This window comes from Phyllostomus discolor, chromosome X (assembly GCF_004126475.2).
Source record: "Phyllostomus discolor isolate MPI-MPIP mPhyDis1 chromosome X, mPhyDis1.pri.v3, whole genome shotgun sequence".
Taxonomy (NCBI): domain Eukaryota; kingdom Metazoa; phylum Chordata; class Mammalia; order Chiroptera; family Phyllostomidae; genus Phyllostomus; species Phyllostomus discolor.
The window spans coordinates 13,580,334-13,652,422 of record NC_050198.1 but is presented as its reverse complement, the minus strand read 5'-3'; the positions used below and the strand labels follow the sequence as shown (position 1 = coordinate 13,652,422).

The following is a 72,089-nucleotide window of genomic DNA, read 5'->3' as shown; positions in this document are numbered from 1 at the left end:
GTCCCAGAAGGGGGGGCGTGTCAAAACCTACTCCACTGACGAAGAATCCTAGGCTCATAGAGTTGGGTAGGGTGCCAAGTTCACAAAGCTAGTGAGTGCCAGAAGCCCAGTCTGTAATCATTTAGAGCCCACACTCCTCCATTCCTTCAAGCCTTGTGTCTATTGATTCATTTCTCTTCTTACGTATTCCATGTCTCTCAGGCAGTGAGAAGAAAAAGCCCCTGGCCAAAGTGCACAGAGCAGGCCTAAAGAAGTAAGGTGAAAATGAGAATCAAACACAATGTGGGGATCATCTGGGGCTTCATTTACCTGGAGTCCTCCTGCCCCCCCACCCCAGGGCTCCTTGAGAGCTGACTCTTCCCTGGGTCCAGCCCTTTCCCTTTGTCTTCCCCAGTGTGCCTCCCATGCAAACTGGAACCTGTCCTGCCAGCCGGCTCTTCTCTTCATCCTCCTCTGCAGGCTGTACCTGTTTGTGGTGAAACACACATCCCATAACCCCTGCCCTCCTGACCTAAAGCATCCCAGCTCCCTGCAGATCCTCTCTGATAGCAGCAGCCCCTTCCACGCAGTGACTCACTTCAGACAGTGAAGTTTGAACACCTCCTCATCCCCCCTGCTGCCTCCACCACATCCTCCGAGTATTTTCAAATTTGCTGATGATTAGGGTCTAATTTGGCACAGAATCTACTCATTCTTGGGATATAACTCTGAAGTTAGAGAGGAGGTTTTAGAAACTACGTGATATTTTTGGTAGAATTTTAATGGACCGAATTATTTGAGATCGGCCACTGACTACACACCAATAAATGAGTTTACTTTGTTGTCAAAATCAAAGCTTCCTCCATAAGGAGCAAATGATAAAAGATCATGGAAACCACTACTAACTCAGGATTCCTTGTATGAGGTGGAAAATGGTTCCATGGCAGACATGCTATCCTTGATATCCTCATAAGAAAAGAGAAAATTGATGTTCTCCCACTACCACTGGGCTCTCTGTTTTCCCCAAGAGAAATTTTGGTTTTAGGTCATAGTGCAACTGGTCTTATATCCTGAAACTTCTGCCAACATGGATTAGTCACAATTCTTTTCCCTTACTGTACTCCTCCAAAATTAATCCCTCTCCAGAAGTAACCACAATGAAAAACTGTGTTATTTTATTAATTTTTAAATTTTTAAAATTATAATCAACATTTAATATCTTGTTATATTAATTTCAGGTGTACAGTGGTTAGTGGTTAGGCATTTATATTACTTACAAAGTGATCATCCAATAATTCTAGTACCCACCGGGTACCATACATAGTTATGACAATATTGTTTACTATACTTCCTATGCTGTAGTTTATCGCCCTGTGACTATTTTGTAATTAAAAAATTTGTGTTATTTTAGGTGTATTCTGGACTTTTTCCTACATAGATGTGTTATAAAAATACATTGTGAGTTTTTAATATAGAAAGATAATAGTGTATATATTGTTCATCTCTTGCTCTTATCACCTACTAAAATGAATGCAGGGCCTTTCTGTGAGAACACAAATGGATCCACCTCACTCACTTACTCCCTAGAATTTTAAAGTGTGTATGTGCCATTATCATTAATTTAACCTTCCCTTCCTGACTCATCCTAAGTTGTTTTCCATTTGTTACTGTGTTTAATAGAACTGAAATCAGCATCATTTACATGAATTCTTGGGCAAATATGCATGTTTTCTTATAGAAAAGACAGTAAAAGGCAAATTGGAATGAAGTAGAAAGATGTAATGATCACAAATGTTTATAAATATTGCTTAAATTCTGTTCTAATAAAGCTGTACTGATTCATATTCTCACATGATAATGCATGTAAATAATTTATACTCTCACAGGAGTTTCATTTTATCAGCCTTTTAAATTTTGGTCAACCTTTTGGTGAAAATACGTTGTCTCAGTTATTTTGATTTCCCCGTTTTCTAAGTAGGTTGAGCAGAAAATTAACTTCATCTGTCATCCATGGAAAGCGGGATTTCTTCAATGATGCCTTGAGTACCAAAATTCCTCTGGGGATGCTTTAAAATTCTGAAATGCTGGTAACATTTTTTCTTTTACTTTGAGAAAGAAGGATTTGATCAGAATTACTAGGTATCAGGGAATGAATTCAAACAGAGCACTGTCAGCTAGTGAAGAACATTAGGGGAACCCAGGGAGAGAGCAATGACCAGAGTCTCTGAGAGGGACCATGAAGTCTAGAGAGTACAGGCTTCTGAAGGCCAGGATTCTATGACACAACCTGTATCTAATTGCCATGCCATGCTTCCACATATTTTAGGTGTGGGACCTCTTATTCTAAGTTATGCCTTGCCCCATCCAACCCATGATTTAAAGGCAGATGAGTGGGTAAAGAGAGGACCATAACCCATTGTCCTGCCCACTCAATACCCCTTCATCCTTCTCAGGTCAGTGGGCTCTGAAACCCACAGAACTCTGGTGTTCTCTATACACTATTAGGAAAGCTGGGTTCTCGAAAATCCTTCTATGATCCTTTTTGAGTCTTGCTTTTAAGCTTTGGTTGTTGGGATCAAAACAACACTTAGTGTGCCCTGGCTGGCATAGCTCAGTGGATTGAGTGCGGGCTGGGAACCAAAGTGTCCCAGGTTCGATTCCCAGCCAGGGTACATTCCTGGGTTGCAGGCCATAACCCCCAGCAACCGCACATTGATGTTTCTCTCTCTCTCTCTCTCTCTCTATCTCTACCTCCCTCCCTTCCCTCCCTAAAAATAAATAAATAAAATCTTTTTTTTAAAAAAAAAGCTTCATGGGTAACTTAAAACAAACAAACAAACAAACACAAACAAACAAACAACACTTAGTGTTTGGCTAATCTTCCCTCAGTATTGAGGCAAAACATTTCTGAGTGCTGTATCTGATGGCCCATGAACTCTGTGTTTTTCCACTCTGGTGAGAACAAGTAATATTGCCAGTCTCATGTGAACTCTGGACTTCATGCAGCTCTCATCTCCCTGGTACTTTGTCTTGTGAACTCTAGCCACCTTGGCCTCTCCAAATTCCAAGCTCTATCTCTTCAATTCAGGAAAATAACAATTTTCCTGAGTTCCTCCTGTTTGCCTGAAGGCCTGAAAATTCTCTTTTTTAAAATTTTTTTAGGATTTTATTTATTTATTTTTAGAGAGGGGAAGGGAGGGAGAAAGAGAGGGAGAGACGTATCAATGTGTGGTTGCCTCTCATGTGGCCCCCACTGGGGACTTGGTCTGCAACCCAGGCATGTGCCCTGACTGGGAGTAGAACTGGTAACACTTTGGTTCACAGCCTGCACTCAGTCCATTGAGCTTCGCCAGCCAGGGCTTGGAAATTTTCTAAAGGCAGTAACCTGGGGCAATCACAGGGCTCACTTGTTATGTTTCCCAGACTTCATGGATCATTATTCCTTATCACCTGATATAGTGTCTTTCAAACCATTAGTTCACTTAATTTTCATCTCAATTGGGTTTTTTTGTGGCTGTTATTTTTGGCAGGAAGGTAAATAAAGTCTTTGTTACTAATTTTGACTGGAAGCAGAACTTGATTCTTTTAAAATTTCATATAAGTGGAACTATAGACTCTGTTCTGTTTTGTGTCTCACTTCTTTCATGTAGCATAATGTTTTTGAGTTGCATCCATTGTACCATGTAAAAGAGGTTTCTTCTTTCCTTACCGAGTAATATTTCTTTATTGAGTAGCATTCCATGGTATAATAATTCTGATTTGTTTACACACTCATAAGGAGATGGTCCTTTGTATTGTTTACAGTTTTTAATCTATTACGAATATATGTTCTATAAATATTCATGTTCAAGCTTTTTTATAGATATATGTTTGCATTAGATAAATGTTTAGAAGTGAAATTTTTGGGTCATAGGGTAGGTGTATGTTTAACTTCATGAGAGACTGCTAGAACATTCCAGAGTAGTTGTGATATTTTGCACTCACACAAACAATATATGTGTGTTTTGGTTGCTTCACATTCTCTTTAGCATTTTTAGGGCATCAATTTTTTGATTTGTAGCCACTCTAGTGGGTAAATGGTCTTGTCTTACTGTGGTTTTAATTGGAATGATCCTGATGTTCTTGAATAATTTTTCAAGGGTTTATTGGCCATTCATCTGTCTTCCTTTGTGAAGTGCCCATACAAGCTTTTGCTCATTTTTATTAGATTTTTCTTTTTATTATTGAGCTATTAAAATTGTTTACATATTCCAGATATAAACCCTTTGTCAAATACAGAGGTTGTCCATATATTATGTACATTTCTGTCTTTCTTATTAATTTTCATAATACCTTTTGTTCAGCCAATTTTTAAATTTTTGTTTTATATATTTTTTTATTGTTAGAATTTTGTGGATTTTGTCTAAAAATTCTTTGATTACTTCCAGCTCATGAACATGTTCTTCTATGTTGTCTACTAGAAGCTTTAATTTTAGCTACAGGTTTTAGGTCTATGATTCAACACAAATTAATTTTTTTGTATTAGGTAGTGGCCAAGGTTTGTGTTCATCCAGTTCCACCTCACCTGTTGAAAAAATGCTCATTCACCTATTAAATTTATTTGTTACTTTGGTTGAAAATTAATTGATCATATAAATTGGATTCTATTTCTGGACTATCTATTCTGTTTCACTAATCTATTTGCTTGTCTTTAGGACAATCACTGACTTGACTACTATATTTTAAACATAAATATTGAATCCAAATGGTATAAGTCACTAATTTTGTTTTCCTTTTTCAAGATTCACTGGCTAGCATATTTCCTTTTACTTTCCATATAAATTTTGGAATCAGCTTGATGATTTCTATAGGAAAATCCAACTGTAATATTATTGAGGATTATATAGAATCTATGGAATGATTCTGTTTCTTCATCTTGTGGTTTCAATTTCTATATTGAAATTTGTTGTTGTTCCTTCAATGTTTATGTTTTCCTTTAAATCCTTGGACACAATGCAGACTGGTGCAGTCACTATAAAAAACAGTATGGAGTTTTCTCAGAATATTAAAAATGTAACTGAGATCCCACTTCCATGAATATATCCCAAGAAACTCAAAACACCAATTCAAAAGAACATCTGCTTTCCAATGTTCATTGAAGTATTATTTATAATAAATAAGATCTGGAAATAGCCCAAGTGCCAATCAGTAGATGAGTGGATGAAAAAAAAGCCCCCTGGCTATTGTGGCTCAGTGGATTGATTGCCAGCCTGAAAAGCCAAAAGTTGTTGGTTCGATTCCAAAGTCAGGGCATATACCTGGGTTGCAGGCCAGGTCCCTAGTTGGGGGAATGTGAGAGGCAACCAACCAATGTATCTCTCACACATTGATGTTTCTCTCTCTCTCCCTCCCTTCCCCTCTCTCTAAAAGTAAATAAATAAAACCTTTTAAACTTTTTAAAAAAGGTGTGGTACATTTATAATAGGCATTTTTAAGTCCTTGCCTGTTATTCCCATGATCTCTGATTTTTCTCCTGATTACAAGTTGTATTTTCCAACATATGGGTCATATTTTCCTTCTTCCTCACATACCTAGTGGTTTTTATGGGGTCTTGGGCATTGTAGATGCAAAATTGTGAATGCCTAGATTTTGTTTTTCTTAATAAAATGTTTAGGGAAGCAGTTAATTCATTTACTCATCATATTGTTTCTTTTGAAGTCTATTTTCAAGCTGTGTTAGGAAGGTCTATGGTAGCCATTATTCTTGAACTACATTAGCCCTATTCCTACAACTTAGGCTAGTGTAAGACTCCACTGAATTACTTTGGGTGTCCAAAGAGAACAGTATCCTGATGCTATTCAATACTTAAAAGTCTCCCAGCCATGTTTGTCTTCCAATAGTTGTTCATCTCACTGCTCCCAGTATTTTTTTTAATTCCTTTGGTAGATGCTCTTTTCTCAGACTCATGAAATCCTGCCCTTCACGTGAGTGGCTTAATGTTTAGTGAAAGACCCAAAAGGACCCTTCTACAGATTTCTGGAGCATTAACCCTACTCAGCCCTTTTCTCTCCAACAACTTGCCTTGCAAATTTCAGCAGCCTTATTATTCCCAAACTCTGATCACTGCATCCTCACTTCAGTGAGTCCACTGTGCTCTCTTTTGGCTTACCCTCTCTGCACCACAGTGTAGACATTGCTTCCAAGCAGAAATACATGGTCATTTGGGGAGCCTATCTCAATTTGTTTTCCTAATTCTAGGTGTTATAATCTTTTTCTGACTGTTTTTCAGTCACTTCATATATTCTGCATGTTTTAAAGGTTGTTTTATAGCAACCAGAAGTGGAAGTTCTGAATTTTTTATAATGACAATTTTCAACATTTTGTTTCAAACTACATTTAGAATTATAGAAAAGTTGCAAAAATAATAGAGAGTTTCAATATAGTTCTCATCCAACCTATTCCAATATTAATAACTTAGATAAATATTACCAGAATGCTGAAAGTAGCATTGTCCTAATAGCATTAACCAGATTAACTACCACATTCAAACTTCACCATTTTCCCACTACTATCCTTTTCAAGGACCCTAATGAGTGTACTATATTGCATTTAGTTGCTGTTTCTCCATGGACTCTTACAATCTACAACAGTTTCTTGGTCTTTCCTTGTTTTTCATGACATTGGCATCCCCAGAGAGTACTGATCAGTTGTTTTGCTGAATGTCCATCAATTTGGTCCTACCTAATGTCTTCTCATTATCATACTTCCTTGGAGAAAGAACCATACAAATGGTGCCATGTCTTTCTCAGTACACCATATCACAGTGTCCCTGATTTCAATATGTTTCATGTCTGTAATGACATCACCTTTAACATTACTGGGAGTTTCTTCTGGGAGTTTCCAATGTAAAGTTACTATGCTTTCTCCTATAGTCAACAAATATCTTGAGGGGATATACTTTGAGACTGTGTAAATATGTTCTCTCCTGAAACTCACTGATTCTTACATCCATTTGTAGATCAAATATGCAATAATCAATATAATGGTATTTACCTAATAATGTTTCACATTTCCCCTCTTTATACAGTTACTAATTGCAATTCCACTAAAAGGAAGAAGCTGTAATGTCTTTTTCATCTATATATTTAATTATTTATATCATTATGAACTCATGAATTTTTTTATTCCCCTGGTTATAATCTGTTATTAACACTATTTTGTTGCTCAAAATTTTGGTCATTAGGAGCTCCTCTTCCTAATGCTGTATTCTTTCACCAATGTGTTACTTAAGCATTATCTATTGATTATTCTATCTCTATTCCTAAGCTGTAGTAAACCAGTTTTGATTGGTTTTAACTGCTCGTTTATTAATGGAAGCATTTCTTAATGAAATATTTATTTCTATTTATTCTTTACCCACAGACATCATCATACACACAGTACATGTGTATGTATCACAGGTGCCAGTGATCATAAGATCATAAAGATATACCAAAAATATGTATCCTTATATTTACATTAGAAAAATCTGTCTGTCTCATGCATTCCAGGGGTGTCTTGTTTGTTTATTCAGGGTAATGTCCCATATTTATTCACTTTTTCCACATACTATTTCACATACAACAGCTAAAATGTTTCAGATTGCTGAATATACTGGGATCCAACCTGGTCATATGCACTGGGTTTAATTCTTGAAAGCAAGGAACTGAATGTCTCCATATGGACATTAAAACCAGCTGAGGCACAACGCTTTGTCATGATGTTGATGATGGGTCCTTTAATGCTAGTGTCTTTTTTAAATTATTGTTGCCAAGTAACTGAAAAACTCATACAGCATTGCTAAGGATAAGACCTTTCCCTATTAAAAAGAAAAAGATGACAGCCCGCTGTGTGAACAATAGGGAAACTACCCTTATCATTCCTGGCACAAACACTTCATCACTAGGGGTGCATCTTTGCAAAAAATATCTTTGAATTTTTTTCTGCAAAATATTCTGTTCCTGTTCACTGACATGAAACTTTTAGACTTTTAAAGAAAAAAAATATTAACTGACAAAAAAAATGAGATAAAAATCCAGAAAATGTATTACACATATGTCTTTACCAAATAGTTGGTATCTAAAAGCTCCACATTAGGAGAGGTAGAAGGAATTATTGCTATCAATCATGTGGCTTCTTACCTTAAGTAATTCGAGCAGAATAAGCCTCCTCCCACTGTGTTGTAGAGAAGGATAAAGAGTCTCAAGTCAGATCAAAGCCTAAATTGTGATTACTGTGAAAAGAAAAGGATTGCATACTCTTTTTTAAGCTATCTAGCCTCTCAAGATATAATGTCTCATTTGAAATATTTGCTACATGAATGTCAAAAAGTATCAGATGGTAAAATATTATCAATAGCTCAACTTTGAAAAATAGCTTTTAAAAATGGAAGCCTATGGAAGCACAGATACTAAGCTCTTTCAAAACATATCTTAGCATTCTACACTGAATTCCTCCAAGAATAAAACTAATGACAAAAATCCCTTCTACCATTTAATCCCTTTTTATAGGTAAAAAGTTTTTCATGTAACATGGAAATGTAGAAAATTCATGCTTTTAGATTTCATGGCTGACATTTTGTTAAAAGTTGTAGATGATCTTGCTCTATTGCTGAATGGACTACTTGATGGATGTGTTTCGCTATATTATGAACAAGTAAAGAATACTATAGGAATTTAAAGCTTTTTATTCCCATTTGTTTATTTTTCTTTTGTTTCCCTTATGCGAGGACATATATCAGAAAACAATGTTGCTATGATAAATGTCTGAGATTTTATTGCCCATGTTTTCTTCTAGGATTTTTATGGTTTCAAGTCTAATATTTAGGTCCTCAATCCATTTTGAGTTTATTGTTTCTTGTGTATGGTGTAAGAAGGTAGTATAGTTTCATTTTTCCGCATGTATCTGTCCAATTTCCCCAACACCATTTATTAAATAAACTCTTTCTTCCATTGTATTTTCTTGCCTCCTTTGTACCCTAGTGCACTGTTGGTAGGAATGCAGACTGGTGCAGCAACTGTGAAAAGTAGTATGAAGTTTCCTCAAAATATTAAAAATTGAACTGCCTTATGACCCAGTGATTCCACTTCTGGGAATGTATCTGAGAAACCCATATCACTAATTTGAAAGAATATATGCACCTGTATGTACATTGCAGTGTTATTTACAATAGCCAAGATTTCGAAGCAGCCCAAGTGCCCATCAGTAGATGAGCACATAAAAAAGCTGTGGTTTGTTTACATGATGGAATACTACTTGGCTGTAGAATGAAGGAAATCTTATCCTTTGTGACAACACGGATGGGCCTGGAGAGTATTATGCTAAGTGAAACAAGCATGTCAGAGAAACAACAAGTACCATATGATTTCATTTATGTGTGGAATCTAATGAACAAAATGAACTAGCAAACAAAATAGAAACACACTCATAGAGACAGAGAACAGACTGACAGCTGTCAGAGTGGAGGGGTGTTGCAGAGCTGGTTGAAAAAGGTGAAGGGATTAAGCAACAACAGCAACAATCACTCATAGACATAGACAAGCGTATGGTGATTACCAGAGAGAAAGAGGTGTGTGTGTGTGGAGAGGGGGGGTTGGTTAAAGAGCGTAAAGGAGGAATAAATGGATGGAAGGAGACTTGGCTTGGGATGGTGAACACACAATACAATATAAAGATGATGTATTATAGAATTGTACACCTGGAAGTTATATAATTTTATTAACCAATGTCATTCTGATAAATTCTATTTAAAAATTGTGGTATATCCAGACAGTGGAAATTATTCAGTACCAAACAAGAAATAAGCTATCAAGCTATGAAAAGATATGAAGGAAACTTAAATTAGTGTTATGAAGTGAAAGAAGTCAATATGAAAAACTTGCATATTGTATGCTTTCAACTATGTGAAATTCTGGAAAAAGCAAAACTATGGAGACAGTAAAAAGATTAGTGGTGCCCAGGGTTAGGGGAGAGGGAGGGTTAAATAGACATAGCACAAAGGATTTATAAGGCATTGAATCTTGTCTACGTAATGGTAAAATGGTTGATACATGTCAGTATTCATTTTTCAAAATCCATAAAAAGTACAGTACCAAGAGTAAACCTTATTGTAAACTATGAACTTTAGGTAATAATGATGTGTCAACATAGGTTCAATGATTTTAACAACTGTATTGCTCTCTTATGTGATTTTGATGGTAGGAGAAGTTTTTTATGTGTAGAGACATGGCTTATGTAAAAACTATAATTTCCATTCAAATAATAAAATAGAAAGTGAAAGAGCACAAATATTTTTACTGAGTTAAAATTCTTTGTCTCTAAAAATTAATACTTCAGGTATATTGTTATATAAGGGGATGAATCAATATAGCATGTAGATTATTTTGTGAGAATTTAAAAATACTCATATTTGAAATACTTAAAATTATATATATGAATATATAAAAAGAATATATATAATAACTAATAGATGTGCATATTTATACACACAAACACACACACACTTTGTACATTGATGTAAGCTGTTTTGGTAGCTCATGAAAGAATACAACTTAAACTGACCTGAATAATTAAGAATTTTAGTTGCCCACGTGATTGACAGTAAAATTGTAGGTCAGGTGTTAGACTTGGCATTGCCAATAATTTTTGCTTCATTTTCTTGACATATTCTTGACATTAGTCAACCCCCTTCTCTCTCTTTAGTCTGGTAGCAAGACAGCCACAGTAGTTTTGGGCTTCACAACAGAATATAACAATTTGCAGAAAATATGAAAGAACTCTTGTGTTCCAGCACTCCAAGAGACCTTTTTATCCACCCCTCCACCCGATTGCTTGCCCACTTCTGTCCAGTTTCCAAGAAGTAGTATGTGCTAATTGGCTAACACCACTCAGTCTCTCACACCAGTAAGATTTGTGGGGTCAGATTCCTCTGAGGCACATGGAATAAGTAGTGAATGTTTGCCCTAAATCAAGATTCTGTTAGGATTCAGGGAGAGGGGAATAGATCCTATGAGAACTTCTACAATTCACACTTTAATTATATACTGCTGTATATTTGACTAGGTTGATAATATTTAACATTTTGATGAACAAGTACCTATAATAACTTAAGTGATAAAAATATGTTTTACATGTTACTCTGTCTTATGACTATGGTGAATTTCTGAATAATACATCTTATTTTATTGCTATTTCATATCTTTAAAAATGAAAATTTACCAAATCAAGAGAGGAAATATTTAATTAGAAATAAAATGAATTCTAAATCTTTCATGAATGTATTCTGTGCAGGGAATTCTTGATGACTTCCTGCATTATGAGAGATAATGTCAAGCCCAATTATTTCAAGTCAGGCTAGATCTTTTTACATTAAAAAGTGCTGAGATAAAAGCTCTTCAATTATGGGTATTTTACCTAGAGCATAGGCCTCAGTCTTTGAAATATTTTAAGTGGAGTTCATTTTTTATTATACATTAAAGTTCTACAAAGTTTCTCATGTGGGGTTTCTAATTTGGTTTGTTTTTACAAGGTTGGCAAGTTTTTGAACATTTGTGTCAGTTGTTCCTCTACTTGTCCTCAAATATTTTCCTCTTCTTTTTCCATTTTATATCACATTGAGGCTGACTCCAGGAGAAATATTTCTCCCAGTTTCCTGAGACAGCTGGCTTCAACTGTAGTCTGTCAATGGGAGCTTTTATCAGTAGGAAGGGAAGTAAAGGGTAATTCTCACTTTCTTCATCTGCCAATGGGTAGCAGCCGAAGTGCTTCCCTCTGTGCTTCCAGGTCTTAGGAGAATTGATTCCAACTTCCTTCAAGAGACCCTAGTTTCTGGACTTCAGTAACCCCACCTCTTCTTTTCATCCCTTCAGCCAAAGCAGCTTTTGAGATTGCTAGTCTGAGTCATCTCATTATCTCCTGTTTGCTTTTTCAGCAATTCCATCACCTATGTAAACATTCTCGATATTGCATCACTCTGTCTTAAATATTCTGAAGGGTTTTTGTTTCCAAAATGGAACAGAAGTGGTACATAATTAAATACAGTTTTATTTAGTTTACCTATACTTCATCTTTTGTTATATGCTTTCTGCTTCCATGCTTCTACACTTGAAATTATTCTGGCAACACCATCAGTGGCATAAATGATGTAAAATTCAGGCCCTGGCTGGGTTGCTCAGTTGGATAGAGTGTAGTCCCAATATGCTGAGGTTGTAGGTAAATCACTCTCTCTCCTTCTCTCCCCTCCTCCTCTATCTCTAAAACAACAAACAAACAAACAAACAAATATTGCTAAATCCAATGAGTATATTTCAGTTCAGTTCAGATACTTTTGCTTTTGGCTTTGTTTGACTGATGACTACTCACTTTCCTAAACTATTTACTTTATTTTCACAATGGCAATCTTTAGAACTTCTACCACCCTGATCACCTTAGTATCTGTCATGACCTTCTGCAACTTTGCTCATTCTTAAACAATGTTGTTCCTGTTCATCTCATTTTTACACTCTACTGGGATGAAGTTTTCTAATCTTACAATTTAAAGTACCATTTAAATGCTGGTGGTTCTCAAGTCTGTTTCTTCATCACTAAACATATTATTGCATTTCCAAAGCATATTACCTACCATTTTCTGGATAATTTCCAAAATTGAACTTTATTACCTTCTACTTTCTGAACACACACCATACACATATATCACAAACAAACAACAATAATCCTGCTCCTTGTTATTGTTTATTTTATAGATATCACCAAAATCTAACTAAACATCAAAGACAGTAATGTAGAATCTATTATTTTCTACTGTGTTTGCAATGAGTCTTGCCTCATGCTATTGATGCCCATGTGTAGTCATCTCTCACCTATGTAATCAGTAGAATATTGCATAAAAGACTGTGTTTGACTTCAAAGCTAGGTTTTTGGCTTATATCTCTTCCTTTTTCCTGGGTAACTGGTTATAGGGCAGCTGCCATTTCATGAGGACACTCAGGTACTCCTATGGAGATGCTCATTGGCAAGGAGGTTAGTCTTCCTGCCAGAGCCAACAAGAAACAGGACTCCTGTTTCCCTTTTGTTCATTTTCATAAGGATTTTTCTACATGTGTTTTTGGTACATTTGTAAGAGTTCCTCCAGGAGAAAAATTATTAACCTTCATATTATTGGCAGAACACTACGAGGTATCCCTAAGGTTCTCATCCAGTGGTATACATGTACCTTCTCCTGGACTCAATATAACATTAATCTAGGTAGTGCTGTGAAGATTTTGCCGATGTCAAATAGTCCCCAAATCATTTGACTATATGTTCTCTTAAAAATTAGTCAGTTGAGCATAGTCTAATGAATTGACTGTGGTCCTTGCAAATTGTACCCCAGGAGTAATAATTCTAAATTTCCTGCCTCCTCACCTTTTTTGTATCAGCCATTTCAAATTGGTATATTAGCCTTTAATATCTCTTTAATAGAAAAGGTATTTTGTTTTTCTGATTAATTTTGACTGATAACATTTTTTGCTGTGTGTATCATTGTTTTATAAATTTTCATACAGTATCTCATTCTTGTTCTAGAAATGATGTGGCTTTGTGCATTTCCATTTCTACAGACAATATATTTTTCTATTTCCTTTATCTCTCTCTCTCTTGTACATCAGACACCATCTATTTTAAAATAAACAGCATGCAAACAAAAACAGCGCATCTTGTAGAGCTACAGAAATAAAATGATTTTGAGAAGAATCCACTAGATATCACTCCTATTGTTATTGAAATGACATACTGCCTAATGGCATGGGACATAACAATTTTCTTCACTGTATATGCTTACGTGTAGCTGTAAGAATATTGGAAACTGAGAAAACCTAACCCACCTTGTAGTGATGTATTAGTTTAATGTATATTTGATTCTTTAGTTTTAAAGAAGAAAATCTGTAAAATCCTTCTTTAAATCAATTTTCACCTCAAGTTCTTCCTCCTTCTCTTCTCCTTCTTTATCTCTTTTTTTTTCACCTTCACCTTCCCTTTTATCTTGTATATCCCACCTCAGTTACACAAATGCGAAGACAGGGGCACCTGTAATCTTGAGATATGTATATATCTGTGGTAGAGCCTAGCAAAGAAGGCTCCCCTCAACATCCCTTGGTTACAGGTTCTGTTCTCTGGGCAGAGATGGATAAATGTGTCCAAGAGCCAGTGAGCCACATGGGAAGAAAAGATTGAAACTCTTGCAACATCGCTTTTGGAGGTCAAACATTGTTAGAAACTCAATGATATTTTCTGATGATCTAGTTAAGACAGGCTGGCAGGCAAGGGCCCCAAGGATAAAGTCATATGTGCCACATAAAAAGTGGTAAAGGAGTTGAAGATCTAGACTCTGTATTAGGGGAAGGGCTGTTTGAATAAAGAAACAAAAATTAGGTTCCTGCTCAAATAAATATTTGAGGATTTGGGTATTTTATTTGATTTCAAGTTCAAAAAGCAAGTCATACCTGCTCCATAAACTTCAAATAAAATGGTACATGTAGATTACCCCTATAGTCTCTAACAGAACATGGCTACTTAGTGTTAGTTATTTACCCTGCAATTCCTCCTCCACCCACTGCAGAGGAAAAAAATTACATCTGTGTGATTTGTTTGGTTGGAATTTGCAGATTTCTTTTGGACTTCTATTCACTGCAAAGCACAAACTCCCTGTTGATCCCACTCCACCTCTAAAACGTCCCCTTTTCATTATAATTACAACTGTCCTATAAAACTTCTATTATTCAAGTAACTTAATCTTAGAGCTATTTTATGTCCTCACAACATACAAAATGACTTCCTGAGGCTGATCAACACTTATTCATCCAAATATTTGGTGTCTTCCAATAGCCATGAAATAAAGTTTTAATTATATCAATTGTAAAATTTTGAGCATATATCCCATTATAGATGTACTTTATTGAATTTAAATCATCTATTTATCCAAATATGCTGATTTCTAAATTCTTGTAACAATAATGAATATTAACACTGTGGGAAATACTTCATTTTCTAAGATATTTATTAAAAGAGTCAATCTGTGTTTCTTTCACAATAGTGTACTTAATCAAGCCAAACTATCTTTATCCAAATAAATGGAAAAGATGGTTAGGCTGACTCTTTTGTTCAGTTGTTCTGTACTTATTTAAAAATATATTCATGTTGATCCCCACCTTATGTATGATGCCAGTATTATCAATGAAGAATTAGTGCTACATTTGAAAAGGCAGTTATATAAGCTTAATTTTGCATATTTTCTTAAAAGTAGACTACCATTTAAAGATTCAAGATGTACTTTATTTCAAATAGCATGGTTTACTACTGTGAGTACCATATGATCTATAATGCACAATTCCTTAACTAATCCTCCAAAACTTGAGTTCTTGATTTTATATAAACTCATCAAATTTTTTACAATCCCTGCCCCTCCCCACAAAAGTCACCAATATTTTTTAAATAAAAATCATATATGTTTAAGGTATACAACATGATATTTTGATATACATATATATTGTGAAATGATTATCATGGTCAAATTACTTGCCATATCTAACATTCTTGTTTTCACTTAAAAACATTGCAATTTTCAAAATAGCATTCCTTAACTTGCCATAGAGTCAAAACCTCCTTTTGGTTTAAGTTATGGTATTTTCTTCTTTCACACTTTGTTCTAGAAATAAAGAAACAACTGATTTTAAATCTAAAGCAATTATAAGTATTTTACCAAGAATTAAAAAGTCTTTTGAAGAGCTTTAAAATTTATTGTTCATGTTATTACAGTTGTTCCCAGTTTTTGTCCTTTTTCCCACCTCCACCCATCCCTACCATCTCCCCTCCCTCAATCTATCTGGATATTGTTGTCTGTGTCCATGGGTCATGCATAAATTTCTTTGGTAAAAAGTTTTTTCAAGATAATTGCAGCATGTTTTATTTTAAAAAATCACTTGCAACCAAAAGGCATTTGGTAATTGTTAAAGTGAATCATATTCTCCTTATTAGCATATGTAGCTCTATATCAAGAATGAGCCTCAACAAACCACAGAGGCATCTTGGTACATTCAATGGGAATTAATGCAATGAAATGTCTGCTTACATTAGTAAACACATGATGATTTTTTTTCAAAAAAACCTTCAAATGTTATGTTAAAAACTTAACATAGAGGTACATATATACAATGAAATATTACTCAGCTATAAAATAATATAATAATTATGCTAAGGATCTCAAGATCTAATCATCCTGGATTTAGAGTGGGTCCTCTGTCCAAAGGCAGGTCTCATAAGAGAAAAACAGAGGGAGAATTGTGACACAGACATACAGATAGGAAGGTCATGGGAAGATGGAGGTAGAGGTGGAGACTGGAGGGATACTTTAACAAGCCACAGAACACCATGAATTACTGGATAGCTACCAGAAGGCAGAAGAAAGGCCTGAAATAGATTCTTCCTCAAAGCTTCCCAAAGGAACCAACTCTTCTGACAGCTTGATTTCAGACTTCTAGCCCCCATAACTGTGAGAGAATAAATTTCTCTTGTTGTTAAGTCACCCAGTTTGTGTTACGTTTGCCTTGGGAAAGTACTATGCAACCTTATTTTTAAAGTGGGCAAAAGATCTGAACAAATATCTCATAATACAAGACAGACAGATGGCAAATAGGCATATGAAAGGATGCACAACATAATTTTGCATAAATGAAGTACAAGTTAAAACAGCAATTAATTACCAATACACCTATTAAAAAGGCTAAAATACCCGTTGCTATCAAGGAAGCAACTGGATCTCTCACACATTGATGGTGAAAATACAAAGTGGTGCAGCCATTTGGAAACAATTGGCAGTTTCTCATAAAACTAAACATACTCTTATCATCCAATCCAGAAACAGTGCTTCTAGATATTTATTCAACTGATTTGAAGACTTATGTCAACACAAATAACTGCATATAAATGTTTATAGCAGAATTATTAATCACCTAAAACTAGGATGTCTTTAACAGATGAGGGTGCAGTGAAGGGTAACCCGCACTTAACAGTAGTGCCCCGTGCTCCCGAGGCTGACATCAGGAGCAGAGCTCTGTGTGGGGCAGTCTGTTCTGGGGTGGGCAGTTCCCCCAGACTTTCCTCATGCTCCTCATCTTTATTTCTGTTAGGGCCTGGGATCCTTCTCTCTTCTGGCTTGTGGTTGACACTCTGGTATAATGACATCACATACCATTGAAAGCTAACAACATTTACTGCAGATTATGTGAAAACATTAATAGGAGTTGATGCATAATTTAAAAAATTAATTCAACCAAGTTAGACTTACTACAATAATAAAGAACTTTGAACACCACATATCACTGTCAACTCCAGTCAGTTTAACAAGGAACTGCACCATCTGTATGATCTCTCTGAGCATTGTGTAAAATGCTTCCTCGCCTGGGGCCAGCACTCTAGTTCACACAGTACCTGGTGGCAACATAACCACAAGATATATGCCTTATGGCTGCAAAGAACTCAGGAACTAAAGGCCACAGCTAAGGTGGGGATAGCATCTACATAATTTTTTAATGCTAGTCCCAACTTCAGTGCTGGAATCCATACGCAGGAGAAGAAATCACCTTCTTCATCAGCCATCAAGACAGCTATCAAGTCCTGCTACTTTGGAAGAACACATGAAACTCCCAGATTAGTGAAGAGATGTACCTCTCCCCAATTCCACCAATAACATCACTTGGTGGGTGACACAGGGGAGCCAGCTATCCTCTGCCTTACATTAAGCAGGGGGATTCAAAGGTAGGAAAGGGTATCAGGCATACCACTGGTCCTTTCAAACAATGGATCTGCCGAATCAGATTGCTCTGCAACTTTAGGCTGGTGATAATAGTTCATAGATTCTCCAAGCCTTTTCCTGGATGCTCTAAGATTCCACAGGCTGTCTTCTTCTGTTCCTTTTTCCACTATGTGCTGAGCTTTAAGTTCAGACCCCTGACTGGCAGCCTGCCCAGGGCTATCAGGACTTGGTTCAGTATGCGGTCTCTCTCACAGACTCTGGAAATTTCTTTACTCCCCAGGCTTCTTGATGTTTCTCACTAACTGAGGGTGTCCTATCTAGACAATTCCCTGGGAGCTAGTCATTCTGATCAAATCCTGCCTCTTAATGCAAATGGAAAAATTCATATTGACATTGAATTTTAAAACATCAACCCAGAGTGACCCCAGTATTCAAGATATCTTGCAAAAAAATCCCAGTTTGTATGGATGAAAAATTAATGAGAAATTAATTTTTGAGTAATATCATTTAAAAGCATGTAAATACAAAATTACAAGATATATATTTTCACATGAAATATTGACGAACACTTAAAATTGATAAAATAAAATGCTGGTGTTTCTTTTGGATATTCTCATATACTAAAATGCGAGATGATAACTTGACAGCATTATGAAAACAGAATATCAGCAACATTTTAAAAATTTATGATCATCATGCTATTTCCACTTTAACCCAATGTTCGCTTCTGTGTTGTTACAATAAGGAAACATCCACATTTTCCCAGTAATTTATATTTCATGATGTTGATATAAATCCTATTAGTTGCAGCAAAAAATGGAAGACAACTTATGCATCCATCAAGAGGAGAATTGTTAAATTATTTAGGGCATATAGACTTAGAGTACTTGGTAGTAATTAAAAGGGTGAGATGGATCCACATGTGCTGTCATGGAAAGAGCCTACATTTACCTCATTAAGGATAGGGCAGGAGGCAAAACAATATGTACATCATCATCCAAGGACATTAAAAAAACTCACATTGCATTTTTCTAATATATATATATATATAACTCAGAATATATTTTCACTTAATAGATATAATATTTTAATGCTATGGACACTTCTATTATTTAATATTAAAATATTTCATTACTTCTAATATAAATGTTATGATTATTTCTAAGAAGGGCTGAATTTTAGAGGATAAAAATTAGTTAGTGATTTAAAAGTATTTTAAGAAAGTATCAAAGCTGGCACGTCTGCCAGGGAGACATTTTCTACCTTGGTGGTAGGCTGAATAATAGCTCCACAAAGGTGCCCATGCATTTTCCCTGAAACCTGTGATTATGTTACATTACATGGCCAAAGATACTCTGTAGATACATACGGAAATGAAACCAACTTTACAGTAGTCATTGGATTATCTGTGTTGGCCCAATGTAATCCCATGAACCCTTACAAGCAGAAGACTTTCTCTGACTGGAGACAAAAGACAGATACAGTGGAGGGGAAAGGTAGAGGGATTCTACACGTGAGAAGGCTCCAATATTTCATAGCTGTGTCAAAATATATGGCCCAATGTAGAGGCTGGAGAGAGGCCAGGTAAAGCAATGTCAGTTGCATGTGACAGTTAGGGAATAGGGCCTCAGTCCCACTACCACAAAGAATGGATTCTGCCACCAACCTGAATGATCTGGGAAGGAGATTCTTTCTGGAGCTCATGATTGGAAAGACCCACCACCTAAAAGTTTGACACAGGCCTTGTGAAGCAGAGAACTTAGAAATCCACAGAAGAAACTTGGATTTGTCACCCACAGATATGTGAAATAATACATGTGTGGTGTGATAAACTGCTAAAGTTGTACTAATTTGTTATGGTAACTTAGGAATACTAGTACAACCTCCTAGAAGGACTACAGGGTCTGTGAGAATACACCCTCTGCTGATGGTTGCTACACAGCGGATTCCTCAGAACTTCCCCACCTACCACTTAGGAGGGAGGCTTTTGTTCTTGGCCACTTATTTAAGCTAAGTCATCAGTGTAAAGATTCAGTGGCCAGTCTCAAATAAGTCACCAGATTAAATTTTCTTTCTAACCTCATCTGCTTTCTGAAACTCCTCACTAAGTTCAGGGTTATCTTTCAAGAACCAGTAGATTTTGTGTCAAATCAGACTCTATTCACAAGCCAATTGGGAAAAAAATCTTTGGAAATGTGTTGTAAGCACCCAGAGCAGAAGAGCAGACATCTAAACTTCACTGCCAAAGTAAATAGCCATGTGGACAGGTTTGTTGTTATGAGAGGTGTTCCATGGTCAAGGACAGGATAGGCAGCAGACATCTGCATTGAGCTGCAGGCCTCTAAGTCAGGGAAAAGGCAGGTGATTCTAGGCTTTCTGTTCTACTGGGAGCAGAGTGCAGACTTATGAAAGGAAGCAGGGGAGAGGGGGAGAGCAGGTTAGAATCCATATTTGGACACGAGACCACATCGGGGAAGACCTAGGAGAAGAAAGATGTAATTCAGGAAGTGTTGGGTGGTCCTAGCATTGGGTAGAGTCAGCTCTAAAACAACCTTGTGGACACAGGGGCAGGAGGACCTTAGGCAAATGCATCCCATAGAGAACCCCCATGTAGTATTTCATTCTCTTTTCACCTTATTAATGTACGTGGTTTTAGTGCATTGGCTTCAGGTTCCTTCTTCATATTCCCATGAGACATTGTGGAATAGTGAGAAGAGAGATGAATTAAGAGATATTTGGCTTCAGGCAGGGAAGAGTGGAACAGTGTGTATGGGTCTGAAGAGGAATTCATACCAGGGCTTTGTCCCAACTATGTCACTTACAAGCCAGGTGAAATCACAAAGTTCTAGGAACCTCAGATTTCTGTCTGTGAAATTAACTGGTAAGCAGTCCTCTTGCTCCTGGCTCATATATACCTTGAAAGTATGAATGCTGGAATGGATGGGCTATGTTTCTCCCAGCCCAGGGCAGAGTGCCATCACAGTGGCTCCTGAGCATCCCATCTCAGTGTCATCCTATTTCTCAGACACTCAGATTTACACAAATCACCTAGTTTGTGGACTTTGTTCTCCAGCACTGGGACAAGAGCACAGGGCCTCTTCCATTTTTGTCCCAGATGAAGACTTGTCTCTGCTTTATCTATGATCTTAAAGTCTGTACAAGAAGCAGTTTCCCATTCCAGGCTTCAGTCTCTCCACAGAAGACACATTTTCTGGGCTTTTGGCACCTGCCCACCACTCAAACTCATCTGACCCACCACCCAGTTTAATTAAAACTACCGTACACCAAAGGACTCATAGTTTCCCAAGGCCACAACCCCCGTTTTCCAGGCCTTTACATTTGATAGTTCACACCTAAACCCCCCAAGTCTTCACACCATCTTTTGACTTGTTATTTTGGTCACAGGGAGTGTCTTAAATATTCCTCACATCACAGCTACTCCAAGACTTTACAATTCTATTGGCAGGGACGGTTCCTGTACACCTTCACATTCTCGGTACTAACACAGACTTTACAAAGAGTAGAAGCTCAATTATTATTGGAGAAAGAAGTGGGCCACTGAGAAAGAGGTCTAAATTATTACAATTTAATTTCTCTCACACTCTTGAACAAGTTACATATATTCACACACACACACACACACACACATAAAGAAACAGACTAAAAGTTAGAAATGAAACAAAAAATATTAGCTTTATTTCTCCATTTCTTAACTCCATCTATCACACTGCTGAGTTGTTTCACATTTCCATGGAAATGCCTCATCTACTGCCATATTGTCTTGCTCCATATCACTAAACAAGGTGAATTTTTTCCAATTTGTTTTACAAAATAATAAAACTCTTACTCTTAAATCTCATTCACAGCAATAAATGTTTGAGCATATCCTGCATAAGTTTGGGTTATGAAGCTATTAAAACCTTTAATTAAAAGGAAAATGCTTTAAAAATTATCTAACTTACTATACAGAACAGAAACAAATATGTTATATATCACTCCAACTTTCTACTCCTGAGAAGGTAGACTTCTCTTTTTAACAACAAAGTGAAAAATCTGCCTCAAACTTGATTAGGGGTGGGAGGAGCTGCTTCCTTGGCTCTGGAGCATTCCCTGGCCATGGCAGCACGACAAGCCCTGACTGCAGCTCGGGCTTGGGCTCTCTCTTCCTCATCTTTCAAAGCCTCTTCATAAAGCAATGGGAAGGTAGTGGGGTCAGTACCATGGACCTTGGCCAAAAACTCCAGAACTTTCATCTTGGTAGTTTCAATGTGGGCTCTTGGACCCCACATGAACTCATGGTGTGGAGGATGACTGTGGGGCACTTGGCAATACACCAGGTAATCTTCTTTCACCAAATCTTCTGTGATGAGCTTCTTGGGCTCCCCAAAAAGGAAGTGACTCCTCCCCTGATATAGCCCCATCACATTCAATGTTTCCCAGACTTGCTCCTCAGTGGCACAATTGTGATTCATGTAGATCACACCCAGTATAGTCATCAGCAGACCAGTCTTGGGCACACCTCCATCATCATTCAGCACTGTGTCACAGCATGGTTCCAGTTTGTTGACAAGGATATATACATGCCGGTAGGGATCCAGTTCTTTCATGTTGAGGCCAAAGACCATCTCCATGTGATCAGAGGCTCTCTTGAGGATCTCAAGGAAATGATTTCTGTATATTTGGATTACATTTCTCACCATCTCTCCCTTTGTGATGGGCTCTTTGATTTGATACTTATACAGCAGATAATACACTAAGAGAATCACCTTCTCTTTTAGACGGCTTCTGTGGAGGAACTCCATGGTGGACAAGGCCTGGGAGGATCTTGACCTTTGTTCCACCTGGTAGTTGGCACCCTCATTCGATCTTGTTGTTGTTTGAGCACTTACTAGATTCTGGGGCTCTTGTCGGGCCTGGCGGCGTTTTTCACGGGCACGGGCTTGACACTTCCGACCCCGAGGCATGATGACTTTCAACAAAGGCAGCAGGTTAGTGGCAGATGACTCAGTGATCTGCAGAGAGGATGCGATTTGGGGGTCACTTCAACAGGGAGATAAAACCTTGGTTTTATTGATGGCCACCTATGCAGGATTCCTTGAGGGAACTGCTCTGGAAACCCAGAGGCTACTATTCCCTGATTTGGCACTGCCCTGAGGACCCCATGGAAATAACCAAGGTGTACCTCAGCTCCTACCTACCAGATCTGCTTGGGACTCACTGGTGCTTACAGAAATTGCTCTGTTCTGAGTTAGGGAATATTTAAGTTCACATTAGGGGGTCACCCCTTCACTTTTGGAAGGACCTAAGGTCCCTGTGCTCTACTGTTCTGATGCTGATCCCTCATTTCAAGGCCCTCATGTCTCTGAGACCCCACAGGAGGAATTAAGGAGAACTTCATCTTACCACACCTGCCCAGGGATGCACAGAGAAGAAAGTACGCATAAAGCTCTGTGGGACATTCTCTACGCTGGTATGCACAGGGGGCTCAGTCTTCACTCAGTGCCTTCACTTTTACTTTGGGTAGGGCCCTCTGCTGATTTAAGACCTATATCCTCAGAGCAAGGCCCTCCAATCCCTGAATGTCTAGAGAAGAAAGTGAAGGAGGGCTCAGTATAACATATTTGCCCTGACTGCATTTCTCACCAGCATGGAGGCATCCTCAGGGCTGATGGCTTGGATAAGACTCTCTGTGATCCCCACTGTTCTGAGAGGGGTGATCCCCTCAGTCCTCACTCAGGGTCTTCACATTGAGTGCTAGAAAGGTTTGGGTTCCCTCCTGTTAATGACAATGTGTCTGCCCTCTTAGACCAGACTTCACCTTCCTGAGACTGCCCAAGGGCAATATGAGAGGGTGGCTCAGCCTCACACTCTTAACTGAGGAGTCCCAGAGCTCACAGCAGTGGTGGGGTTTTGTGAGGTCACCTTTGTTGGGAGTGGGTGTTTCCCTGAGACCTCACTCAGTTTCGTGCTTGTGATGTGTGTCAGGGCCTGACACCATCCTCCCCCCATTCAAAGGTATTCACTACCACTGAGACACCAGGAACAGAAGTCGGTGTGGCTTACATCAATCCAACCTAATCTGTGGCCTCTTAGACTGAAAATATGGGCGGGGCTCTGCGGGCTGCGTCTGTTCTATGGTATGCAGTTCCCTCAAACTTCACTGAGGGTTCTTGCCTTACACTCGCTAGGGCCTGGGACCTGTCGCTCTTCTAGTGTGAAGCTGATGTCCTGGTCTGATGTCTTCACCCTTCTCAGTTCCCTCAAGGGAAATTTTTAACATTCTCGGAGGCTGTCCTGTTAGACGATTACTATCTGAGTCCTATCATGGCTGATAGCAGGGGCAGAACCCTCTGGAAGCCACTCTAAACTAAATCAGGGTCTTTACCTTAATTCAAAGCACAGCCTGAAGCTCCTCCATCTCCTAATGTGACGCTCTCCTCCTCATGGAATGGTTGTGGCTTGTCTCAGAAACCAGGAACAAAACTTGCGGTGTGTCACATCCTTAAACCACTGCTTGGTGCTTCCCATTGTGGACAGCAAGGTTCTGGCACTGCAAGGCCCTTGAGAGCAGGTGCGTGATGTTCTGGTGCCTCTCGTGGCTGGGACGGATACTACCTCCATACCTAACTCAGGAAATTCACCTTAACTCCAGGCAGAGACCAGAGTTCCTCCCTCACTGTACATCACACCACTCTTCTCAGACCAATGGTTTTGGGAGTCTAATATCCTAGCGCACCACTTCCAACACGTTTGCCTGGGCTTTGTCAGTACTGACACAGGAGCAGGGTTCTATGGGGTCAACTTTGGTTTTGGGGTGGAGAATTCCTTTGGAACTCACATAGGGGCTTCTGCCCCATCCAGACTGGTCCTGGTTTTCCTCTCTTTGGTTAACTAGCCTTAAACCAAGGCCCTCCACATATTACTCTCCAGCTTCCAGGGGTTAAAATGAAGGGGTATATGAGCCTCACAGCCACACTGGGGCGTCCCAGATTTATAACAGGAGCAGGTCACTGTGCTGTCCATCTGCTCTGGGGTAGGCAGTTCCCTCAGAATTCACACACAGTGCTTTACTCATGTTAATGCTTGGCATCCCATTTTTCATGGTCCTGAGGCTAACATCCAGGTCCAAAACCTTTGATCCTAACTCTCCAGAGGGGAAATTCAGAGGTCATCACTGCCAGCAATACCTACATAGATCCTACCAGGACTGAAAGCAGGGACTACACTCTGTGGGGTTCACAAACTTCTGTGGTGGGGATTCCTTAGACTCAATCAAGGACTTACCTAAGCTCCTGGCTCCCTCTGACATTACCTAGATTCTTCACATTTATTTCTGTTCAGGCCTGGGATTCCACCTTCCATCTGCTGGTGGAGTCTGACAGGCTGCTCATTGTCCTTACTTCAAAGTTTTAGATTTTACTGTATTTAATATAGATACTGTGATGACTTTGTGAATGGCTAGCACAGAATCTATTTTTTAAATTTTAATTCAGTCAAGTTGGAGTTTTACATTAAAAAAATAGAGCTGAACTCCACCTATATCTGTTACCCAACCTCCTTCCAGGCAATTTAACAAGGAACTACACTTACCACCATGGTTCTCCATTCACCCTGCAAGTCTTTGCATTGTAGGCCAGGCCCTTACTCCAGTCAATATCTGGTAGCAACACACACCACCAGATGCAAGGTACATTTGCCCTCTGCTATGCAAAGAAGTCAGGAACCATGGCAGGCAATCTGAGCAGGAATAACACCTGAACTGTTTTTCAAGGCATGTTCACATTCAACCCTTTATTGCCACAGTCACTGAAGTAATTAACCTTAGGGAATTCCCACTCCAATTTTCCCCTCTGTGTAGCTGCACACCCCTTTCCACTACTCATTGGTAATACTCGTCCTATTTTAACACTCCCAAATCACCAAAAAATCCCATCCATTTGCACAGCCTCAACCTTAGCAGCAGGAGTACCACAGAGAAGGGGGGGCGGGGGTTGGGAATAGCCTTTTCTACTTGGCATCAAGATAGCTCTAAGCCCTGCTATACTGGCAAGGATGCACAGAAACCCCAGAGTAATGAAAAGATGTAGCTCTCCTTAATTCCATCAATAACATCACTTGGGGGGTGACACAGGGGAGCCAACTATCCTCTGCCTGACAGTAGGCAGAGAGTGTTCTAAGGTAGGAAGGAGTATCAAGCCTGCCTCTGGTCTTGGCATCGAATAAATCTGCCCATGCAGATCACTTTAGAAATTGATGCTGGTAATGATGATTCAGAGATTCTCTAGCTTATATATGTAAGTTGTCTGGTACACTCTGCCAGATTCTCCATCTTCTCTCCTGGTACCTTTGTTTGCCTTTTGATGAAGTCCGCATACAGATCCCTGACTGACTGCCAGCTGTCCTGGGCCCTGTGGACTTGTTTTAATATATGGTCTATCTAGAAATTGCTCTCCTTCTCCCCACCCCACATAACCCACTCCCATCTTCCTGGTGTTCCTCAGTTATTGATATTTTCCTGCCCAGGCTCATTTCCTGGCACCTGGTCATTCTTACAAAACCTTGCTTCTCAAATTGAAGTGAAAACTTAAATACCTATCAAGAATTCTTAAAGCATGAGCCCAAAGGTATCCTGGTAATCAAGACATCAATGTAGAATCCTATTTCATACGTGTGAGGGAGTATGTTAATTTTCTACTCAACTTGATTACAAAACAGGGAAATACAAATTAAAGTTGAGACAATATAATTGCAGCAAAAATGTTCCTCCAAATTTAAAATTGATAAAATTAAATATCTGCAAGAACTTTGGTTATTCACATAAACTAATTTGTGAGAATATGAATTGGGACAGAATTATAGGAATACAATTTCAGAAATATTAAAAATATTTACAATCACCAAATTATTTCCACTTTAATCCAATTTATACATTTTTATCTCTTTCCTATAAGGAAACTTCCACATTTGTGCAACAACCATGTTCAATGATGTTGTTATCAGTTCTGTTAAATGTAGCAAGAAATGAGGAACAGCTTATGTGTCCATCAGGAAGAGAATGGGTACATTATTTATGGCACATACATCTTAGAATTCTAGGGAGTACTTAAAAGATTGAGGTGGATCTATATGTACTCTCATAGAAAGCTCCTGCATTCATTTTATTCAGTAACAAGGGCAAGGGTCAGAACATGATATACACCATTATACATGTATCTTAAAAACTCACAGCGTCTTTTTCTCTTTTTTCCCCTTTTTAAAATTCTTCCCTACCAGTTTGGACAAGTTCTCTGTGTCTCAATTTTCTCATCTGACAAAAGGACTATTCTTACTTAGTAGGACATCAGAAAAGGATTAGAAAAGATAGGCCAAAGAAAAGGTTGTGGCATTCAGTAAGCACTCACTACAAGGGTGGGCAAAAGTAGGGCTACAGTTGTTCATATGGAAAAAGACAGGCAAATTATGATTATTAGAGTAGATTTATTAACTCTGTGTTCAGTGTACTCACAACTGTAAACCTACTTTTACTCAACCCTGTACATGAATTTATTTTGATGATTACATTACAGGAAGATGTCAATTTATGCTATGAGTCTCATGCTTCTCAGGTCCACCACTGTGATTCATGTGCTGTAGTGAGTGAAGCTTTGTTTTGGCCTCTCAACTGAGCATTCCTTCTCTAAAGTCTGACCCTACACCTTCCTCCTTCAACACCTCAGTTCATATCTGTTGAAAACCTGCAAATGTAATGTGTTGGGGAGAGTAGATATGGAGAAGAGCAGAGAGATGCCAACATGAACCCTCAACAACTTCTGATCGGGCAGGAGTCACAAAACCTATTATTCACAAGTGAGGTACAGTGTAGAAGCAATATAGATAAAATGTATGGTAAGCTGGAGTGAGAATGGGGTTCCCATGCTACTATGATACTCAGGAGTTTGCCTCAGTGCTCACTGGAGACATTTTGAAAGGAAGTTATCAATGGTGTATTCCTCTAGCACATATTTTAAGAAAAACTCTAGAATAAACTTAAAAATTACACACACAGGGTTTTTAGTTGTGGTTTATTCTAATAAGGCCTAATTTTACAGAAACATAGAAAGGAGGCAGGAATGTGATTATTTCACATTTTTAGAATTTTTTAGCATCAACAGTATATGCTCTATTTCTATTGTAATTAGTTTATCTAAGTTAGAATACAACAGAAAGAGAAGCTGTGTGTTATTCAGATAAGTAACTGCTAGTGATTGTAATGGAAGAAGCCTGAAACCTGAATGACCTAACAGTGAAAAACTTTCTTTCCATGCACATTAAATCTGACACAGGTAGGCAAGATCTCTGTTGTCAGGTAGCCCAGGGATAAAGGCTACTCCCATCATGTGACTCCACATCTCAACACAGGATCTCAATGTTTGCTACTGAATTGAATAGAAGGCAGAAAGTGGCACACTGACTCTCTAGTGCCTTGGTCTAGAAAAAAAATAAACTTTGCTTCTGTTCATATTTCAGTGGCAAACATTGTCACAAAACCCTTTTTAATGCAAGTGGACTGGACAATATAGTATCCCTATGTGCCCAGGAGGAGAGCAAGACACAGCTTGGATGGACACTTGCATTCTCCCTATCAACAGTCACAGAGTAGGTGCTCAGTAAAGTGCAGCCCTTACAATCTGTATACAGAAATCCTCTGCATTCTTGGAGAAGTTTCTGAGAAGGCTTGAACTTCCTTGCAACACTCCAAATTTGTCTAGTGCCTATTATGTAACCAGCATTTTCAAATACAGGATCACATTAATTTCTCTAAGGACACTGGAAATCTTAGCATGGAGGCATCACCCTTCTTCACTCTATAGCACCTTTCTACACTGGCCTTTCCAACAACCTCCCTAGTCCCAGTACACTGAGAATTCTTTTCTTCCTCTCTGCAAGGTCAAAATCTCAACTTGTGAGTCTCTGCTATCCACCACCTGGAGAAACTGCCTGAATGCTTACACAGGTGCCTTTAGACACAATGAAAGGTCTGGATTTTACCCTGGGGCAGATACAGACAAGAGTCAGGAGAATGATGGTAAATTATTATTATTTTTCTATCAAAGCTGGCACATCTGCCAGGGAGACATTTTCTACCTTGGTGGTAGACTGAATAATAGCTCCACAAAGATGCCCGTGCATTTTCCCTGAAACCTGTGATTATGTTACATTACATGGCCAAAGATACTTTGTAGATACATATGGAAATGAAACCAACTTTACAGTAGTCATTGGATTATCTGTGTTGGCCCAATGTAATCCCATGAACCCTTACAAGCAGAAGACTTTCTCTGACTGGAGACAAAAGAGAAATACAGTGGAGGGGAAAGGTAGAGGGATTCTACACGTGAGAAGGCTCCAATATTTCATAGCTGTGTCAAAATATATGGCCCAATGTAGAGGCTGGAGAGAGGCCAGGTAAAGCAATGTCAGTTGCATGTGACAGTTAGGGAATAGGGCCTCAGTCCCACTACCACAAAGAATGGATTCTGCCACCAACCTGAATGATCTGGGAAGGAGATTCTTTCTGGAGCCCATCAGCTGAAAGCTGGACTTAGGCCTGTGAAAATCCAAGCACAGAATCTAGCAGAGCCATCCCAGCCTTTATCCCTACAAAAATATAATAACACCTACTGATACAGTAAATATGTGCTGCTCTAAACAACTAAATTTGTGGTAATTTGTTACAGCAGCCAGAAAAAAAGTACTATAACTTTACAAGAAGCCTACAGTGTCTGTGACACTCCAGCCTCTATCAAAGTTTGCTACATAGTGGATTCCTCAGGCCTTCCCCATCTGCCTCTTAGGAGCAAGGCTTTGGTCCTTGGCCACTTAGTTAAGCCCACTTATCAGGGTATATATTTAGTGGCTTTCTCAGTCAGTTAAGACACTCCATTAAAATTCTACTGCAGGGAAGACAGTCAATAATATTGTAATAACTATGTATCATTCCAGGATGACTGGAGAGATGCAGCAGGAATGTTCTGGAAAGTATAGGATTGTTTAACTACTATGCTGCACACCTGAAACCAATACAAAGTAATATTGAATGTAAACTGTAATTGAAAAATAAAAGTAAAAAAAAAGTTTTAAAATTCTACTGCAATTATCATGGATATTTTAAAATGTCCTCTCTCGGTCTGGTTTATAAACCAAGGCTCCGCAGGTTTCCTGCCAAATCAGTCTACCAATCAGCAGTTTTGGCCAAAACAAACATTAAGAGTTTGGTAGAGGCAGCCTGGGGTGGCGATGAGGAGACGTCTAAACTTCCCTGTCTGAAATGAGTCACTGCATGGAAGGGACAGCTGCTATCAGAGGGGCCCACAGTGAAGACCAGGATCTGCAAGGATTTGGGATGCTCTCGGTCGAGAGGGCAGGGGTTATGGGCTATGCATTCCACAGCAAGCAGGTGCAGACTGCAGAGGAGGATGCAGAGCAGAGCTGGCTGGCAGGATAGGTTCCAGCCTGCATGGGACACACACTGGGAAAGGCCTAGGGGAAGGGCTGGGACTGGACACGGGCTGGGTACAGGGCAGAGTCAGCTCTCAAGGAGCCCTGGGTTGGGGACAGGAGGATCCTAGGTAAATGAAGCCCCAGATGATTCCCAAATTGTGTTTGATTCTCATTTTCACCTTACTTCTTTAGGCCTGCTCTGTGCACTTTAGCCACAGGCTCTTTCTTCTTACAGCCTGAGAAACATGAAATAGTAAGAAAAATGAATTAATAGACACAAGGCCGGCCTCCGGCAGGGAGGAGTGGAGAAGTATAAGTTTTAGAAGTACCAGACCAGGTCTTTATTGTCAAGCTTGTTTCTTAGGAGCTATTTGAACTCATGAAAATTTCAAAGCTATGTGTGCCTCAGGTTCTTCCTCTGAACTGGACTTGATGTGATCATCTTGCTCCATGGTTCATGTGTACCTTGTGAAGTTGGACTGCTAGAATGTAAATAATTTATATGAGGCACCTGGTCCAGTGACTGGTATGTATTCAATCTTTGATAATTAGCATTATCACTATTCAATTCTGACCTCAAAGATCACCCATTTCACATCTTGGAATTTTTTAATTTATTTTTATCCTGGAGATGTCAGACAATATACAGCCATGTAGGATGTACCACACCAACTCAGTGATAATGCTTCTTACCAAGAGTATTAAGTAACTTGCTAAGGAAAATGTTGGGGATCATTTATAAGCAACTGAGAGAAACTTCTGAATGGATGTATACAAGGATCCTGTAAAAGGAGTCAAGGACTAACTTGCTCACTCTCATCAAACTATCCATTTCTCACTTTCAGTCTGTCATTTTATACTAAAAAAATGCCCTATAAATCGTGATCTCTGTCTTTTTCAGCCTAAGGTAAAGCATGCAAACACAGTGGCTTTTGAACATCACACGTTAATGCATTATAACCCTTATTTCTCAAAGATTCCATGGCAATAATGTATACAAAATATCTACTTTGTAGACTGTGTTCACCTGCACTAGGACAAAGGTAGAGGACACACCCCATTCCTACCTCAGGTGGAAGTTTCTCACTGGTTAATTTATTATCTTAAAGTGACTGTTGGAAGCACCTTCTCACGTTTTGTGTCTCAACTCTGGACACAACTTCTGAGGGTCTGGCCACTGCCACCCCCACCCATAGCCTCCCCATCTGACCCTCCACCCATCTTAATATAAAATTGACTTGCACCAAAAGATGTGCCATTTCCCAAGTTCCCGAACTCGCTTGCTTCAGGACATTTACACATGACTGCTCACATAGAGGTCCTCCATGACTTCTCTCCTTCTTTGTATTTGTCCTTAGGTCTTAGGGTATATCTCACCATCTTTCTGACTTAAGAGTTGCTCCTAGGCTCGACCATTGTATCAGTACAGTGGCTCTTTTTGATCCTAACATCTCCAGAAGTAGCAAGGAGCCTCCCAAAGAGCAGAGGCTCAAAGAATGTTTGAGAAATAAATGAGCAAATGTGCAAGAGATCTAATTTATTATGAAGGAATTAATTCTACATTTTTGAATAATCTAAGCACATCCAAGAATATATCTCTTAATTTCACAGAACAACAAATTAAAAGTGACAAGAGAATTCAAACATTTATCATCTATTACTTTACTTCTGTAACCTTAATCCCAAATATTTTACTACTAAGTTCTTTCACATTTCCAAGGAAATGCCCAAGCAATACACTACTATGATTTTGTTCCAGATAACTAAATAGAGAAAATTTCCCCATTTGTTCTAGAAAATAGAAAATTTTTGCAGTTTTAAAATGTAATTTTATTGGGCTAATTATTAGATGCATGAGCTACTGAGGAAATTCTAAATCATAATATCTTTTCCCAAATAAGAAATGGATTTAATGAACTTAATAATTTTTCATTTTGTTAAATTTATCTTTAATTATAGTCTACATACCAAAATAGTAAAACTCATACTCTTAAACCTCATAAATATCAATACATGTGTGACTTATATATCAGTCATTAACTCAGAATCTGAAGTTAGTTAAACCTTGTATTAAAAGGAGCAACATGTATACAGATATCCAAGTTACTACATAGAACAGAAACACAAACATGTTATAAACTCTTATCTCTAGCCCAACCCCAACCTTCTACTAATGAGAACATTAGCTGTTCTCTTCAAGCACATAGTAAATAATCTTCCTCAGCATTTACTTGGAGCATAAGCTGCTGGTCATGACCTTGGAGCATGCCCTGACTAAGGAAGAAATATGAGCCCTGGCTACAGCTCTGGCTAGGGCTCTCTCTTCCTCATCTGTCCTTCGTAATAGTATGGGAACTCACTGGGGATGGTATCATGAATCTTGGCCCAAAACTCCAGGACTTTCATCTTGCTGGTTTCAGCGTGGGCTCTTGGGCCCCACAGGAACTCACAGTGTGGAGATCACTGCCAAACACCTGGCAGTACTCCAGGTAATTTTCTTTCACCAAATCATCTGCGAAGATCTTTTTGGGTTCCCCAAAGATGAAGTGTTTCTTCCCAACATGCAGCCCCATTAGATTCACTACTTTCCAGACTTCCTCTTCAGGGACACAGTTGCCTTTCATAAAGATCATGCCCAGGGTAGGCATCAGCAAACTGGTCTTAGGCACACCTCTGTGTTCTCTTGAATCACAGCTTAGCTCCAGTTTGTCAATGAGGATATAGGTATTCTTGTTGGAATACACTTCCTTGATGTCAAGGCCAAAGACCAGCTCCAAGCGCTCAAAAGCTCCCCTGAGGATCTCATGGAAGTGATGCCTGTACATTTGAGCTGCATTTCTCAGCATGTCTACCTTGGTAATGGGCTCTTTCCTTTGATACTTATACAGTAGGTAGTGCACCAACACAACCACCTCTTCATCCAGAGGGTTTCTGGGGTGGGGCTCAGTGATATTCTTGGCATGTAAGGCATTTGGCATTTCCTTCACTTGATTGTTGGTACCTTCATTAAATATTGTGTTTGAAATGACCTCAGTGGTTGTGGTGATGGAGCAGACTCCCCGAGGCATTTGAGGATTGCTGGGTGTTTTAGTTGCAGGTGAACTCTTTGGATTATCATTGAAATCAGGAGATTAGGAAAAAGGTCTCTCTTCTTCCTCTGGTACAGTGACCTGGGCACCCACTAGATCCCTGGACTGCTCTCAGGCTTTGTGGCATTTCTCACGGGCACAAAGCTTACTCTTCTGTCCCTGAGGCATGATGACTCTGGTCAGATTTAGCAAGCAGGAGTGTGAGAAAGGTGACCTGGAGGAGAGAGAATAAAATGGTGTGATGCCTTTAGCAAAGAAGTACAAGCTGGGGCCTTATCGAAAGCTATCTGTGCAGGTTGAAAGCTATCTTAGTTTGCTTGAGGACACTGCTCTAGGAGCACACGATGCTCCACTCCTCTCCAAGCTACCTTTCTGCTGAGGAGTCTGTTAGGGTAACTAGAGTTTGCCTTAGGCTGCAGCTTTCCAGCCCTACCTGGCTCTTACTGGAGCTGATACAAGGTCTGACAACTCCAGGCCCTGTGGAGCCTCCTCTATTCTTAAGTAGTAGATGCTTCTTTCTGTTCACATTCAGAACCATTACCTGCACTTCTGGCAGGATTTGAAGTGCTTTCTCTACTGGATTGCTTTGATGCTGACTCCTTATTCCAATACTCTCACCTCCATAACATTATGGGTGAAGAGCTGAGGTGGGAATCTTACCTAAGCACACCACCAGGGGTATACCATGGGATGACAGCAATAGCAGAGCTCTGTAGGACCGTCTGCATCCTGGGATAATCAGGGTTCTCACTCCTCACTCAGAGTCCTCACCTTTTTTTTTTTTTTTTTCACAGCCTTGGGCTGTCCCCTCAGCTGACCATAGACTTAATCTCCTTGGAGCAAGGCACTCATATTCATGAATGTCTGCAGAGGAGTTTGGGAAGGCCTCAGTTTTACATATCTTCCCCATGTGTCCCCTGCCCCCAGGGATAGTATCACAGGTAGGGTTCTGTGAAATACCTTTTGTTCTGTGATGAGACGTTCTCCTAATCCTTAGGTTGCTTTTGTGGCTCCTTCCCTTAACTGCCTGATATCCTTCCTTCTTCAGACTTGAGGATTGTAGCAATCAGACCAAGGATTTCTCCACCTGATACTCTGGAATATGTGAGGGTGGAGGGAGTAAACTCAAGAACAGCAGATCTCCCCAGGACTTCCCACAGAGGAAGTGCCTGACTCTGTGTAACCCTCTCAGTACTCACTTTGACATCTAAAAGAGCCAAAGTCACATCTTTCTAATTGGATCCTCCTCTCCCTGTGACTGCTGAGGACAAAGTGAGGAAATCTTACCCTGAAAGCTCTACTGTGGGGTCACCAAGGCTTATGGCAGGAGGTGTGATCTCTGGGATTCCCTTTGTCCTGAATGAGAAATTTCTTCAGTAGTTTCTCAAGGTTCTGAACTAAACTCAAAGTCACCCTGGGACTCTTCCCTCTGCTAACCTGAATTGTCTGGCTTACACCAAAGCTTTTTTTTTTTTTTTTTTTTTTTTTACTAAGGTAGCATTTATTTTTTATTTTTAAAAATATATTTTATTGATTATGCTATTACAGTTGTCTCATCCCCCCCCCTTCATTCCCCTCCACCCTGCACACCCTCTCCCACCCACATTTCCCCCCTTTAGTTCATGTCCATGTGTCATAAGTTCTTTAGCTTCTACATTTCCCATACTATTTTTACCCTCCCCCTGTCTATTTTCTACCTACCATCTATGCTACTTATTCTCTATACCTTCCCCCCCCTCTCTCCTCCTCCCACTCCCCTGTTGCTAACCCTCCATGTGTTCTCCATTTCTGTGTTTCTGTTCCTGTTCTAGATGTTTGCTTAGTTTGCTTTTATTTTTGTTTTAGGTGTGGTTGTTAATAATTGTAAGTTTGCTGTCATTTTACTGTACATGTTTTTTATCTTCTTTTTCTTAGATAAGTCCCTTTAACATTTTATAAAATAAGAGCTTGGTGATGATGAACTCCTTTAACTTGACCTTATCTGAAAAAGCACTTTATCTGCCCTTCCATGCTAAATGAAAGCTTTGTTGGATAGAGCAATCTTGGATGTAGGTCCTTCCCTTTCCTGACTCAGAATACTTTCCAGCCCCTTGTTGCCTTCAAGGTCTCTTTTGAAAAATCAGCTGACAGTCTGATGGGGACTCCTTTGTAGGTTACTGTCTCCTTATATTTTGCTGCTTCTAGGATTCTCTCCTTCATTTTTATCTTGGCTAATGTAGTTATGATGTGCCTTGGTGTGTTCCTCCTTGTGTCCAACTTCTTTGGGGCTCTCTGAGCTTCCTGGACTTCCTGGAAGTCTATTTCCTTTGCCAGAATGGGGAAGTTCTCCTTTATTATTTGTTCAAATAACTTTTCCACTTGTTGGTCTTCCTCTTCTCCTTCTGGTACCCCTGTAATTTGGATGTTGGAACGTTTAAAGATGTGCTGGAGGTTCCTAAGCCTCTCCTCATTTTTTTTGAATTATTCTTTCTTCATTCTTTTCTGTTTGGTTGTTTCTTTCTTCCTTCTGGTCCACTCCATTGATTTGAGTCCCAGTTTTCTTCCCATCACTATTGATTCCCATGCACTATTGTGCATTTTCCTTCATTTCCCTTAGTGTAGCCTTCACTTGTTCATCTAATTTGTGACCAAATTCAACTAATTCTGTGAGCATCCTGATCATGAGTGGTTTGAACTGTGCGTCTGATAGGCTGGCTATCTCTTCAGTCACTTAGTTGTATTTGCTCTGAAGCTTTGATCTGTTCTTCCATTTGGGCCATTTTTTTTTGTCTTGTCGCACCTGTTATGTACGAGTGGCAGAGCCTTAGGTGTTCAACCGAGCAGGGCAACCCAGTTGCTGGGTTGTGGTGCTGTATGTGGGGGTGGGGTCTGAAAGGGAACAATGGCGCTTGCTCCACTCTGTCAGATTTCAGTCCCTTCTGCCACTTCCCCCAAGCAAACTTGGCCTTTCTGGTACTCATTCCCATTTGGGTGGGCTTGTGTACATTCTAGGACCCTGTGGGTCTCTCCAACAAACTCTCTCATGAGGCTGGGAGTCTCCACTTGTGCCTCAGCCCCCATAGGTGTCTCCAATCGGTGCCTTGAGGCTTTATTTCCCGGTGCTGGGACCTTGGGTTACGTGGTCTGTCTCACTCCCCAGCCTCGCCTAGTTTATCTGTACCTGAATGTGGGGCCACTGGGTCAGCCAGCCACCTCGCTTCACAATCACCACCTCGCTGGGTCTGCCCATTGCCACCCCGTGCCAGGGGTCTGCCAGCTGCCACCTGCCTGCCCAGAGTCCACCCACTTCCATCTTGTGTGCCTGGTGACACCACTTTTTGTGCTGCAACCCCTCTCTGCCTGGCCTCCTGTCTCTGCCCCGCCTACCTGTCTGGATGAATGTGTCTATTTTAACTCCTTGGTCGGACTTCCATACAGTTCAATTTTCTGTCAGTTCTAGTTGTTATTTTGTTTTTAAATTATTGTTATCCTTATTTTGGTTGTGCAAGGAGGCACAGTGTATCTACCTATGCCTCCATCTTGGCCAGAAGTCTCTACACCAAAGCTTTTATGCACACATTTCCTCACACATATCTGCCATCATCAAAGCTGAAATGTGGAGGCATATGGGCCTTATTGATATGTCAAGGGTCTCCCAGGGCTGACATCAAGGGCCAGACTCTGTAGGGGAAGAGGTTTCCCCCAAACCCAAAGAGGGGCATTCACTGACTCCTGGAAGTGCCTGACTTGAGGCAGACACTTTGGTGAAAATCTTCCTCAACTCTGGGAGCTGCCATCCAAGTAAGTCAGGTGTGCTGGTTCAAGCCAACTACCCCTGCCCCCTTCCAGGGTCTCCCAAAGCTGAAGGCAGGGGCCAGGTTCCCTAGTGCTTCCTCAGCTATGGGGGGTGGGAAGACTGTGGCCTGAGGACAACTGGTCAAATATCCTTTTTGCCTACTGGAGGCACCAGCCAGAGAAGTCAGGTGTGCCACTGGCTGGTGAGACTCCAGGGAAACCACATTCACCTGGAGTCTCCCAGGCCTGATGGAAGGTGCAGGCTCTGTGCTGTTTCCATTTCCTGTTCTATTCGGGAGGGGAGCTCTGCACACCAAACTCCCTTATAGTCCTTCACTGACTCCCAAAATGATCTGAAATCCCTGTTGTCTTGATGTCAACCTCCTGGTGCAATGCTATTAATTGCCTAAGTTCCCTGAGGGAGAGTTCTGAGGTCATTGCATTGGGCCATCCCTGCATGGAACCTTCTAGGGTTGACTGCGGGGCAGGATTGTGCAGTTGTCTCTTGGGATAGGAAGTATCCCAAACTTATTGTTTATTCTTACTTTATTGGCTACAGAAACTGGATTCCTTTCTCCGGTGACTGGAAGCATGCCATCTCATTTGTGATCTCCTGTACAACAGATGCTTAAGGTAGAAGTAAGTCTGCCACACATCCCTCTCCAGCTTCCCCAGAAAACCCTGTGAGCATAATGCTATGGTACCCCCACCTTCTGCTGTGGGTTTATCCTTGGGTGGGATCTTCCAGGGCTCATACAAGAGGCCTAATCTCAGCACCCTTTGTGCCATGGGGGAGGGGAGGAGCCTGGTCTGAGACAGACACCTGGTCAAATATCCTCCTCACCTCCTGGAGCCACCAGCCAGGGAAGTCAGGTGTATCACTCACAGCCACTTGCATGCACATGGAGTCTCCCAGGGCTGATGGCAGGTGCCAGGCTCCCTGGGGTTTTCTTCGGACATTGGATAGAGCATTCCCTGTGTGGAACATTCTAGTGCTGATGCTTGGGCAGGACCATGGGGCTGATGGAGGGCTCAGGCTCCATGAGTTTTCTCTGCTGTGGGGAAGGGGGTGAAGCATCATCTGAGGCTGATGCCCTGGTCTGCTCTGCCAACAGCTGAATAGGTAAATAAACTGTGGTATTTACATACCATGGAATACTATTCAGAAGTAAAAAGAATGTACTATTGATACAGGCTATGACATGTATGAATCTCTAAATAATTATTTTAAGTGAAATAAGCAAAAGAAAATAGCACACACTGTATGATTCCCCCATTTATGTAAAATTCTAGGATATGTAAACTAATGTATAGTGACATCATGAATGCCATTCCATTGTTCCCTGGGAGTAATGTGAAAGAGATTCAAAGAAACCTGAGGAACCTTTTGGGAGTGATGGATATATTCATTATGTTGAATTTAGTGGTGGTTATATGAAGGTATACATACTACAAAAATTTTCAAATGTGTCCTTTAAGATATGCAGTTTATTGTCTATAATTTATAACTTAATAAAACTGTTAAAGATTCTAGAACAAGCCAATCTAATCTGTAGTTGAAAATGGCACACTGTGGAAAGGAGCGATATCCAGGTGGAGTATTGGGATTGTTCTGGAAAGGCATGACTAATCTTTTTAGGTGGTAGAATAATGCTATATGTTGATAGGGGATGGGCTACACATATGTATTCATTGGTACACTTATGTTTTGTGAATATGATTTATGAATATAATAATGAGAGTACAAATATGCAGAATAAAATAAACTGTAAAGCATGAGTACCTAATTTTCATTGATAATGCTTCATTATCCTCTTTTTTAATCTACTGATAAAACATAAGTCAAATATTACTTAATCCTTCTTAGCTTTGCATGTCACATGGCTGTAATGGTATTGTAGATATATTCTTCAACTGATCTTTCTTTCTCTTAGACATTTAAGGCTTAGCCTACTCTTTATTTAGAATGAATTTCTAATATTTATTGGTCATAACTGACCCAATTCCAAATGTTGCAGTAACAAAAATAACAAGGTAATAGTGCTTTGTACTTAAGGCTAAGTAAGTTCTTGATGATTAATTTTTGTAGCCAGAAATGTTTTTTAAGCAGTTAGTTTAACCTTATACAGTGTTGCTAATAAGTATTTATCATTCTCATGATGGAAGCACATTACAGTATAATTTCCTCTAAACTATGGGACATAGTAAGTTATGTTAAACTAAAGTTATGTTAAACTGATGTATTTGTGGCCTGAATGCACATGCCCCAAACAACACAGTAGGAAGCAGTGTGTGGGAAATTTACATATTTCTTAAATTCTGTTTTAAAGGATAAACTTTTTGACTGTTAACCTCATAGGTACATGGTACTTTGCTCAAAATAGGCTATTCTTTAATCATTCACCACATTGACCACTGTGCTTTACTTATGCATTTGATATGGTCACTCTCATGCATATAACACTTTGATATTCACATTGATTTTTTTAACCACAAACCAGTTATTAAGATAACATTATTTTGGTTAGTGATTCATGCAACACACATCCCTACCTCATCTCTACTATATACTTCTATCATCCCTTTAACTATATATCTAATCAGGGACTCATCAGTCACAACTCAGTGCTTATGGTCACTACTTCACTGACATAATCTCATACACTAATATTCACTACATCATTAATTTCTGTCTCACTCTAAGTTTTAACCAATTACACTGTTTCCATATATCTCTGGAGATTAAATGTGAGGATGAGTTGAGATTTTTGGCAACATAAAATTAGTTTTAAAGAACAATGCTTCCTTTGTTATATAACTTAAATATAACAAGCACCCCAAAACAAAAACAAAAACATTTTTGTTTTTTTACTTATCTGTACTTTTTAGCACACTGCCTAACAATTAGGGACAAATGTTAGCATTACCTTCTTTGAGTTTGTAGTGCTGAAAAAAGGAATAATAGAAGAGGAAGTGCAGACCTCAGACACCCCCAAGCTACTAGTACAGTGATGGTGGAATGCCCAACAGTCTCTCTCTCTTTCTTTTTAAATCATCACCCAAAGATATGCTTTATTGATTTGAGAGAGAGAGGAAGGAGAAACATCGATGTGAGAGAGAGAGACATTGATCAGTTGCCTCCTGTATGTGTCCCAACTGGGGATTGAAACCACAGCCTAGGTATGTGCCATGACCAGGAATTGAACCCACAATCTTTTGGTGTACAGGGCAATACCACCCAGCCACGGCCAAAAGTCTCTTTTTTCATGTCTACTGAAACCTGGGTTTTTAGGGTCTGATCCTAAGCATGGATCCATGCTAATACTATGTATGAAGGACATTTATTAGTATTTATAATCTGCTGAGCTAGAAAAGTTTCTTAAAGGATCAAAAATATACTCAATTGTAGCTTCCAAGTTTCCCATAATGACATTAAATGTTAGTGTATAAAAATGATTGACTAAACCTGTACCCATTCTTCAGGCTGGTCCTTCTTCTTTGATGATAAAAATAACTTTGTGATATTGTCCAGAACTCTAACCCCAAAAGCACCATACTGGTCAACATTGGCACCGGCAAATTAATCTTGATGCTGATGAATTCCAGGCATGTAAATCTGCATGTCCACCCTCCACATGTTTAAAATTGTGCGGTAGCTAAAATTCAAAAAGAAAATAGACTTGAGGAAGGGGATAGGATAAGAGTCTGTGACAGAAAATCATGATAATTTTCAATAGTTAAATACTTTTGTTTCTCCCATATTCTTGCATATGATCCCATGCAAACATTGCATATAACTACTTTAGATAATTATATAAAATCATCAGTGCAAATTATGAATAGAGTGATTTGTTGCCTACATTTTTAAAATTTTCATGCTGCCTAGACACAGAAGAAATTCAGATAAATAAATTAGCAAAGTTGGTTATAGTGATGCAGCTTAAATATTCACATATGTTCCTCAAATATATGTGAACAGAATATATTCAAATTTATATATAACTTAACTATATTAATAATATTGAAATGTATAAAGTTGCTTATAAATTATATAATTATAAATTATATTTTTAAATTGCATATGCATATAAATTACACTTATAAATTATACAAATATGTTATATACCTCTATAAATTATAAATATACAATTTAAAATATAATTAACATAAATATATTATTTATATAAAATATAATATATACACATACAAAGGGGATCCAAAAATTGTGTATTTATTTTTACATTTTTAAACTTCAGTCACTTTCAAAGTTCTCTCCATTTGATGCAATGCACCTCTCAAGATTTTTTTTCTACTGCTCAAAACAGTTTTTAAACTAGTCAGTTTGGATGCTTTTTAGTGTTTCTACCTGTTTTTGTATCACCTCTTCCACATTGGCAACTTTGCAGACTTTTTCCATCCTGTTAAACAACAACAAAAAGTCACTCTGGGCAAGATTGGATGAATAGAGAGGGTGGCCATTTTTGGCTATTTTTGGTCAAAAATGTATGAACACTCATTCCAGTGTGGGCAGATGTGTTCCTAAATCACCCATTGTGAAACGGGTAAATGTGTGGAAAGAGTCTTCAAAAAAATTCACTGAAGCTGAACACAGCCTCTCACAACAATGCCAGCTAGTACACTGATACAGATGGGTTCCTAGAACTTTTACCTAGCAGGAAGAGTCTGTGCTACAAGGGGCCCGCCCTCTGGAACATAATTCTGTTTTTTTTTGATAACCCCTCATATATATTATTTTTACAATTCTGAAAAAATATGAAGTAAAAAAGTGAACATAAATAAGTAAAAATAATATATGTGTAACATTATAGAATTTGCTTTTATCATTATTTTACCTCTGTGAGTTTAATGCTGTGATAAAAGAATGAATGCAGTGATATAAATAGACAAGTTAAAATGGTTGTAGAGACACGTTGATAAGTAACTGATATCAAGAGAATATTTCCTGATTTATTTCCACTCTTCACCGTATTACATATCTCACTTTTTAATGATATATTTAAAGCTAGTTACATGATTGGAAGAAGTTACAACTGATGATACATATTAAAATGGATCATAAAACAAAATAGGAGAAAAATAAAAAATTTTAATGCTATCTATTTTATACCTTTTAAAGGCTATTTTAAAGGCTAATTTTGTTTGCAAATAGGAAAAAGGGAGATGTGTGTTTGCTGTCAAGAACTGTGAAGCAGCTGAGATTTTTATCCTTGCAAGCTAACAAGTCAGCCTGTCACTGTTTCATGGATGCTTGCAGAAAACACGAGACTCTCAGGTAAGAGACAAAGAACTTTATACCCAAACAATAGCTGTAGCCAGAGTGTTTGCATTTTGTTACACTGGTTATCTACACTGGTCCCTCTCCTGCAGTAACTAGAGGGTGACATGAAGAGGGCCAGGCGACACCAGAACATGGCAGTGACTTGCACTGCAGGAGAGGGACCATGTGATTAGAAAACTAATTTTGTATAATGGGCAGTAAACATGCTTTCTCTAGGCTCTGAAGACTATATGTTCCAAGGCTGTTTGCTGCACAGAATTTCTTGAAAACATTGTCTGGAATAAAGGCAACCAGTGCCTCACAAGATATACGTACATGCAAGTGACCTATGGAGAAATGTCCCCTAACCATTACATAGTCTAATAAAGCCATTTACATAATGGACTTCCTTAGACCTAAACTTTTGGGGAAGTAACATGAATGGATTTAATTGGGGAAAATGACACCCTTACAAAAATGTATTGTCTCCCTTATTCTGTTTTCTAAACACCCATCTAGTGCATATTTTATTGGGAGAAAACAGGAAGGCATAAATTAAAATCCACATAAACAAATTGTTTTCAGGTATTATATGTTTAAGAGACAATTTACTCACAAAGTGTACTCACTAGTATTACTATAAAACTTATTCCAGCTGAGTTTCTTTAGGAGGAAGGTAAAACTTAAGCAAAATGTAAAAAGATACTTTGTTTTTCCATTTTGTATATCAAAATAAAATACTCTGAAAATGCCCATGTGCCCCTAAGTGGAATCAATCAAAGATATGAAGGACAGATGGATGATATAATGAAAGCTGTAGAGCTGGGAAAGATGTACACATATTTACGTTTAGTATATGACAGGAAGATGTTCTTAATTGTTATGACCCCAAGGTCCTAAGATTTTAGAGTCACAGTAGTAAATATTCATTCCCTTCTCTAATGAAATGTATTTTATAGTCTGATATGCTGTGATTAAGGAATCTGTGAGATGTAATAATACACAAATCCTTACCAGTGTTCTCATGAGAGTAGCTTTTGGTTACAGGAAGATTTTTTAAATTATTAAATATATAATAATATATCAAGATTTAATATTCAACTAAGATGGATTGGAATGGGGGTAGGAGGTACGGTGGGTAGGGTGGGGGAAAGTGGTGGGAGGGGAAATGGAGACAACTGTACTTAAACAACAATAAGAAAGTGGTAGATTAAAAATATTCTTTTAATTGTATACCAACATGTTTCATTTTAACGTATGCTAAAATGTCTGAGCAAATAGGAATATCAGATAAGTTAGACATAATTTTCAATGTAAAAATCAAGCCATGGCTGGTGTAGCTCAGTGGATTGAGCATGGGCTGCAAACCAAAGCATTGCAGGTTCGATTCCCAGTCAGGGCACATGCTTGGGTTGCAGGCTACGGCCCCCAGCAACCACACATTGATGTTTCTCTCTCTCTCTCTCTCTTTCTCCCTCTTCCCCTCTCTAAAAATAAATAAATAAAATCTTTAGAAAAAATCATTCATTGTACATGAGTCAACAATATTCCCTACCCCCCAAAATTTAATATTTAACATTCTGAACACTGTGATAATTGCTTTTAAAAAATCTGAAAAGTGGGCATCATTACCTTAGAATTCAAGAGAAAATGCCTCTACTTGAATTTTTGAAATCACTAGTATTTTAACACAAGAATCTTCTTGTCAAGGAGGATATGGAGTGCTTTGGGATTAAATAGTTTTTAAATCAACTCAAATCACAGATACACAAAAAACTGCTAAAAATCTTCTGGTTTTATATCACTTATCAGAATGTGTTGAAGTTATGTTTCAAAACCAAATATAGTCATATTAAAACTGCTTATAAAATAGTCCAAAACATATCAGCTCTTCCTCTAAAAATTCATGAGTGTAAAAATAAAAACACTGAATATGCCATGTTAAGTTGAAGATACCTTATGATTAATTTCTATTTCTTACTACAGGTTTATAAACATGCCAATAATTCATGCATTACATTAAAATCTTATCAGTGGACCATGGTGACAAAAATACAAAAGTTCACATTTTAAAAATATCTATTTAAATTTCTCCTTAACACTGACATAGAAACAGGCAGTGACTAGAGTTGCATCAATCCTTCCCAACTGTCTCAAAAAATATGTGCACTGTTACAATAAAAACAGTTCACCAGCTGTTTATGCAAAAATTATTTGACAAAAAACAAGCATGGCCATATGGCACTCCAGCTCTGCTGTGGGAGCATGAAGAATAATTTTGTAGACTGTAGTACATAATGGTCATGCTAAGTAGGGTGTCAACTATTACAGGCACATTACATTAATAGTTAATCTGTCCTTTTATCCTCTAAGTACTTACATTTCTTAACAGCTTGTAGTTTGGAAACAACAACTCAATGATTAAGAATTGAAATTTTGGAAATGACAAAATATTTGATACAATATGGACATACACAATATTAATTCCCTAATTAAAAATACTGTTGAAATAATACATTAATTGAGTAATAGGAATGTGATGGGGTGCTGGTTCTCATTGCTAACTAGAGGTTCCAAAAATATAAATATTTTGAAAGTGCTACACACAATTTAGAAGAAAAAAATATTTACAAGAGGTACTCCAGGTAAGAATGAAGTCAACATATGCATTTGTACTATTAGACTGTAAGAATTGTACTTTTACTCATCTTTGTATTATTTGCAATATCTATTACTCTGTCTTGCACATAGGAAGCATGTAATAAATATTTGCTGAATAGAATACTCTTAGAAAAATGTGGCTTTTAAATGCCAATAGCAGATCCTAGAGCCATTAAGTTTATATAGAACTTCAGGAATACATTGGAAAATAACCCTCATCCATTACATAGACTGCATAGTTGAATGATGTTTATTAGCTTATGAAATTCCAATATTTTATCCTCATGTTAATTTTTCCTTTTGAGTTGTTTATGCATTGGGAGCTAAAATCACCTGAAAGACAAAACTGAATGACCTAGCTCTCACTCGGCAAATCAGAGTACTTAATTTAAGATCCTGGAAAGGAAGGTGGAAACCAAAATGGAGAAGAGAAAAGCCAGATTAGAAACCAGTCATTCACATTTGTGTGTTTTGGTAGATACCCTGACAAAAAGATGTTCATTGACATGTGGCTTTGTCATTAATAACTTTAAAATGTCAACTGAGTGTCATGGTGACATTAATAACTAAGAAAGAAACCATAGCAGATATAGTTCTGTAAGAAAAATGTTGCAGACATACCATCTATTTCTAAAATGTTTATCCTCTGTGGTTTTCATGGTTCATTTGATATAGAAGTGCCTAGTTTAAACTCATGATCTGTGTGGTTTACCTCCCCCCATATCAGTTCCAAGACCAAGATGTTAATCTTTTATTTCAGAGACTTAGAACCTTAAAGGATTTCAGGGTGGTAATGATATCCTTGTTTACAAATGGCAAACACAATTAGTGTGTAGGTGAGTATGTCTCAAGGGACACTGGAAGAAGGCTCCAAACTCTAGGATGGATACATAGCTGGTTCAGGGAACTTAACAATCATAATCAATGAGGGTGTATTATGAAAGTAACTTGAAAGATATTTGAAGAAACAAAATTTTTAAATTTGTGTAGACACAAATTAGTAAGAGCTCATAGCTTAATATCTGAATGATAGGACAATTAAATACTAGAACCACAGAAGTGTCAATACTTTAGTCCAGGGGTGTCAAACTCATTTTCACCGAGGGCCACATCAGCCTTGAGGTTGCTTTCAAAGGGGCAAATGTAATTTCAACTCTTTAAACAGTTAAGTAGTAGTTACATTTATACAATCTTAAAATTATTTTTGCCCTTTAAAGGCAACCACGAGGCTGATGTGGCCCCCAGTGAAAATGAGTTTGACACCTCAACTTTAGTCAATGACAGTTTGTTTCAATGGAGCAAATCTCACAAGACTGGAAGAGACTCTAAGATATAGCATTATTATCCCTCTATGATATTAATATTTAAGAAATATTAAACAGTTTTTAGTTGAATTTGTTTCACATGTTGCATAAAATCTATCAAAAGGACAGTCCCCCCCCCCCCCCCCAGGAAGGCACACCTTTTTATTGATTTTTATTGTGGCATTGTGATTAAAGTAATTATTGATTTTTATCACTTTTAAAAATATGTATTTTTTATTTTTATTTTTCAAAAGATTTTATTTATTTTTAGGGACAGGAGAAAGGGGAGAGAAAGAAAGGGAGAGAAACATGGATGTGTAGTTGCTTATTTTGCATCTGCTACTGGGGATCTGGCCTGCAACACAGGCATGTGCCCTGACTGGGAATTGAACTGGTGACCCTTTGGTTTGCAGGTGAGCACTCAATCCACTGAGCCACACCAGCCAGGGCAATAGGTATTTTTTAGAACAAGGAAGTCTTCTGCTCAATTGTTGACTATAAATGGTAACATTTTTCAGTAAAATGTTAGAAACATACACATGGATGGAACTCAGGAGATTTATGCTAAGTGAAATAATCCAGGCAGTGAGGGACAAATACCATATGATCTCACCTTTAAGTGGAACCTAATCAACAAAACAAAAAAGCAAGCAAAATATAACCAGAGACACTGAAATTAAGAACAATCTGACAGTAACCAGAGGGGAGGTGGGAGGGGATAATGGGGCAGAAGGGTTTTCAGGAACAACTATAAAGGACACATGGACAAAACCAAGTGGGGTGGAAGCAGGGGAGGGAAGTGTGGATGGCTGGAGTTGGGGGGGTGGAGGGGGTAAATGCAGACAACTGTACTTGAACAACAATAATAATCAAAAAATAGGCATATAAAAAAGTTTTCAAGAATACACACAATTTTTGAGAAAGCAACAGTATGAATGTTGAGAGATATGTTCACCCAGAATGGATATGGGTAGTGTGAAATAATTAATGGGTGATGATAATTGATGATCTAAAATGCTACTTTGTGAAAAAAAAAGAACAACTGTTATTAGGAAATAAGAATACATTGGAGGGGGAGTTGAGATTTTTTGATTTATGGATATATATAATATATAACTTATTTAAAAATATTTATTATATGCTAGTCTGATATTAAATCTAAGCATGCTTATTTTAAAAGTAAGAAATTGTCCAAAGAAATAAACACCACCTATAATTTCCTATCAACAGATAGGCTGTACAGATCTACTTTTTAAAGTTTGTTCTCAGTATTTTAAGTTTTCTGTAATATTTGTTGCACTTCTCCCATTAATATTTTTAATTTGTTCATTTATTTTACATGCAGAATTTTAACTTTTTGTAGATCAATCTATCATATTTACCATTTATATATGATTTCTGAAATTGGAGTCATATTAAAAAAGTCATATCTTTCCCAAATCATCTTTAATATTCTTCCCGTTTTTTATTGTGTTTATTTTTTATGAGCAGAGCTTGATTTATTGGCATTAAAAAACCAGTTCTCATATACAAAGCATGCTAATTTTTATTTTTGAATGTTCAATGCACTCTTTAAAAATTAGATAAAATTTAAAGCACATATTAAGTGAACTGTTTCTCCTGTAAGTGCTTAAATGACTATTTGACAACATTGATCTCAAGTACACATCACTCAGGCACCCACAGATAGATTCCCAGGCCTGTTCGTCATAATGTGTGACCTGGCAGATGCTGATTGTAGTGCCGGCACAGGTCTGCATTTGGTCACAGGAGTGGATCATTGCCAAAACCCAGAGGTACAGGACCTGCGGAAAATTCATTTGCATGTTAGAATCACAACTATAAATGGCTACAAATTACACCTTGCTCCTGGGGCATTGCAGCTAAGCTGTGACTAAGAGTTCTAAAACTCTGGGCATCCAATGACAGTCTGCCAGACAACTGCATGTAAATGTAGTGACCAGTCAGGGCCCAGCCCCATGGGACAGAACTGTCCCTTCTGTGTCTGCTGTAGCTATGAGCAGAGCAGAGGAGAAGGCCCAAGACACCATACACCTAGCTATCCTGAGCCCCAAAACAGAGAGCACTGGGAGAGCGCTGAAACGCTACCCACAGCTGTGCCGGGACACTGGCACTGCCCTCCTCACCCTGCCACAGGAGGTGAGGGTACGGGGCTGTCCTCGGTATTCATGGGGGCTGGACACAGGTATTTAGAACGCACAGGCTGCCTGTTACCTTGTAGAGCAGTGGCTAAAAATGAACACCGGGGCTCCTGTTTACAAAGTGGTTTATTGAATTGTTAGAACCATGTAGTCACTGAACAGGATGGACATGAGATAATATGGGCCCTGCCGGGGGACTGGGTTGATCTGCGTGAGTTCCCTCCTGTGATGTCCACGTGCACCAGGAGACACCGCTGTGCTAGCTGGTGTCTGTGCTTTGATGTTTCTTGGATCACAGGCTCAGCTGCAATGTTCAGTAGACCTGTTCCAGCTTCTTGGCCCAGGGTCTCTTATAGCAAGTGATGTCTAGAAGCCTCTTGACAGAGACCTTAGGAGCTCAGGGTGTCACTGCTGTCTCCTCAGGCACAGCCTGGTGTTTCCACAGCAATCACCCCAAAGTATCAGTGTCTGAGTGACCCATGGCAGGTCATACAGGGCAGAACTAAGGGAGCACTATGGAGGCCACAGAAACTGCAGTCAGGGACACCCTACAAAATCAAACAGCTATGTTTTCTAAAAATAGTTTTTATAGCACTTTAAATAACCTACAAAAAAGCTATAAAACTCATGTGTACCAGGACACACATGTTAAATAGGGGCATCACTTCCCATTAATGTACATATGTACAGGGAGGTCACAGTGGCTTCCACCCCCCTCTACACACATACAGCCCCCCCACGCTACCCACAGACATGCTGGTGCCCAGACTTGTGTTCACAGCTTGAGGACTTTGCCAGGGGCCACAGGGCTGCTGTCCTCAATGGAGGTGTCAGTTAGCTCACTGGCATCACTGCCCCAGGCCTCCCGGTCCTTGTCCTCTCTATCCACCCTCTGTCTATACCTCAGGTCCAAAATGTCCTCATCTCAACCAAGTCCCTACTGTTGGGAAAACTGAGCACTGGTGGAGACTTCCTTCTGGGCCAGTGCCCCACTTCCTATTTCACGAGCAAGTGTGAGTTTCCAAACACAGGGCCATGGTCAGCCAGGGCCTCTCTGAATTCAGGCTGAGAAGGATGCGCCCTGCAAAGGCAGGCTCAGGCCAGGGCTGAAGAGGCCAGCTGGATTGGCTCCCCAGGAGATACTACTCCCAAAGTAGAGTAACTATGTGGAGAGCAGTGGGGAGAAGCCAGAAAAGGGAAGGCCTTTCTTGGGGTCCACAGGGAGGCTAGGTGTGCCCCTGGCCTGGGCCTTTGGCACCTTCTCCCTCTTGCTCTCCAGGCCCCTATTCCACAGTGAGTCCCTGCCTTTAGAGCTCAGCACCCGCGTGCTCTGAAGTTGACTCTGATGGGCGAAGTCCTGCCCATGGGAGGGTGAGGCCAGCCTGGGACACTTCCTTCCCTGTCTGATTCTAGGCTCAGAGTCAGTGTGCTCTGGCTCCAAGAGGTCACAGGCAAGGTTCCACTGGGGGTTTCTGCCCCTGTGCTTGCTTTCACATGGCTGGACAGCTGACCAAAAGCACTGTCCCCAGGCAGTAAGCCCGGCCCCTCTAGAGCTCTGGTTTTTGTGAGGATAAAGGTCTCTCCTACCTGTGGGTGACCCTCTGGCAGAGAGTTTCACTGGAGCCCCTGGGTGGTGCCTGCTGGCCTCTGGACCTCTGAGCAGTGCGAAGGCAGGCCTGCTCTGCTTGGAGGCCATCCCTTGCTCCTGTGGCTAGCTGAGGGGTACCCCTATCCCTCTGGCTCCATGTGCACATGTCAAGTTGAATGGCCAGGTCTGGACCCTCCACCTTCTGGGATAGTGGCTCTGGCCTGGGCACAGTCCCTGGCCCGAGCATGGTGGGACTCCCTCCTTGAATTATTAAACCACTTACAGACAGACTCCTTGGCCTTTCTGGCCAAAAACTTCCTGATCTCTGCTCGATGCTGTCGTCAACTGTCCACAGAGCTGCTGTCATCAGATTGAGAGCTGGGCCCGGCAGCTGAGCCAAGTAGGTGGCTGGACTCTGCCTTTCTGGAGCACACATACCCTTTGCAGGCTCTCCACTATAATGGGAGGGCCGGGGACATGTTGGCAGGCCCAGTGCTGCCAGGCTTTGCTTTCTCTGTTGCTCCAGAAGAAGCTGGAAGGTTTCTTCAGAGGGTCCTTCTGAGATGCAGACCCAAGGCCTGCATCTCAGTGGTGCTGAACCTGACTTTCTTCCTGCACACAGCGCTGGGGTTCCTATACTGCTTCTTGGGCCTCCACTTGAATCATAACAAGTCCTTCATGGTGGTGTCTGGTCCTCATCACTGTCCAATGAGTTGTTCTTGTCCTCAGAGTTCTCCTTGTCCACATTCCTCATCTCCTGCCTTTTAGTGGCCTGGCAACACGCTGTTCCTCACATCTGTGGCCACATGTTCATCACCTAGCATGACAGTCCTGTGGGGGAGAAGCTGCTCCCTGGCTTCGCCCTCCCTTCTGGGGGCCTCACTGGCTTTCCCCTGGCTGAGGTCAGTGTCCAGGTCACCCTGCTTCACCATGTGTCTCGTTTTTGGGGGTGTACATGACCACACAGTGTTGCTGTCTCCCCTGTGTTTCCTTTTGTAACTCAGTGACAGGTCCATTGTTTTAGAGCCAGGGCCTTGGGGCCACTAGCCTACCCACTGGGGCCAGGCAACAGCAGCGGGCTCTGTGCAGGCTGCAAGCAGGTGTCTGTTATGGCCAGCAAACTTCCTGATTGTGCCTTCAGCACCAAAAATGTCTGGATCTCCCTCTCTATGCTGTAGTCACTGTCCACGAAGCTGCTGTCCTTGTCTGGGTGGGAAGACACATTTGGGGGACAAGGGAGCAGGCTGGTGGACAGGGGTCTGTCACCACCTTCCCCAGGGGCTGGCAGGATTGTTTTGGAAATGTCCAGGATCTCTTCAGCAGACATGAGCTAAGCAGATGTGTCTGCCTGGCAGGAGGACTTGTCCATAAACTCGTTATTGGCTGCTGTGTTTCCTGTAGGTGCAGGGGCTTTGATTTCCTTTGGTGGCTTGGAGGGATGGTCAGGGTCAAGGCCACCTGGGCTGAGGTCCATGACCTTTAAGGTTCCTGGCTTCTTGCCTAGTGTTTTCCTGTGGGTTTGAGCAAGGCACTTTTTGTGGCATGGCTCCTGCTGTAGGCAGGGAGAGTCAGGCTGCTCCTCCCCCCGTAGGGTTTCTGTGGGGAGTCCCCACTTGCCTCCTTTCTTTTCTCCAGCTGGTACAGCTGGATGGTCTCCTTGATGCAGTCACAGCTGCTGGAGTCATATGCCTCGCACACCAGGGCTGCGCTCTTGGCTCCCTGTCCTCTCCTCCCTGGGCCCAGGTTCCTTTTGATCCCACCCTTATTGCAGGCTCCTGCAGTTCCACTGGCATTGGCTGGCCTGGGAGCTGTCGGCTTTGGGCCACCCAAGTTCTCTAGCTCTGTGGTGACTTTAGACCTGAGGCTTCTGGGCTGTGTGGTCACCTTTGCCAACCAGGGAGGTTTCCTAAAGAAAAACTCCTTACAGGCTCTGACCAAATCCTGCTAATATGCCTCAACAAACAGCTCTTTGCAGGATCTGAGTGCCAATTTGGCCAAGTTGTCATTGGGGTCTGTTTTTTTGCCCACAGGTACATCTCATGTTGTCTATTCTCATTCAGAAACTGCTCTATTTCTGCCTGGATGCTCTACTCAAAGGAGTCCTGTCTACTGGGGAGATGGGCCTGGGGCCTCACTGGCTCCCATGTGCCTACCAGGGACACCTCCTGAGCCAGGTGCCAGTTTGTGAGGGGCACAGGGCAGGTGGGGTGCTGATCTGAGGAGGCCCTGTTTTACACTGACTGTCCCCATCGGCATGGGCTGGGCAGCCCTGCTCTTGGCAATCTGAGAAGCAGCTGTGAAACCTATAGCTTCCTGGCAGCCTGAGGGCCTCCCATGTGAACTGGAGAGTAAGCAGGAAGTTCATGAGGAACATTCTAGTGACAGGGAGGCATGTTGAGTCCAGGCTTTATCTGCCCACTAGCTTTACCTGCTCAAAAAGCTGCCCTGGTGCTAATAAGATAAAGGCTGAACACGGTTCTCTGCAGGTTAAAGAACAGGAAGATTCCTTCCCTGGGTGGGTGAGAGGCACATCAAGGGTTGATTTATTCTTGGTGGGAGGAGCAAGCCCTTGAAACTCTCTTCAAGTCCAGGTTCAGAGTTCTGATGGAGCGGCCAACTTTGGCTCGTTGTGGGCATGAGGTCTTCATCACCCTACCTTCATGCCATGGTGTCCTTTGCCCACTTTTAGAACAGACTCTGTACTCTGCCAAGCTGCCCTGCCACTAGCTGGGCTCCAGCCTGCCCATTCCATTTCCCAGGGGAGGAGGGATGCACGCGGGGGAGGGGTCACACAGAGGCTGCGGGTTCCTGGCATGACATCTCTAGGACATCATAGAGGAGGCTACAGCCACCTTCAACCTGCCACTGCTTCCCACCCTGCTTTTTCCCATTTTTTAAAACTTAAACTTATAATATGTTTATCAGGCAAAATCATAAACAGCTGGTCTGCAGTCTGGATTCTGCCTGAATTTTTTTTCATACAGTGAAGTTTTCGCTACTGTTGTTGCTTTAGTTAGCATGTGTGTGTGTGTTTATAGACTTACATAATGTACATAAAACCAAAAAAATGAACTAATCATAGAAATAGCTCGGTGTATTTTCACAAACTGAGCACGTTCATATAACTATCATCCAGATTAGGAATAAGAGCCACAGCAGAGACAGTACTGTGAAAAAAATATTGCAGACATGCCATCTGTTTCTAAAACACAGAAGCTCCTAACATGCCTCCTTCTAAATGCTACTCCTTTCAAAACAACTACTATTCTAACTTTCAAATTTTCTATGAGATAAATTTCTCAGTTTTTGAATTTTATATAAACTGAAGCAATGAAAGTGATTGCTTTTCATATGATTATTGATCATTTGGATAGCCTCTTTTGTAAAGTGCTTTATTCAAGTCTTCTGATTTTCTATTGGGTTGTCTCTCTTTTTCTCATTGTTTTATAGAAGTTCTCTATGTATTTTGGACATAAGACCTTTGTTGACATTTCTGCTGAACTTTTCCCATTTCTTGGCTTGCTTTTTCAATCTCTTAATAGTTTATCTTGATAGTAAATGTACATCAATCTTAAAGCACTCTATTTTATCAGTTTTTGTATTTTTTATTATTTTAGTGTACTATGTAAGAAATTGTTGCCTATTCTGTGGTCATGAAGATGTTCTACTACATTTTCTTCTAAACACTATATACCGTTTTAAATTTCACAGATATATCTAGACAAAGATATCACTTCATCTAGAAGTAATTTTTTTTTGTCATGCAACTCAGAAACCAAGTTTTAATTTTCTCTCTCATATATATTCAATTGATTCAGGATATTTTACAAGTAGACATTTCTTTCCCTGATGCATTCAGTTATCACAAATTAAGTGACTGTATATACACAGGTCTATTTCAGAACTCTCTAGCAGGGGTGTCCAAACTTTTGGCATCTCTGGGCCACACAAATACACAAACACTAATGAAAACTGATGAACAAAAAAAAAGGTTTTAAGTAAATTTACACTTTTGTGTTGGGCCTCATCCATAGCCATCCCTGGGCTGCATGAGGCCTGAGGGCTGCAGGTTGGACACCCCTGTTTCCATTAACCTACTTTGCTTTTTTGTGCAAATATCATATAGTCTTAGTGTGGTTTTGTAATTATTTTTGAAATCTGGTAGTGTAAGTAAATAAGTTTTGCTTTTCTTCAAGATTATCTTGGCTATACTTGGCCCTTCATGTTTCTTCTATACACATTTAGAGTCAGAATGTCAGTTTCCATTTGTAATAAGTAAACTGCAGACATTTTTATTGGGAGTACATTGAATACAATATTCCATTGGAGAAGATGCTATCTTTAAAGTTGCTATCTTTAAAGCATGGCTTCTCCAATCGGTGAATAATTATTTAATTCTTTAATCTATCTCAGCTACATTTTTAAGGACATCTTATACATATTTGTTAAATTTATTTCTGGGTATTTCATGTTTCTTACATGACTTTGTAAATGCTTTTATTAATCTCATTTGTATTTGATTATTTAAGTAATAATATAGGGGTAAATAATTTGCTTATGTTCAACTTGTAACCCACAATCTTGATAATTTTACTTATTAATTCTAAATATTGTGTCTGTAGATGCTTTTTAAATTGTGTATAAAACCCTGTATGGCTATTAATGGCAGTTAATAACCATTTAATTCTTTCTTTGAATCCTTATGTCTTTATGTATATATGTGTGTGTTCTTGCCTCATTATACTGGCTGGGGTGGCCTTTAAAATTTTACATAGAACTGATGACAATGTTATTAATAGGCATATTTGTCTTGTTTCTGATCTCAAGGAGAAAACTTTCAATATTTCACTATTAACTAAATATTTGCTCTAGGAATTTATATCCTCTTTATTCAATTCAAGGAGTTCCCTCCCTTTTCTAAATTAATTGTTTTTTTAATCAATAATGACTATTAACTTCTGTCAAGTACATTTTCCTCAATATATACATGATTTTTTATTTCTGGTCTTCTTCATTTTTTAAATGAAAACATTGATATATTTAATATTAAAGAAAAATTGCATTCCTCAAATACACTCCAATTGGCCATGATTTATTACTACCATTTTAGCTAGATTAATCTTTCTTTTTGTTGGCCCTATTATAGATATCCCCCATTTTCTTCCCATTGTCCTCCTCCACCCAGCCTCTGCCCACCCCTGGCCTTCATCACATTGTTGTTTGTGCCCATGGGTTATGCATATGTGTATATATGTTCTTTGGCTAATCAGTCTTGTAATTCATCTTTTTATTTATCACTGGATTTAATTTGCTGATGTTTTGAGATTATTACACCTGTGCTTAAGAAATAAATTAGTTATATTATCTTTCTTTTTTTTTAAATAGTAAGAGTAATTTTTTAAAAGATTTTATTTATTTATTTATTTATTTATTTATTTATTTTTAGAGAGGGAAGGGAGGGAGAAAGAGAGAGAGAGAGAGAAACATCAATGTGCGGTTGCTGGGGGTCATGGCCTGCAACCCAGGCATGTGCCCTGACTGGGAACCGAACCTATGACACTTTTGTTCACAGCCCATGCTCAATCCACTGAGCCATGCCAGCCAGAGCTTATATTATTTTTCATAATATTCTTATCAAGTTTTGGTGTTATAGTATTGTTGGTCTTATGAAGTGAATTGAGATGTGTTCCTTTTAATCTATTCTTTGGAAATATTTTTATGTATTTGTTTTTATTTCTTCATTAATGAAACCATTTGGTTCTGTAGTTTGCTTTGAGGGAAATTAAATTATAAATTCTATTTAATTTCATTCTTATTCATATTTTCTCTTTCTTTTTGTGTCAATTTAGTAAGAATATACTTTTCTAGGAATCCATGTTTAGTTTATTCTTTCTAGGTTTTTGTAACATTATTTTTTAATTTTAAATTTTTTCAATTATATTTTACATTTAATATTATTTTGTATTAGTTTCAAGAATATAGCATAGTGGTTAGACAATCATATACTTTAGAAAGTGTTCCCCCTGAACCCCCTAATATTTCCATTACTCACCTGGTACCACACATAGTTATTACAATATTATTGACTATATTTCCTAAGTTGTACTTTACATTCCTGTGACTATTCTGTAACAAGCAATTTGTACTTCTCAATACCTTTTCCTTTTCCACACAGTCCTTCAACCCCCCTCCTCTCTGGCAACCATATCTGTTCTCTGTATCTATGATTCTGTTTCTTTTTTGTTTGTTTTATTGTTCTTTAGATTCCAAATATAAGTGAAATCATATGGTATTTGTCTTTCTCTGACTGACTTGTTTCACTTAGCATAATACCCTCCAGGTCTATCTATGCTGTTTCAAAATGTAAAATTTCAATAAATAGTAAAATTTCATTTCTTCTATGGCTCAGTATTATTCCATTGTATACAACATGTATATACGGATAACATTTTTGAAAATCAATTTACAATGAATATTTAACAAGGGCATTCCTCATCAGTCCTGTGAAATACAAAGACATACATTCAAAAACATGCATAAAATGTCCATTATATTATTATGCTATTTATAATAACAAAGCAATGGAATTGCTTTTCTAAGAAATGAACATATTTGAATAAATTAAGAAAAACTATTTTCTTAAGAAAACAGAACATGAAGCAAGGACTAAGTTGTTTAAATTTCACTCAGGAGGTGTCAGCCCAGCACAGGGGGAATGAGGAAAAAAAGGAAATGGCTTAAGATCCAAAACAATGTCAAGCAATGCATTGCTGCATTTGCTATTGCTTCAAATAAGCCACAAAGAGATAAAACAGATTACTCTGGAGGCATAATCACTTAGCATATGAGACCTCTCTGGAAGGGTAGCTAGTCCCAGGAACAGTCCACAGAAAAAGAAATGAGGGGAACTTATCTATCCACCTTTCTTCTGTTTCTTTTTTCCTATTGGACAGAGTCGACCTCTGAAATCTGGATTCTGCTCTTTATAATACACTGTTTCATCCAAGTTCAAAAAGGGGAGGCATGGCCTTGAATGGCTTATCTACCAGCTAAGAAAGTGAAAGGAGCACTGGCTGGTGTGGCTCAGTGCATTGAGTGCCAACCTGTGAACCAAAAAGTCACTAATTCAATTCCCAGTCAGGACACATGCCTGGGAATGTCCCAGGTCCCTGGTTGGGGGCATGCAAGAGAATCATCACACATTGATGATTCTCTCCCTCTCTTTCCTCCTTTCCAAAAATATATAAATAAATAAAATCTTTTAAAATTTTTTTAAAAAGAAAGTGAAAGGAGATGGTTAAGGAAATCTGAAAAGTCACACAAGGTTGGAGTCCCAATAAAATCTAAACAAATACTTATCATGGAACCCTTATAATCAAGTTTTCTAAAAATGAAGAATGACAGAAATAGAATTATGTTAAATTTTAGAAAAGCAGGAAAAATGTCTATCTGTATGTTAGGAATCCAAGATTACAAGCTACATATATAAACACAGAGAGACATACACTGATGGATGGATCATTAACCTAGTAACAAAATTACTACCTATATGTTGTTTTATATGTAAGGTGATTTTTAATTTCTGGTTATTCTTTCCAAATAGTCCCTACAATGTTTAAAAATTTTACCCTGACTTTGTAACCTTATAATTAGAGTTAACACAAATATTATTTATATGTAGTTACAATGTGATCTTATTTCACTAAACTTGAATGAATTTTCTTTCAATATACATATTAAATTTCAGGAATCTTCAGACACAAAAATAAAGACTTCATGGGTATATATAAAATACAAAATTTAAAAACACTAATTAATGTGACAGATATTCCCTTTCTATTATGTTAGATGAAAATAACATCATGATTTTTTAAGGAAGTATTTTTGAGTAAGGCTCACTAAGCAAATCATTTATGTTGGTTTGTCATGTTAATAGACAAAAATAGGAAATTATTTCACATTTATGATCCCAAGAACCTTTATTTTAAAAAATATTTTATTTATTTTTAGAGAGGGGAAGGGAGGGAGAAAGAGAGAGAGAGAGAGAGAGAAACATCAATGTGTGGTTGCCTCTCACGTGGCCCCCACTAGGGGTCTGGCCCACAATCCAGGCAGGTACCATGACTGGGAATTGAACTGGTGACCTTTTGTTTGCTCAATCCACTGAGCTATACCAGCTGGGTGAAGAACCTTTAAAAACACAAAATAAGATAATTTCTAATTTGTAGTTATGTCATTATTTAAGTAATCTCTGGCACTTTGAATTTAAATTGTGGGAAAGTACTAGAGAAATTTCTAGGGCATTGAATAAAGATGAATTGTGACATAATTTATGTTCAGATGATGAGTGATAAAAGAGACCAACTACTTTAGCATTTTTATAGATTAACTACATTTGTATTCTTCCATCTTTATCCTGATCAGATTTCTATAAAACTAAGCTGTAAAAACAAAACAAAACAAATGCTAGCCTTTTCTTTAGATGGTTTTGGAATTAGATGGTGAGAATACTTTTCAAAAGTCAGTAACTCTTCTAAAGGCTGGCTACAGTTGTTTATACTGTTGTGTTTTCTTTTCTGGTTGTTTAATTTGTTCTCTGAAAATCTCACTAGCACACCATGATCCTTAGGTAATGCTTCTGAAGGAAGAGAAAAATGAATGGGTAACAAAAAGAAGGATCATAATAATAATAGCAGATATTTAAAGAATGCTATAATTATCAGCTATACTTGTCAGTGCTGCCATCATTAGTAGCTCATTTATCATCAAGAAAACTGTACTAAGTTGATATTATTATTATTTCAGTTTTACAGAAGCAGAGAGATCAAATCCAGGATTTGAACTAAAGAAGGCTTGCTCCAAATGCTATTGTAATAACCATTGTAACACATAGTAACTTTCATTGTCATTTAGGCAGTTGTTGCAATGTAAAAATTTTACATTATGTAGGAATTATTCTGCCAAGAAGAATCTCTTTGACTTCTCTCTGGTGCAAATGCCTAATGATAGCTAACTATTTATTGTATAGAGCTGAGATCTTACATCTGCTCCATGGTCCTGCTTTCTATGAAGTACTGCTCAAACCAGGGAAACAAAAGTAATTATGTTGATTTGCCTCATTGCTCTGTTTTATTTCTTAGTACACTTCCCGCAGGTAGTATTACTAAATATTATAACCTTTTAGTCTTTTTATTTGACCATTCCAAGATTTAATGTCAGCACATATGACATTGATATACACAAATTTAATACAACATATTTACATTTTGAACATATTTTGAAATTTCAATTTACTATTCATTTCAGAGAAAGAAGCTTTATAATTTATTATTTGTTTTTCTTAAAGCCATACATTTTATTACTGATAATATGTAGACCATCTGAGAAAGTATATAACTTCATGTATGCAGAAACAAAATTATATGTTTATAATTATAGAATATCATTAAGTTACAAATTTATGGAGTTGCTATGAAATCCTACTGTCACTAACCAAGCAGTAGATATTTTGGATTGAAAAACTTTTCACTGAAAATTTTAGAGAAATCTCATATTAGTATAATAACCAGCCATTTAAGACATCCTTAATAAGATGGAAGGACAGAATTAGAACAAAAATCAAAGTCCAGTTAGACCCTTTCTTTAATTTCAGATATTTGCAGATATTATAAAATAGCAGGACATCGAAAGTTCAATTCCCCAGCACTTAAAACAGATACACAGAAATATAATTTGTCTTAAGACATTTTGAGTTTTCTATTTAGCCTTTTGGGTTTTATAGATGTTAACTGGGTTAATTAACAGGAGGAAAAAGAGGGCAGAAGGGAAAGTTAGAGATTTCCCAACAAGGTTTAAAGTATTTAAAAGGTTATTGAGAGAGAAGATTTTTGAGAATTGGTATATTTGAATAGGTATTAAAGAATTTAATAACTCATCAGAAATTTAGCAAAATTGGAAGTTGATTTTTCAAAGTCTGATAGGAATGTTTTGAAAGTCTCAACAGGTCTTCTTGTTGGGTAATGAGAAATGTAAACAAAGCCCACTGCACTGTGAGGCTGAGGTAACCAAAGGGGAAAAAACCTGGCACTTTTAAAAACACAAGTGGCTAAAGTCACCCATGCCTGACACACCCGCTCCTGCTCCAGCCTCTTGAAAAATTGTCAAAGACAAATGAAAATTTTTGTGTCTTGTCTACAGTTACTAGTAATTCTGTTCATATGTATGATCTGTTTGTGAGATCTGTGTTTGTCTGTGTTTATGTATGTATAGTATGTTTTCTACCTCTAAATTGTATTACTAGGTTGTAATATTTGATTGGCTTGAAGAAATTAAGTGGGTAAATAAATTTAAAAATATAACAAATTCTAACTCAATTGCATTTTAGAATCAAATGATCTAGAATAATATTTGATATTAAGGCCAGCTTAGGTTTGGCTTAATTAAATAGATATATATTCTAGAGTATTTAATATTGAATGTGGTATTTTGTTTTACATGGCTTTACAAAATAAACTCATGTTTTGCCTATTCCAAAATCTTTCAAGAAAATACCTTGGGTCATAATTGGCTTTGAAAGTTCATAGACTTGCTAAGAACTAACAGATAGTTATAACTCAAATAAAAGTGTTTGGTAAAACTTTTTACTACTAAATACATTATATGAGATACACACACACATCTATCCAGAAAATATCCAGCCATGCACTAGGAAAACTAGAGACATTTATTGAAGAAGATACAAGAAACATTGTAAAGAGGACAATGACACCTTTCAAAGTAGGCACCTTGGTACCTCACTTTCAAAGTAGGCACCTTGGTACCTCACTCAGTTCTCCCAATTGCCATCAGCTTCCCCGTTGTATTTTCTTGCATCTCATCAATGGTCTGAAATCTCTTCCCTTTCAAAGGTGATTTTAGTTTTGGAAAAGGCCAGAAGTTATAGGACAACAAACAGGGGCTGAGTCACCTGGGTGACTTGATGTTTCGCCAACAAATTGCAGGAGACGTGATGTATGAGAGAGTGCATTGTGATGATGAAGCTGCCTATCACCAGTTGCCCATAGCTGCAGCCTTCTCAATCATCCAAATAGTTTCCATGGAGGAACATTCAAGCTTCACAAAAAATCTGATACAGATTTGCTCTACTTGCTCTACTTGCTCAGTCATTTTAAATGTGACATTCACACAGTACACATGCTCACTCAGTGGTGTCTACTGCCCCACTAAATAGTACAGTGAAGTCTTCATTTTTCACACATGCACATTCCAGTCCACTCTCCTTGGCTGCGAAGTTACATTCATGTCATACAAACCATTCTCATTATATTAACAATGACTGGACTTTTTCCAGGCAGACTATATAAACATATATATATATCACAAACAAATTTTAAATTTTATTTCAAAAACTAGCTTTATAAAAATTTAATCAACTTTTGGTAGATGGTTTTAATAGATTTGTACAGTTTCTTTGAATAAGTCAAATGATATGTGACCTACTTTCTACAGAACATCCATGTTAAGAGTGGGGTCAGCAGATCCTTTCACAGATTTGTAGAGGCAACCCAACTCCCCACATTATGGATGGAACTTATAAGAAAAGAATATGAAAACAACCCACTGTACAACAACCAAGTTAATCCCACCTGGTTGACAATAAATCTGCATCCGCTAATAAACTGGAATATATTTAAGACAGCAAAAATCCAAGAATTCGGATTAAATACTTAAGATACTACGACTTTAAAAATAAGCACTAAAACATCAAAAGTATTAAAAAACAAATACTCCCTGGGTGCTGTGGCCCAATAGATTGAGTGCCAGCCTGCAAACCAAAAGCTCACCCATTCGATTCCCAGTCAGGGCATATGCCAGGATTTCAAGCATGAGAGGTAACCACACATTGATGTTTCTCTATTCTCTTTATCCCTCCTTAACCCCTCTCTAAAATAAATCAGTAAAATCTTTAAAAAACAAATACTAAAATATTAAAGCACCGAAAACAAATATTGAAATATACTGAGATGTTGGCTTAATTAGATAAGACACTGTGTAACTTTATAACCCCTAAGGTGCTCAGAGACACTCAAATGCAACAAGCATCTGAAATTCATCATATTAAAAATAAAACCAGAAGGCACCCCTTCAAGCCCCACCCCATTCTATTCCTCCTATTCTCCCTGAATCAGGGTCACATAAGGTAGATGACTAAAATAAGGGTGTTCCTTATCTTTCTTTCACAGGCCTTATCCAGTAAGTAGGTGAACAGCATTTCCAGTCAGTCAACAGTGAATGCTGTACATCTCTTGAATCTGCTCCATCTGTGTTGCCACTGCCATTAAGTTCAAGGCTAGATCATCATTTATCGGCAATATTCTGATAGCCGTTTACTTGGTACTTTCATTTGTTTTCAATAAATCTTTCCTTGGTGCCTACTCTGGACTCTCTACCAAAAGCTGTAGCTATAAAGATTAACCAAAAGCAGTACTCACATTCAAGTAACTTACTCTTGAGTAGAGAAAACTACACATAAAAAAGTATCAATGGTATCATACATGTGCTTGTAAAACAGTTCTTTCAGCTAGAATGCGAGAAACTGTTCGAATTTAGTTTTGAAGCATCTAACTTTGTATCTACCTAACTTATTCCTCTTCCTGAAAATCACAATTATAAAATGCAAATCCAATCCTTGCTCAAATCATTGAAGTATCTATCTACCCATCATCAAATAGATAAAATCCAACTTGTTTTCTGTATGTTTATAAGAAATCAGCAGTTCTTACAGTATGCTTTGGGACCTATGAGAAAGGAAGTGGGTCCCTGAGTCCTATTTAGTGGGTCTCAAAGGTCCAAATTATGGCCATGATAATCTTAAAATGTTCTATGCCATTTTTCACCCTAAATCTCTTACAAATGTACAGGTGAATTTTCCAGACATGGCACAAGAAATATGCAACACTGGGAAAAAATAAATTTGTTTTATTTTGGAAAAATTACATTTTGGAAACTATTTATGTTAACATGTAATGGGTTTGTTATTCTTCTTTAAAGAAATAATTTCAGGGGAAAAGGGGAAGGGTCTGCGGGAACAAGAATAAAGGACACATGGACAATAACAAGGGGGAGTGGAAACGGGAGGGAGGTGGGAAGGGCTGGGGAATGGGTTGGGATGGGGGTAAAAGGCAGAACACTGTACTTGAACAACAATTAAAAAAGAAAAAAGAAAAAAGGAATTGATAAATGTTTTTAAATTTATCAGCTTTAATCCCTACTGTGGCAAACATCAGTTGACATAAATCACATATGGACGAGTACCTTGGATTTCTCAAAAATTTTTAAGAATGCCGAAGGGGTCCTCACACCAAACAGTTTGAGAACTGTTTCTAAAAAAACCTTTCTCCTAGAGTAGGAACTGCCTTTTAGAATAAGGAAATAGCTTCTGGGAAAATTAAGCTTATCAGTCAGCCATGTCTGAGAATGAATTACTTTAATCTTTCAATCAAATTGCCTTTGCTTTAGTAGCTTGGGTACAGATTATAGTGTTCTGGGTCATCCTGTCCTCCAAAGTTTCATATATCCTTATAGGCCATAAGGCAGTAAAGGAAAAAATGAACTCTACCTCCTCTATGGTTGAACACACTTGCTGATCAGGCAAAAGCAGCCTCCACTGGGACCTCCAATCAGCTGACCCTATCAAATTTGCCCTCTTTATCTCCCTCTTTTGTTCTTAATTCTCTTTCGCATAGTTAAATTCATGGTTCTTTACAAAATATGTCAATATGTGTAATTAAACTCCTTTGCTCCCAAAACCTCCATTATCCTCAACTAGCAAAAGAACTCAGATTTTAGCTTGAACCTGGATATTTGTCTACTCTCTTCCTGTCCTCCAGTGTCTGAAACAGATGAAAACTAACAACCACGCTGTCTCATTCCCCTTTTATGGGATCAAACCACAAGTGGACCCTCTCTGCTTCCAGGCAAACACTCTCCATTCCCCTATTGGACTCCTACTCCCATTCACTGAGTTGACTATTCCACACCTTCTTCTGCCTCAAGGACCCAGCACAGCTTTCATCCTCCTCATTCATGGCTGATATGCTTCCTTCTTTACTCACTGGGAGAATGGAAGCTATTAGAAAAGAGCGTGCACATTTTCCCACCAGCAAAGACGGCATTCTACCTGCCCCTGTGCTAAATATTTTGTCTCCTTTCCTGTTACAATTCCCTTACCTATGCATTGAATTCTATACCCTCCTCCTATTCAAGACTGTTCTTCCTAAAACTCCCATCTCCCCTGCATTATCAGTTTTTACCCTTACTAGTCAATCATTGTCACTATCATAGAACAACCAGTGGTAATCCAATCCAGGTTAAGAACAGATGATCTTGATGGCAAGCTCCCTTCTCAAAGGAATTCCATTGAATGCGTAGATCACCTTGGATAGTGTGGACATTTTCACAACATTAAGGGGTCCAACCCATGGACACTGCATGCCTGTCCAATTATTTGCGTCTTCCTTAATTTCTTTCATCAATGTTTGGTAGTTTCTATTGTGCAAGTCTTGTACTTCCTCTGTTAAGCTATTCTTAAATATTTTATTCTTTCTGGTGCTATTGCAAATGACATTTTTTCCTTAATTTGCTTTTGAATAGTTCATTCTCAGTTATTCTGAATCCGAATCTAGATGAGCACGCTACAGAAAAACTATCAGAGAACATTCCTAATAAAAATAGATGCAAAACTCTTCAACAACAAGAAAAAATAGCAGACCAAGTTCAGTAGCACATTAAAATGACAATGCACCATGACAATATGGGATTTATCCCTGGGATGCAAGGATGGTTCAACATAAGCAAATCAGCTAGGTCAGGAACAGACTCACAGAAACAGAGATCACATGGAGGGTTATCAGTGGAGAGGGGGTGGGGGGAGAATGGGGGGAAGGTACAGAAAACAAGAAGCATAAATGGTAGATACAAAATAGACAGGGGGAGGTTAAGATACTATGGTAAATGGAGAAGCCAAAGAACGTATAGGTATGACCTATGGACATGAACTAAGGTGGGGGGAGTGATGGTGGGAGGGGGTCCAGGGAGGAGGGAATAAAGGGGAGAGAAACAGGAGACAACTATAATAGTATACTCAATAAAATGCATTGAAAAAACATAAGCAAATTAATCAAAGTGATACACCTTTAACAGCATGAAGGATAAAAGTCACACAATCATCACAGTAAGTGGGAAAAAAAATAGACAGAATCCAATACCCTTTCATGACAAAAATTCATAAAAAACTAGATATAGAGGGAACTCACTTCAACATAATCAAGACCATAAATGAAAAGCTGACAGCTAACATCACACTAAAGAGTGAAAAGCTGAACACTTTACCTTCAAGATCAGGAAAATGTGAAGCACAGCTGCTCTTGACATATCAATACAACACAGTACTGGAACTCCTAGCCAGGGACATTAGGAAAAAAATAAATGAAAGCCATCCAAATTGGAAAGTGTGAAGTAAAATGAACCGTTTGCAGATGACATTTCCCTATACATGGAAAACTCCAAAGACTACTAACACACACACACATATGCACACACAAAAACTATTAGAATCAATAAGTTCAGTAAAGTTACAGGATATAAAATTCTACCTTCTGCACACGACTCAATGGGAAGTACCACCAGGACAACAAAGAGAGGAGCATCAATTTGGGAAATTTGTCTCCCTGGCCCTCTCCTTATCATTTTACCAAGGGATGGTAAATGATAGCCCTTGACAGTTCAGACTCTCCACACTGCCCTTTCTGGCTCAGGTGTTTGACAACTGCTCTCTAGCTTCCCCACTTTTAGGCCTAGAGGTACGATATAATGTCTTCCTGTTCTTAAAGACCCTGAGGTCCTGACCTTTCTCTTGAGAACGCCCTACAGACGTCTCACTTTTGTAAAAATCCCACTTGTGAACTGCTTCAAAGTGCCCAAATGATATGCATTTCTTGGTAGTAGCCTGACGGATCCATCTCACATTCACATTCAATTTAGGATTCAATGTTGAAATTTCCACTGTGAAAATACATTTCAAACCTAAACAGTTTTCACCGCCTGTGCTATCTTCACCCTCATTTAAGCCACCTTAATTTCTCACCCAGATTAGAACAATAGTTTAGTACTTCTGCTCTCTCTTCTTACCTCATTCTCTTATCCACACAGCAGCCTGTGTCATCTTTTTAAAAGTAAGTCAGGCAACGCCATTCTCCCACTCCAAAGCTTCTAAAGGCTTTCCACCACACACAGAATGAAAGAAAAATTAAAATTCTTGGTCATGGACAGAAAGGGTCCAAGTAGTTGGCCTTTGCATCTCCTGATCCCATTGTCTGACACTCTCTGTCATGCTTACCTGCATTGTTTCAGTCCCCGTGGCCTCCTTGAAGTGCCGTGAACACTCATATTCTGCTTCTGCTTTAGAGCATTTGCACTCAACATCACTATATAGGGAACATTCTTATCCTAGAAATTCCCATACTCCATTTCTCTCTTTTTTTTTCAGCCCTCTGCTGAAGTTTCGTCCCATAAAAGAGACCTTCTTTGAATGCACTACCTAAAATAACAACTTCCAGTCTATGAGTACTTGCATACCTTTATTTCTCTTCATACCACTCATCAGTGCCTCATATGATCTACGTGTTGACTTGTCTATTGTCTTTTCCCCCTCTATTTTATGCTCTATGAGTGAAGGATTACCACTTTCATCAGAACCTAGAAAAGCATGTGGTGTTTATTTAGAGACTCGAAATAAATTTCTGGAGAATGAGTGAATGTATGAGTAGGAATGGAAATATACCAAATGGATCAAATAAATTAAATGCAAACTTAAATGAAAAGCCAATTCATAATCACTTTGCTTCATGAGTTTGTATTGTAGAAAAATCAACCCAAACTAATACAACAGCATCAGATTAAAATAAACTGATTCAAACTCTGAAAGGGAAATTGTTCCTGAAAATGGCGCTAGGCATGTTTCCAAATCAAATTATGAGGGATTCCTTCCCAGGACCAAGCCAGAATGAGCATAACAGGGTTTAAGCTCTAGTTCCCCTAGGTGGGTGATTGATTGCTTTGTTGTATTTTGTTTTTGTGGTCCATGGCTGAAGAAGACTCCTTGTTAATGAATTACTCTGTAACCTATCATACATAGAAAAGGTTATATATATGTATATATATATGTGTGTATATATATGTATATATATGTGTGTGTGTGTATATATATATATATACACACTCATGTATATGTATCTGTCACTGAATAAACAGTAAAAAGAATAACAGCATACCAATATCCACTATAATCTATAATGTCTCCAATAGTTTATTCAGTATTCCCTCTTCCAGATTTTAACTTCCTGTTCTTCTCTTAATAATTACCCTGAATTTGAACTCAGTTATTTACTTGTGGTTCTAAATACATTTTTTATACATGAAAACTATAAATTTCTGCCTAAAAAATGAAATTACGGAGTAGTCTTCACTCACTTGTGTAGTTCTTCATTGTTATTTTAAGATTCACCCATATTCCTGCATTTAATTTTAATCCATGAATCCTCATTTTCATACATTATTCCATTATAGAAATATATGCTAAAGGATTCATCAGTAATACTCTTGATAGGCCTTCAGGACATTTTCAGGCGGCTGTGCTGTTCTCTGCAGAACACTATGGATATTCTTTTGCGTGTGTTTCCATTACATTTAGGAATAGAATTCTTCTCTCCAGAAGACTATATACTTCTATGTTTCATCGGCTTTCCATTGATCTTGCAATTACTCCGAGGGAAATCTGGTTTTCCCCACTTGGTCAGTAGTTCACTGTAGCCATTAAAAGATTTACGGGCATCACCCTAGATAAATCATTTGCCAAAAGCTCCGAAGATAACATAGGAATCACACTAACAGTCTCTGAGTTTTCTTTGCCTAAAAGCGCACACACCCAAGCCTCTTTCCTATTTTGGGAAATATTTTCAATATTGTGATACCTCTATAACATCACAGAAGAAAGAATTCCTTCTTCATGATTTTTTTATGGTGGTGTTCTCCAAGAATCCTAAGCCGAACAAACTCCAAATAAATACATAGACTCTCTGGTGGAGGAAGAAAGAGCTGTGCTTCTATTTCAAATTGGTGATGCAGTCGCTATTTCAATATCTATATCAAACTGATCAATTAATTTCAGCTTTGATGACACAGAGGGTCTAAAGTACTGTTCTCCCTAAAAAAAAAAAAAAAAGCCTGCCAGAGTTAACGGAAAACAAAACACAGGACGCATATTTAAATTTGCTATGCTATTCAAATGAATAATAAATATCTTTATTAGTAGTCATGCCTAAGGCAACATTTGGGATCTACTCATGCTGAAAAGGGATTCATTTTTCAATCCAAAATGCAATTACCTAGGCGTTGTGTTTTTTATGTGTCGACGCTATGGCTTTCCTACCAATTAGAGTTCTCGAGGTTTTCCTTCAAGTGTTTGATTTGGTGAAGATATTGTTCGCATTTCAGGAACTCACGATCTGTGGGGTCCTTAGCAGTCTCGCATTGCATTTGACTATTCATTTCAGGACTGTACATTACCTTCGATCAAAACACCGAGAGGCTTAGGGTAAGTGCTTTTCCTGAGGAGGATGGGCTTTGTGGCAGGTTCTCTAATAAGAACGCCTCTCAACTGCATATGTTTCGATCTTCGACAAAAGAAAAAGCAGCAAGACACTGGTTGACAGTGTAAGACAGGTATGTGCACCAGGCTCCGGGACTAGATAATGAAAAACAAAACAAAACAAAACAAAACAACCCCCCCCCCCCCCCCCCCCCCCCCGCCCACAAAACCCAGGCATTCGAATAACCGCGAGTAACCGCGAGACTGTAGATGGGAAAAAGTCTTTTGAACCTCATCGGCTCCCGTCCTGGGAACGGCCTCTGGCGGTTACCGTCCTTCCAGGTTTTGCCTACCCAAAATGGTGGTGAACCTGTAGGGCTACCTTCTTGTCCTCTGGTCTGTTACAACCCAGGGCTGTCCAGCCACCTTCTTCAGGCCTCTAGGACTTTTACCGCTACAGCAGGCGGCTACAGCTACTATCGTCCTAGATGTCTGGTAATGGGGGTAGCACGGATGGCCTAGGTGAGCCCTGCAAAGTGGAGGCCAAGATGGAGACCTCGTCAGATCTCCATTCGACACCTGAACCTCAAATGAACTTGAGATTGCCCAGAGATGGTGACGGAGGCGAGGATGGTAGTGTTCCCGAACTTGCTGGCATAGAAAATCTAAGCACAGATGTGCAAAACGATGGTGGCCGAGACACACTCGAGCACAGTGACGGCGGACTAAGACGAGAAGTAGAGGAAGGTGAGGAAGACGCGGCCGAAGACCGGCGCCAGGTACCGTGCGATGAGAGCAACCCTGGTCAGTCTTTATCAGATGAGGCTCGGGCCCTGGAGGACTGGGTGTCGTCAGAGACCTCTGCCCTGCCCCGCCCTCGTTGGAACGTCCTTACTGCTCTGCGAGATCGGCAGCTGGGGTCGAGCGCCCGCTTTGTGTACGAGGCCTGTGGGGCAAGAGTGTTTGTGCAGCGTTTCTGCTTACAGTACGAGCTAGAAGGCCACCGTGGTTGTGTCAACAGTGTTCACTTTAACCAGCGTGGTACCTGGCTGGCCAGTAGCAGTGATGACCTGACAGTGATAGTTTGGGATTGGGCCCGCCAGCAGCCAGTCCTGAACTTTGAAAGTGGTCACAGAAATAACGTCTTTCAGGCCAAGTTCCTTCCCAATTGTGGCGATTCCACCCTGGCCACGTGTGCCCGTGATGGGCAGGTACGGGTGGCACAGCTCCCTGCTCTGCCGCACAGCAGCTTCTCTAAGCAGGTGGCCCAACATAGGGGAGCCAGCCACAAGCTGGCTCTGGAGCCAGACTCCCCTTTTAAGTTCCTGACCTCAGGTGAAGACGCCGTTGTCTTTGCCATTGACCTCAGACAAGACCAGCCGGCTTCAAAAGTGGTGGTAACAAAAGAGAATTGGAGGAAAGTGGGACTCTACACGATCTCTGTGAATCCTGCCAATACTTACCAGTTTGCTGTGGGTGGAATGGACCAGTTTGTAAGAATTTACGACCAGAGGAAAATTGATGAGAATGAGAATAATGGAGTACTCAAGAAGTTCTGTCCTCATCACCTGGTCAGCTGTGACGCCGGAGTATACATCACCTGCCTGGTGTACAGCCATGATGGCACAGAGGTCCTGGCCAGTTACACGGATGAAGATATTTACCTCTTCCACTCCTCTAGCTGTGATGGGGCCCAGTATGCTAAGAGATATAAGGGGCACAGAAATAATGCCACTGTCAAAGGTGTTAATTTCTATGGCCCTGGGAGTGAGTTTGTGGTGAGCGGTAGTGATGATGGGCACATCTTCCTCTGGGAGAAATCATCCTGTCAGATCATTCAGCTCCTGGAGAGAGGGGACAGGGCAGGTACTGTAAACTGCCTTGAGCCCCACCCTTACCTCCCTGTGATGGCGACCAGTGGCCTAGACCATGATGCCAAGATCTGGGCACCCACAGCGAAAGATCCCACTCAGCTTCTTGGGTTAAAGGATGTGATTAAGAAGAACAAGCAGGAACGAGACAGAGAATGGCTGGGCCACACTGATGTGTCTGACAGCGACCTGGTTTTGTTCCTTATGCACCACCTGACATACAGAAGTTACGGTCCTCATGTTGGTCACTGGGTACCACGCTCAGTTGGACTCGGGGAAGCAGAGTCGCATCAGTCTCCCCATTCCACAGATGTATCCGAGGACGAGGCTGCAGACCAAGAGTGCTAATAACAGGGACAGGACCAAGAACATGTGCAGCGCCTGCCATCCTGAATGCTGCATACCTGATCCAGCTAGATGTCACCGCAGTAGGCTGGACTTTCAAGTTTGAAATTCAGATTGACTAATAGATTTGCCTTTCTTCTTTTATTTTCCACAATAAAAACTACCTTTCATATCTTTCCTGTGCTTTCCTTCTTTCCTTTCTCACATGCTTCCTCCCTCATTCCTTTCCTCTCACTAGGTCTCTTTATTCCTCTTTCATTACCCCTTACTTCTGTGTAAATGTAGAAGGAATGTATTGATGGCTCACTCTGTTCTCTTACGGTGCACTTCCAAAGGTTCCTGATTCTGGTGAAATATTAAGAGATGTATTGAGTCTGTCATATCATTTCTGACACTGAAAACTCTCACCTTTCTTCCATCATTAGTAGTATATTAGTGAGTTATTTGGTTGATCTGAAAGTTGTATGAATGTGTTTATTTTTTAAAAGTGAGTAAAATGAACTGCATGCATAAATGTACACACTCGTGTAATAATACAGTGTCTCAGAGAGAGGAAGGGAGAGCAAGAATGGTAAATGTAGAGAAAAGGTGGTTAGGTAGATGCATAGGAAGTGAATTTATCTATCCAGAATTAATAACTTGGTGTTGTTCCTGTTCTCTGAATCCATACGTTAATAGTGAGGAATTGAGCCTGACAGGACTGGAAAGGATTAAGTTTAGTGGCCTGACACTGTTTGCCTGGTACTTTGAATACTTGTGAAGTAGCATGGCTGAGAATTCCCACAGGATTACCTTGCATAGAGTCCTCTGGGACAACCGTCTCCTAGAAGGTACCAGTCAGGAAATTAAGAATTCTTAGTATTTGAAAATACATATATATTAGAACCAACATTAAGAAGAACTTCCTATTTGAATAAAGAATAGTTTCTACGTACAGATAAATTGTGTGATATTATTGGGTGAAATATCTCATCAACTCTATGCATTACTTAAGATTGATTTGAGGGGTTAAATTGCTTTTAAAACTCTTTTGTTCTAAACCTTATTTAATGTAAATGTTGGGTGCAGGAGGTCCAGTTGGTGTGCAATAACAGTGTTTCAGTTTTACA

General features: G+C 39.1%; 2 protein-coding genes and 3 pseudogenes across 2 annotated transcripts; 1 reads left to right on the top strand and 4 right to left on the bottom strand.

The window, feature by feature from the left end:
• Window positions 1–21,840: 21,840 nt before the first annotated feature.
• LOC114505607 (melanoma-associated antigen B10-like) lies at window positions 21,841–22,746 on the bottom strand. The gene has a single exon (XM_028523428.1). The coding sequence runs from the start codon at window positions 22,744–22,746 to the stop codon at window positions 21,841–21,843; it is 906 nt and encodes a 301-aa protein (XP_028379229.1).
• Window positions 22,747–32,489: 9,743 nt separating this feature from the next.
• LOC114505606 lies at window positions 32,490–33,519 on the bottom strand (annotated as a pseudogene).
• Window positions 33,520–49,305: 15,786 nt separating this feature from the next.
• LOC114505605 lies at window positions 49,306–50,554 on the bottom strand (annotated as a pseudogene).
• Window positions 50,555–51,085: 531 nt separating this feature from the next.
• Window positions 51,086–52,492, bottom strand: LOC118496627 (annotated as a pseudogene).
• A 16,760-nt stretch (window positions 52,493–69,252) lies between these two features.
• LOC114505604 (DDB1- and CUL4-associated factor 8-like) lies at window positions 69,253–70,983 on the top strand. The gene has a single exon (XM_036016853.1). It carries the CDS (start codon window positions 69,253–69,255, stop codon window positions 70,981–70,983), a length of 1,731 nt encoding a protein of 576 aa, XP_035872746.1.
• Window positions 70,984–72,089: the final 1,106 nt, after the last annotated feature.

What these genes read in the sequence shown, in the direction of transcription:
- LOC114505607 (XM_028523428.1), bottom strand. Translation starts at nt 22,746, where the DNA reads ATGCCTCGGGGTCGGAAGTGTCAAGCCCGTGCCCGTGAAAAACGCCGC.
- LOC114505604 (XM_036016853.1), top strand. Translation starts at nt 69,253, where the DNA reads ATGTCTGGTAATGGGGGTAGCACGGATGGCCTAGGTGAGCCCTGCAAA.